We start from the raw sequence: 53975 nt of genomic DNA, 5'->3' as shown, positions 1-53975 counted from the left end.
ATTTCTGTGGCATCAGTTCTTACATCTCATTTCTCATTTCTGATTTTATTTGATTCTGTCCTTTCTTTTTTTAATGAGTGTTGATAAGGGTTTGTTAATTTTGTTTATCTTTTCAAAGAACCAGCTCTTGGTTGCACTGATTTTTTTTTTCCATTTCTTTAGTCTCTGTGTCATTTATTTCTGCTCTGATCTTTATTATTTCCTTTCTTCTACTCACATTGGGTGTTGTTTGTTATTTGGGAAAGAGTATTTTGAATAAAAAAGCAGTACCTGATAGTGATTTAGAGCAGGAATACCAAATGTGAATTGCCTTAATTTAATTTAATTGGTCCTATATCCATATAGACACTTTGCTTTCTTTCTAGTTAGAGATATTCCATCCCTGTTTGATGTGTATTAGCTATACCAGTGTGCTAGATCCTACCCACAGCCATGCTCCACTGGATGTTTTCCTTTAAACTATATCATTGAAGTATAACTATATATAATAAACTGCACCTATTTATTTATTTATTTTTAAAAGATTTTATTTATTTATTTTAGAGACAGAGCACAAGAGGGGGGAGGGTCAGAGGGAGAAGCAGACTCCCTGCTGAGCAGGGAGCCCGTTGTGGGACTCGATCCCAGGACCCTGGGATCATGACCTGAGCCGAAGGCAGTCGCTTAACCAACTGAGCCACCCAGGCGCCCAAACTGCACCTATTTAAAGTATATAGCTTGACATTTGTGGTGAGCACAGCATAACATAAAAAGTTGTCAGTTGAACCACTATGTTCTACACTGGAAACTAAGGTAACATTGTGTGTCAACTACAGCTCAATAAAAAAATAATTTTAAATAAAGTATACAGTTTGATGCATTAAAGGAGTCACACAAAATTTCAGAGCACATTCTGAATTATTCTGTTTCTATGTAATTCCAGAAAATGCACAATAAGTTTTAACTACTTTGTTCTGTAACTTATTAAAATTTAATGCCCGTGAGCCTCACTTTTCTTATTTCTAAAGATAACATGATATAATAAAAGTAATTTCAGAGGGATATTGTGGGGAATAAACAAATGTGTGGTCATATTTTGTAAATTCCTATGAAAATGTCCAGTGGTGAGGGGTATGATATGTGTGTGTTTATACACATTTTTCTCCTAACTAAACATGGGTGCTCATATGCACATACATAGACTCATTATTAGGTGATTTTTCATGTCACAAGTAAACTAGAGAGAAAGTGGGATAGGATAAGAATGAAAAGAATGAACATTTGGATTAAGGTGAAAGTAAAAGGATGTAAAAATTTGATCACAAAGATTTAAGATAGAACAAGTGTCTTTAAGGATTGAATTTCTCTACCTTAGTGCCTGTAAGTCAGAAAGGCTAATGGCAGCGAAGATTTTCTGAACCAGCTACTGGGGTGGAACAACTCCTAAGTGACTTCAGATTTCTTTTTCTACTTAAAGTGGGATTTCAATACCAAATATCCTTATCCAAGAAAAGATAAATGAATAAGACCCATGGCTGAATTTCATTTCCCTTGAACAAAGTGTTATTTTTTTTAAAGATTTTATTTATTTACTTGACAGAGAGAGACACAGTGAGAGAGAGAGCACAAGCAGAAGTGGGGGAGGGAGAAGCAGGCTTCCCGCGGAGCAGGGAGCCCGATGCGGGGCTCAATCCCAGGACCCGGGGATCATGACCTGAGCTGAAGGCAGACGCTTAATGACTGAGCCAGGAGTCTGGATTAGATTTTTACTGTGGTTGTAACAAATTACCATACTGCTGCCTTTAAACAAATCAATTTATTTTCTGATAGTTCTGGAAGTAAGAAGTCTGAAATAAGTCTCCCTTGGCTAAAATCACTCTGCAGAGAAGAGTTCACTCTGGAGGTCTGGGGAGAATAGCTTTTCTTGCCTATTGCAGCTTTAGAGCCACCTGTACTCTAGGCTCAAGCCCCCTCCCTTTGTCTTCAAAGCCAGCAACATAGTATCTAAAATCTCTCTGACTCCAAGACTTCTGCCTCCTTCCTCCACAAAGGGAGGACCCTTGTGATTAATTGACCCAGCTGGATAATCAGAATAACTTTATCTGAGGGTCAGCTGACTAGCAATGTTAATCCCATTTGCAACCTTAATTCTCCCTTGCCATGATGCAAGATGTATCCAAAGATTCTGTGGATTAAGATGTGGAAATATTTTGGCGATGTTATTCTGCCTCCTAAAAGTCTTTTTCAGAGGTATATTTGATGTCAACTCAGGGGCCTTCACTTTGGAGGATCAAACACATAATTTATTTCAGATTCTAGTGTGAGTACTGAGACTTTTCTTTCAAAACCACACATGAAGAGAATTACATGGCTTATTTATTAACATCACCACAAAGCTATAAATCCAGAGATGAATTGGGACCTCCACACAGAGACTTTCGTCTTATAGACCCCACCTAGGTGAGGCTGAGAGCTCAGCAGGTTATTTCAGGAAAGGAGCAGAGAGAATGGAACCTGAGCATTTTTACCTGAGGTCACTTGGACTAGGTAGACGCATTTATAATTATTTTATATAATGTGTTCAAAAGAGAAGTGTCCATTGGACTCAACAATACAGGCATCATTTTTGACAATGTGTGGTGGGAATGGAAGTACCATTGGATGAAACGGAGGAAGGGAATGGGGGACCTAATGTTCCAGGCAAATAAGAACATATCCAAGGAGTTTTGCAGCTAAGGGGAGCAGGAAAACAGATTATTAGGATTGGAGGTGTGTGTGGTGAACTTTTTAAAGTTTAACTTATTTCACTTAGCATAATACCCTCCAGTTAGATGTGGTTCATATACATAATGGAATATTATTCAGCCATCAGAAAAGTTTTGTCTTTAAAATCATTGGTGAAATAAGTCAATCAGAGAAAGATTATTATCATATGGTTTCACTCATATGTGGAATATAGGAAACAGCACAGAGGATCACAGGGGAAAGGAGGGAAAACTGAATGGAAAGTCATCAAAGAAAAACCATGAGAGACTCTTAACTATAGGAAACAAACTGAGGGATGCTGGAGGGGAGGCAGGTGGGGGAATGGGGTAATTGGGTGATGGGCATTAAGGAGAGCACGTGATGTGATGAGCATTGGGTGTTATATGCAACTGATGAATTACTGAACCCTACATCTGAAACTAATGATGTGGTATATATTGGCTAATTGAATTTAAATTAAAAAAATTTGGAAAAGCCTTTTATTATTTCATCTTCAAAAATCCCCTTCTATTGTCATACATTGTATATTTTCTGTTGTAAATTGTGGGTTTATTCCCTTTGCATATATTTCTAGAGGGATATTCAACCCGTAAACTGTCTTGACATCATAAAAATACCACTCCTTTCTTGTTTAGAAACATTGTTATTTTCCTGCATTGTTAATTATTCTGGGCATCAGGGCATATGAACTGGGGATGGCATGCTGCCAGAACCAGGAAAGCTTTTTGCTCATCACAGTCTCTCAGGGACACCCTGAGCTTATTAGATCTCTTTTAACTCTTGTGTCCATTTCTTTCCTCTGTGTTTTGGGAACCTCTTTTTTATTTTTCTTTAGAAACCAGACACAAGATGATCATATTAAAATGGAGCCCTGTGTTTCTATGTCCTTGGGAGGTTTACTAACTAGAATTTAAGTACTACTTGCACAGTCTTCAGGGTAAAGATAATCTGATGTTGACAGTTTGCCTTTTATCATTTCTTTCAACATTATTATGACTGAGGGAAAGAAAACCATGGTAGTGGGGGGGGGAGCAAGATGGCGGAGGAGTAGGAGACCTGGATTTTGTCTCCTCTCAGGAATTCAGCTGGATAGGGATCAAACCATTCTGAACACCTACAAACTCAACAGGAGATCGAAGAAAAGAATAGCAACAACTCTCATCAGAAAAGCGACCACTTTCTGGAAGGTAGGACGTGCGGAGAAGTGAATCCGAGGCGATATTCGGGAGGATAGACGGCGGGGGAGGGGCCTCCGTCGGCCGCTTCTGGCAAGTGATAGAGCCGCGGAGCACAAAATCGGAACTTTTAAAAGTCTGCTCCGCCGAGGGACGTCACTCTGGGGGCTAAGCGGGGGGTGGAACCCTCCGGGACAGTGTGGTCTCGGGACCCTCGGGGTCACAGAAAGACCAGGGGTGCCTGAGTGTGGCAGAGCTCCCAGGTAACGGAGCAGGGAAGCCGGCTGCAGAGGCGGAGCCCAGGCGCGGGCTCTCAGCTCAGGGTGGCCATAAACCGTGATCCGCGGCACAGTCGGGCCCCTGCGCCTCCAGCAGGGACCCAACAAGCGGCAGATCCGGGGAGACTCGCCTTCCTCCCCCGGGAGGAGCCGCGCGGGAGTGCACCGCAGGGATCTGCTGGGTTTGGAGACTCCACCCGGGGTCGGGTGCCAGAGATAGAAACGCGCGGTCACAGGCCAGGTGAGCACGGAGTGCGGCCGGAGACCGGGGAGCCGGGAGTAACTGATGGCTTTTCTCTGGGGGCGCACTGAGGAGCGGGGCCCCGAGTTCTCGGCTCCTCCGGGGCGGAGATTGGGAGGCCGCCATTTTCACTCTCCGCCTCCAAAGCTGTACGGAAAGCTCGCAGGGAACAAAAGCCCCGGAGAGCAAACCCGAGCAGATTACTTAGCCGGGAGGGGGCAAGGGCGGGGCAATTCCGCCTCCGGCAGAGACATTTGGAAACCACGGCAACAGGCCCCTCCCCAGAAGATCAGCGAGAACAGCCAGCCAAGACCAAGTTTACCCATCAATGAGAACGGCAGAACTCCAGCGCTAGGGGAGTACTGCACATACAATTCATGGCTTTTTTACACTGATTCTTTAGTCTTTCAAAGTTAATTTTTTTTTAACTGTCTTTTTTCTTTTTTTTTTTTAATTTTTCTTTTTCCCTTTTTCAACCAACATCTTATCAATCCCTTTTTTAAAAAACATTTTTATTTCTCATTTTTAGAGTCATATTCTATCCCTTCATAGTAGTTACCTGTATTTTTGGCATATATATATAAGTTGTTCTCCCTTTAAAATTTTGAGATTGATAGTTTCTTCTAACAGATCAAAATATACCCTAAATCTCTAGTGTATGCTTTTTTTCTACTCCCCTGCCTGATCACATTCTCTCCCTTTTTTTTTCTTTTTTTTTAAATCCTCTTCTTTCTTTTTTCAAACACCTTCTTATCAATTCCTTTTATAAAATTTTTTTATACTTTTCACCTTCACAGTCATATTCCATCTCTTCATCATATCAACCCTTATTTTTGTACATATATAAGTTTTTCTTTCTTTAAAATTTTGGGAGGCACTTTCTTCTAACAGACCAAAATAAGCACAAAATCTAGTGTGTGGCACTGATCTATGTACCAGCCTGATCATATTTGCTCATACTCTGTTTTTTGTTTTGTTTTGTTTTGTTCTGGTTTTGTTTGTTTTTATCTTTATCTTTTTCTTTTTCTTTCTTTTTCCTCTCTTTCCCTTTCTTTTATGGTAAAACTTACGAGTCTCAGAGACAAAGAGAAAATCCTGAAAGCAGCTCAGGAGAAGAGATATGTAACGTACAATGGTAGAAACATTAGATTGGCAACACCTATCCACAGAGACCTGGCAGGCCAGAAAGGACTGGCAGGATATATTCAGAGCACTAAATGAGAAAAATATGCAGCCAAGAATACTATACTATTTCGTGCAAACACGAAACCAGCCCTACAAGAAATCTTGAAAGGGGTCCTCTAAGTAAAGAGAGAGCCTAAAAGCAACATAGACCAGAAAGGAACACAGATAATATACAGTAACAGTCACCTTACAGGCAATACAATGGCACTAAATTCCTATCTTTCAATAGTTACCCTGAATGTAAATGGGCTCAATGCCCCAATCAAAAGACACAGGCTATCAGACTGGATTAAAAAACAAGACCCATTGATATGCTGTCTGCAAGAGACTCATTTTAGAACTAAAGACACCCCCAGATTGAAAGTGAGGGGGTGGAAAACCATTTACCATGCCAATGGACACCAAAAGAAAGCAATCCTTATATCAGACAACTTAGATTTTAAACCAAAGACTGTAATAGAAGATGAGGAAGAACACTAGATCCTACTTAAAGGGTCTATCCAACAAGAAGATCTAACAATTGTAAATATCTATGCCCATAACATGGGAGCAGCCAATTATATAATGCAATTGATAGCAAAAGCAAAGAAACACATCGACAACAATACAATAATAGTGGGGGATTTTAACACCCCCCTCACTGAAATGGACAGATCGTCTAAGCAAAAGATCAACAAGGATATAAAGACTTTAAATGACACACTGGACCAAATGGACTTCACAGACATATTCAGAACATTCCACCCCAAAGCAACGGAATACACATTCTTCTCTAGTGCCCATGGAACATTGTCCAGAATAGATCACATCCTAGGTCATAAATCAGGTCTCAACCAGTACCAAAAGAATGGGATCATTCCCTGCCTATTTTCAGACCACAATGCTTTGAAACTAGAACTCAATCACAAGAGGAAAGTCAGAAAGAACTCAAATACATGGAGGCTAAAGAGCATCCTACTGAAGAATGAATGGGTCAACCAGGAAATTAAAGAAGAATTTAAAAAGTTCATGGAAACCAATGAAAATGAAAACACAACTATTCAAAATATTTGGGATACAGCAAAGGCAGTCCTGAGAGGAAAGTATATAGCAATACAAGCCTTTCTCAAGAAACGAGAAAGGTCTCAAAACACAACCTAACCCATACCTAAAGGAGCTGGAGAGAGAACAGCAAATAAAGCCTAAACCCAGCAGGAGAAGAGAAAGAATAAAGATCAGAGCAGAAATCAATGAAATAGAAACCAAAAGAACAGTAGAACAGATCAACGAAACAAGGAGCTGGTTCTTTAAAAGAATTAACAAGATTGATAAACCCCTGGCCAGACTTATCCAAAAGAGAAGAGAAATGACCCAAATCAACAAAATCATGAATGAAAGAAGAGAGATCACAACCAACACTAAAGAAATACAAACAATTATAAGAACATATTATGAGCAACTCTATGCCAGCAAATTAGATAACCTGGAAGAAATGGATGCATTCCTAGAAATGTATCAACTACCAAAACTGAACCAGGAAGAACTAGAAAACCTGAACAGACCTATAACCACTAAGGAAATTGAAGCAGTCATCAAAAATCTCCCAACAAACAAAAGCCCAGGGCCAGATGGCTTCCCAGGGGAATTCTACCAAACATTTAAAGTACAATTAATACCTATTCTTCTGAAACTGTTCCAAAAAGGGAAATGGAAGGAAATCTTTGAAACTTGTTTTATGAGGCCACTATTACCTTGATCCCCAAACCAGACAAAGACCCCATCAAAAAGGAGAATTACAGACCAATATCCCTGATGAACATGGATGCAAAAATTCTCACCAAAATACTAGCCAATAGGATCCAACAGCACATTAAAAGGATTATTCACCACAACCAAGTGGGATTTATCCTTGGGCTGCAAGTTTGGTTCAACATCTGCAAATCAATCAGTGTGATACAATACATTAATAAAATAAAGAACAAAAATCATATGATCCTCTCAATAGAGGCAGAAAAAGCATTTGACAATGTACAGCATCCTTTCTTGATCAAAAGAAATAGTCTTCAGAGTATAGGGATAGAGGGTACGTACCTCAATATCATAAAAGCCATCTATGAAAAACCTACAGCGAATATCATTCTCAATGGGGAAAAACTGACAGCTTTCCCCCTAAGGTCAGGAACATGGCAGGGATGTCCACTATCACCACAGCTGTTCAAAATAGTATTAGAAGTCCTAGCCACAGCAATCAGACAACAAAAAGAAATCAAAGGCATCCGAAACAGCAAAGAGGAAGTCAAACTCTCACTTTTTGCAGATGATATGATAACTTTATGTGGAAAACCCAAAAGACTCCACCCCAAAACTGCTAGAACTCATACAGGGATTCAGTAAAGTGGCAGGATATATAATCAATGCACAGAAATCAGTTGCATTTCTATACACCAACAACAAGACAGAAGAAAGAGAAATTAAGGAGTCAATCCCACTTACAATTGCACCCAAACCATAAGATACCTAGGAATAAATCTAACCAAAGAGACAAAGGATCTGTACTCAGAAAACTATAAAATACTCATGAAAGAAATTGAGGAAGACACAAAGAAATGGAAAAACGTTCCATGCTCATGGATTGGAAGAACAAATATTGTGAAGATGTCAATGCTACCTAGAGCAATCTACACATTCAATGCAATCCGCATCAAAATACCACCCACTTTCTTCAAGAAATGGCATAACTAATTCTAAAATTTGTATGGAACCAGAAAAGACCCCGCATAGCCAGAGGAATGTTGAAAAAGAAAAGCGAAGCTGGTGGTATCACAAGTCTGGACTTCAAGCTCTATTACAAAGCTGTCATCATCAAGACAGTATGGTACTGGCACAAAAACAGACACATCGATCATTGGAACAGAATAGAGAGCCCAGAAATGGACCCTCAACTCTATGGTCAACTCATCTTTGACAAAGCAGGAAAGAATGTCCAATGGAAAAAAGACAGTCTCTTCAACAATGGTGTTGGTAAAATTGGACAGCCACATGCAGAAGAATGAAACTGGACCATTTCCTTACACCACACACAAAAATAGACTCCAAATGGTTGAAAGACCTCAGTGTGAGACAGGAGTCCATCAACATCCTAAAGGAGAACAAAGGCAGCAACCTCTTCGACCTCAGCCGCAGCAACTTCTTCCTAGAAACATCGCCAAAGACAAGGGAAGCAAGGGCAAAAATGAACTATTGGAACTTCGTCAAGATACAAAGCTTTTGCACAGCCAAAGGAACAGTCAACAAAACCAAAAGACCACCGACAGAATGGGAGAAGATATTTGCAAATGACATATCAGATAAAGAGCTAGTATCCAAAATCTATAAAGAACTTTTCAAACTCAGCACCCAAAGAACAAAGAATCCAATCAAGAAATGGGCAGAAGACATGAACAGACCTTTTTCCAAAGAAGACATCCAAATGGCCAACAGACACATGAAAAAGTGCTCAACATCGCTCGGCATCAGGAAAATCCAAATCAAAACCTCAATGAGATACCACCTCACACCAGTCAGAATGGCTAAAATTAACAAGTCAGGAAACGACAGATGTTGGCGGGGATGCGGAGAAAGGGGAACCCTCCTACACTGTTGGTGGGAATGCAAGCTGGTACAGCCACTCTGGAAAACAGTATGGAGGTTCCTCAAAAAGTTGAAAATAGAGCTACCCTATGACCCAGCAATTGCACTACTGGGTATTTACCCGACGATACAAATGTAGGAATCTGAAGGGGTACATGCACCCTGATGTGTATAGCAGCAATGTCCACAATAGCCAAACTATGGAAAGAGCCAAGATGTCCATCAACAGATGAATGGATAAAGAAGAGGTGGTATATATTTACATTCGAATATTATGCAGCCATCAAAATGAATGAGATCTTGCCATTTGCAACGACATGTGGATAGAACTGGAGGGTTTTCTACTGAGCGAAATAAGTCAATCAGAGAAAGACATGGACCATATGACATCACTGATATGAGGAATTCTTAATCTCAGGAAACAAACTAAGGGTTGCTGGAGTGGTGGGGGGTGGGAGGGATGGTGTGGCTGGTGATAGACATTGGGGAGGGTATGTGCTATGGTGAGCACTCTGAATTGTGTAAGACTGTTGAATCACAGACCTGTACCTCTGAAACAAATAATACATTATATGTTAAAAAAAAAAAAAGTGAAGATAGCAGGAAGGGAAAAATGAAGGCATGGAAATCGGAGCGGGAGTCAAACCATGAGAGACTATGGACTCTGGGAAACAAACTGAGGGTTCCAGAGGGGAGGTGGGGAGGGAGATGGGTTAGCCTGGTGAAAGGTATTGAAGAGGGCACGTACTGCAGGGAACACTGGGTGTTATATGCAAACAATGAATCATGGAACACTACATCAAAAACTAATGATGTAATGTATGGTGATTAACATAACATAATAAAAAAAAGAATTTTTAAAAAATTTTATGCAAACATGATATCTTTCTTTCTTTCTTTTCTGTTTTTTTTGTTTTTTTGTTTTTTGGGGGTTTTTTTTGGTGAAGAAGACCTACAACCAACTGCACCTTACTCTATCACAGGGCCACAGCCTTGCTACTCAAAGAGTGGTCCATAGACCATAAGCTGCAGCATCAATATCACTCAGGCACTTGTTAGAAATGCTGGACTCATATAATAAAAAGAAAAATAAATTAAGTTTTTTAAAAAAGAAATGCTGAACTCCTTGGCCCACCAGCACCTACTAAAGAAGAATCTGCATTTAAACTACAATCCTACGTGATTTACAGGCACTGTGAAGTTGGAGAAGTGTTGGTCTAGATTACATTTTCTCACATTCTAATTTGACCTTTGAGGCAAGGTCATTATTTGTGTTGGGAGCGGTCCTGCTCATTGGAGGTGTTTAGCAGCATACTTTAGACATTGCCAGATATGCCCAGGGGAAAATACCACCTCTGGTTGGGATCATTGGCACAGAGTTTGAAAAGTGGGAGCATCCTGACAGAACGCAATCAGTACCCATCCTTTTCTGCAATGATAACTTTGAGAAGCTCATTAAATTCTTCAAACCCCATGCCTCCATGGGGAATGGAGTTCACACTAGTGCTTCCTCACTGAATGGACTTCTAAAATTAGGCAATTCCTATGAGATATTAAACTCGGATTATAGTGCAGAAAAAGATCTAAATATATTTAGATAGATATTTAGATCTAAATATATTTAGAGATATATTTAGATATATCTCTTACAATTAGCAAATATTTTATACTCACATTATAAGTCCTAGCTATGAACTTGTGATAGAAGTGTGAAATTCCTAATTGTTTTGGCAAAACTGTCATGAAGACAAGGAGTGTGGTGCCCAGAGATTTATATTAAAGGAACAAACATTATCTTTTTTGAAAAAGGGAAAAGTAACTTTCTAGAGATATCAGCGGTATCATCCACCACAAATCAATGTTTTGAAGGACGTAAGGGACCTAGTCGGGACCAATTCCTCAGTCTTAAACAGGAGAAAAACATTCACTCAAGAGTGGGATAAGGTGCTGGGGTTTAGATCTCTGAAAGGAGAAGAAGTCATAGAAAAAGAGTAAGAAAAACTGACTTCACTTGGCTTATCGCCTGGTTTCCTAGGAACAGAAATTCAACAGGAAAAATTTCCTTTCTGTCCACACTAGTGTCCCACAGGGAAATCATGTGCCTAAAGGTGGGAGGAACAGGAGGGAAATGTGCCTAATGAGCAGACCAAAGCGGCTGTAAATACCTTTTCTGCTGCAGTCCCACAGTGCAGGCAACCTTGGGCTGGACAAGACCTGGTCATTTCTTGTGCAGTCCTAAGTCTGGATGGGGCACTGAAGTTTGACCCTTTCCTGCTCTCTGGGGACAGAGCTTCATCCTCCATCATCTACCAATCAGACAGGTATTTTGATTTCCAAGTAGTGACCTTCCTCTCTGAGACCGCATCTAGATGAGTTTTACCACCCAGTAGGAACTGCAGCAGAAGGTCAAGGGAATGAAAGTCAAGAGGTTTTAGCTGAGGTCACTTGAGGGCCAATCCAGCCTAGCCCAGAGCTGAGAGTTTGCTGTGGCTGTTCGCTGGCTTGATTAAGAAATTTATTATTGATTCATTTATGTATTTATGATGCTAAATATAGAAGTGAATATTGTACTCAGAAATGCAAGGTTCATTGTTAACAAATAATCATAATAATGGAAACCCAAGTAAACGGGATATGGGAAGAATAAAATAGAACATGAGACCTAGGATCTTTGCAATTAACCAGAGTAGAAAAGTCAAGTATTAGCTGTGGAGGAATATACAGTGAAGTGAGGACATGTCTTTTCATGTTTAAGATGGGATATATTGACTACATTTCCATACTGAGGAGAAAATCCAGATGAAAAAGTTCTCCCAGGTACACCCTTGCAAGAGCAGTATGTGAGAAACAACAAATGTTGGAGAGGTTGTGGAGAAAGGGGAACCCTCTTACACTGTTGGTGGGAATGCAAGTTGGTACAGCCACTTTGTTTTTTGTTTGTTTGTTTGTTTGTTTTTATTCTTATGTTAATCCCCATACATTACATCATTAGTTTTAGATGTAGTGTTCCATGATTCATTGTTTGTGCATAACACCCAGTGCTCCATGCAGACTGTGCCCTCCTCAATACCCATTACCAGGCTAACCCATCCTCCCACCCCCCTCCCCTCTAGAACCCTCAGTTTGTTTTTCAGATCCATCGTCTCTCATGGTTCGTCTACCCCTCTGATTTTCCCTGCTTCATTCTTCCCCTCCTGCTACCTTCTTCTTCTTTTTTTTTCTTAACATATATTGCATTATTTGTTTCAGAGGTACAGATCTGAGATTCAACAGTCTTGCACAATTCACAGCGCTTACCAGAGCACATACCCTCCCCAGTGTCTATCACCCAGTCACCCCATCCCTCCCACCCCACCCCCCACTCCAGCAACCCTCAGTTTGTTTCCTGCGATTAAGAATTCCTCCTATCAGTGAGGTCATATGATACATGTCTTTCTCTGTTTGACTTATTTCAATCAACATAATACCCTCCAGTTCCATCCACGTCGTTGCAAATGGCCACTTTGGAAAACAGTGTGGAGGTGTCTCAGAAAATTAAAAATAGAGCTACCCTATGACCCAGCAATTGCACTACTGGGTATTTACTCCAAAGACACAGATGTAATGAAAAGAAAGGCCATATGCACCCCAATATTCATAGCAGCAATGTCCGCAATAGCCAAACTGTGGAAAGAGCCAAGATGCCCTTCAACAGATGAATGGATAAAGAAGATGGGGTTCATATATACAATGGAATATTACTCAGTCATCAGAAAGGATGAATACCCAACTTTTACATCAACATGGATGGGACTGGAGGAGATTATGCTAAGTGAAATAAGTGAAGCAGAGAAAGTCAATTATCACATGGTTTCACTTATTTGTGGAACATAAGGAATAGCATGGAGGACATTAGGAGAAGGAACGGAAAAATGAAGGTGGGAAAATCGGAGGGGGAGATGAAGTATGAGAGACTATGGACTCCGAGAAACAAACAGGGTTTTGGGGGAGGGGAGGGGGTATGGGTTAGCCTGGTGATGGGTATTAAGGAGGGCATGTACTGCATGGAGAACTGGGTGTTATATGAAAATAATGAATCCTGGATCACTACATCAAAAACTAATGATGTGTTGTATGGTGACTAACATAACATAACAAAATTAAATTAAAAAAAAAAGAAACACACAAAAAAAGCAGTATGTGAAACATACATAGCAAAGCATCTCCTCTCTCTTGAGTATTCAGATGAAATTTTTTACATGTATTACGTGAAAAAGGGTATGCTGATGAGCTTCCTTTACAATTACCTCATTACCTGTGAGCCTGAATATGTCCTGACTTAGCTAGCCACCCACTTTCTCTGTTGAAAATCATCTGTGGGAGTCCTTGGTGTTTGCACAGTGGGATCAGAGAGGTTTTATTCCTGTTTTTATTGCATTCTTTCAAGCAAAGATTTGCTGTTTATTTCACCAATTTAGTTATTTGCCATTTTGCTTTTTTATGTATGTGTAGATGTATTTGTGCAGAATATGTGAGTGTATAAATTTTGTGTGGTAAAGTTTCTGAGTTAGTCATATTCCTACTATTGTTTTTCTAGGTTTTTTTTTTCTGAAAGAATTGATCTGTCATATTAATATTATTCACTTGTGAATACCTGTTTTCCAAACACTGAAAGTGAATGTCCCTCTGCATACTTATTGCTCACAAATCACCTTTATACATATATTTCAACTAGTGTTCACATCTTTGTGTTCCTCATTGTTCGTTTTGGCCTTTTATTATTGGATCTCATTCTAAAATAGAAATGCCATCACTTGAAAGGGATTCCATTTTATGTTTGACCAAGAATCACCTTTACCTTCCATAAACATACTTGTCCCATATCTCTTTATGTGACATGAAACTAAAACTTTAGACACCAGTTTCTCTCCACATTAAAACACTTTTTCATACTCTTTTATTCCCGAGTCCTTGGCAATCTCATATAGATTTGGACCCATGTTAAGTTCATTTAATTATTACTCTTTTAAATCTATTTGTTCAAACGTTGGTTTTGGAACTTCCTTCAATTTCATTTCAAACAGTTGTTTTGAGCCATTCTGCTTTACCTAAGTGCAGTTTCACTGTTCTTCTTTCTTTCAAAAGTTTCCTTTCTTTTAAAACTGTTCTGTGTTATACACAATTACCCATTCACACACTTTTAATTTGAATGTATAAAAAGACAGCAATGTGTATCATAAGTACGCTTTATGTCTGGCACAATCTTTTTCTAGCTTTTTCTTCCCCAGCCTTCTGACTCATCAATACTTTATACTCATCCCGCTAGTCAACCAGTGTAATGCTGATTCATTATTTCAACACCTGCATGACATTTCATGGTGTGGCTGTGCCTTTACACTCTTCATATTTTTTCTCATTAAATTACTATTATATCAATGCTACTAAATATTTTTATTTTTTTATTATTATGTTCAATTAGCCAACATATACTACATCATTAGTTTTTGATGTAGTGTTCAATGATTCATTAGTTGCATATAACACCCAGTGCTCATCAACACATATGCCCACCTTAATGCCTATCATCTTGTTACCCCATCCCCCCATGCCCCTCCCTTTTGTAATCCTGTTTGTTTCCCAGAGTCCAGAGTCTCTCATGGTTTGTCTCTCTCTCTGATTTCTTCCCATTCAGTTTTCCCTCCCTTCCCCTATGGTCTTCTGCACTATTCCTTATGTTCCACATATAAGTGAAACTACATGATAATTGTCTTTCTCTGCTTGACTTTTTTCACTTAGCATAATCCTCTCCAGTTGCATCCTTGTCGCTGCAAATGGTAGGTATTCATCCTTTCTGATGGCTGAGTAATATTCCATTGTATGTATGAACCACATCTTCTTTATTCATTAATCTTTTGACGGGTATCTTGGCTCCTTCCACAGTTTGGCTATTGTCGACATTGTTGCATTGAACATTGGGGTGCATGTACCAAATATTTTTAAACACTTAATACTATGTTTCTCAAACAAAGCAGATTTTGTTCCCTAGGAGACACTGAGTAATGTTTGAAGACATGTTGGGCTGTCACACTGGGGAGGGGTCCTGGAGCCCAGGGACACTCTAAACACCATATAATGCACAGGACACACCCTGCAACAGAGAAGGCTCTGGCTCCGAATGTCTATAGTGCAGAGACTGAGAAACCCTAGGTTAAAGAATATCTGTATTTTGGGGCGCCTGGGTGGCTCAGTTGGTTAAGCGACTGCCTTCGGCTCAGGTCATGATCCTGGAGTCCCTGGATCGAGTCCCGCATTGGGCTCCCTGCTTGGCGGGGAGTCTGCTTCTCCCTCTGACCCTTCTGACCCTCCCCCCTCTCATGCTCTCTCTCTCTCAGATAAATAAATAAAATCTTAAAAAAAAAGAATATCTGTATTTTTAAAAATATTTTTAAAGTAATCTCTACACCCAACATGGGACTTGAACTTACAACCCCAAGCTCAAGAGTACCATGCTATATAGACTAAGCCAGCCGGGCACCCCAAAGAACATCTGTATTTCCAATATTTGTACCTGTCTTCAGATTCTCCCCAAGACATATAACACTTCACAATCCTGACAGCAAAATTAGAAAGTACCCCTTTGCTAACTGTTCAAAAATTCCAGCCCAATCATTGTGACAGCCCTTTGAGTGTTTTCTCAGGGTGATGGGTGTGAAAGAGATTTCTTGTTGAGTTTTTAAACTATTAGTGAGCTCAAGTGAAGATTCCTATATTTGATCAAGTTCATTTGTCTATTACTATTATTACGTGTCCACATATGATATGCCTATTTATCTGTAATTATCAGCATTTCAAATAATTGTTGTAAATCAGTTTCTCTGTTGACTTTTAGTTAGATATTTTTGGTCATAATATAGTTTTAAATTTTATTAAATATACCTATCTTCTTAGTTCTGAGTTTTTTTGCCTTAAAAATAGTGGTTTGCTCTCCTGTGGTTTTAATATGTAATTTTCCAGATGTACATCTAAAACTGAATGGCTACTCCTAAACTGAAGTTTACACCTTTTGATTTTTTGTGAAATGTGTGAGATATGGAACCACTGAAATTCCTTTCATGTAGAAAGCTATTTATGCCAACTTCCATTCAACAATCCAATCTTTGCCAACTAAATTGAAATGCAGCTTTGTCACGTAAATGCCCATATATAATAAGACCTAATTCCTGATTCATTCAACACATACTAAAAGAGCATCTGCTATGTGCCAGAAATTTCTAAGAATTTTATGTTATACCCTTCTATTTCAAGGTCTTGGGGAATTTTATTATTTGTCCATGTTGATTTTGTGGAGTTCCTGCTCCTATAGATCCTGTTTCAGTTAGTCCTCAAAACTCCCTTCAATGTTGTTGAAAAAGGTTGTGCTGAAACTGCTCTCTTTACACTGGTTTTATCTCCTCTGTCATTCTCTGTGTTTCATAATATCTCATTTTCTTGAATTTGTTTCTATATAAGTGCATATACATCCACACCCTTAAAGAAAAAGATGAACAGCACAGGTGAACTTCTTGCTCCTTTGGTCCTACGTCAGAATGACAGACAAGAGCACAGTGAGATAATGTGAGTCTGAGATAATATCTTCAGATGAGTCACATGAAGAGTACTCAGAGTAAGAGGATAGATTGCCACGGGGTGTGTAGGATTTTACAGAGTCTGGGGAGGCCTTTGCATGTTGGCCAAAGAACAGAACTGTGAGTAGTTGTTCTCATCAGACTTGTCAAGAAAGCGACTAAATCCCACAGGCTAAGAATGACAAACATAAGAAAAGTGATAAAGGGCCTCGCCTCATCCTATATTGGACCAAATAAAAACCAATTGGTCAAATAAATATGGAAAAGGCACAGGAAAAACAAGTCTTCTGCTATCAGCTATCTGGTAAAAAAAACACCAAATTTATTCTTTTTACTCATTTTTCTCTTGTGATGTTCAATCTCTAAGTGTTTCACATCATAAAGGAGCCATTACTTTGTCTTTTGAACAATTTATTTTTGCTCTTTTATTATTTTTGCTGGGTATAAATGGGATCTAACCAGGACTGGATGCCACCAGCACCAAGGAAGCGTTCCTTCCTCGCAGTCTCTTAGGACAACTGAGCTTATTAGATCATTTTACTCTTTATGTTCATTGAATATCTCTCTCCTTCTCTCCCTCTCTCTTTCTCTCTCTGTTTATTGAACACAATTTTTTGTTTCTTTATATACATGTCAGAATGTAGCCATTCCAAAATGGAACCTGAAGATGATTTGTCCCTGGGAAGCTACAAATAGGAATTTCTGGATACTATTTCCACATTCATTATGGGAAAGGTAATATTATATGTATGCATTCATATCCTAAACAGTGTGTTGGGGCAGGCAGGGGGGAGGTGAGAAGGACATAGAAGTAACACACACCAGGAGGATATGGTGTGCTGTGTTGTGTGTATGTGACTGTGTGTGTGTGTGTGTGTGCACGTGCATGCGGCCTCCTTGATGGGTGAGAACAGTCCTCAGAGCAGGGATGCATAGGCCCCTCTATTAAAAGTCTATATACATGTGTATCCTTATAATACACAGGCCAAATTCAATCAACAGATGATACTAGGAAGGCATGTTCAACTGACAGGATGCTAATGCAACCACATCATAAAGTGGAAGAAGTACATAGTGTGAACCAGGAACTCCCTGTGTCTTGAAATTTAAGCAGTTATGAGGCCACATAGTTCTACGAAATTCACTGCCACCACCTCTCATCACTCTCCTTCTTGTCCATTCTCCTCAACACACGGGCTTCCTTCTGAGCCATGATTTTCTGACAGAAGCCGGTCCTCAGGGCCTTTACACCAACCATTCCCTCTGCCAGGAAGACCTCTCATCTTCCATCCTCTCTTCCTTAAGGTCTCTGATCAAATGTCACCTTTTTAGCCAATCTTGACTGAAGACCCAACTTAAAACCCCACCCACTCTCTCTTTTAACCTGCTTCTGTTTTGTTCATAGCATCTGTGCCCATCAGATGATTATTTAATCTTAATATCTGTTCCTACCCTATCAGCTCATTGAATTGTAGAGACTTTTGCTTTCCAGCACCCTTTACTTTATGACTAGGAATTTCTGAAACATGGTCAACACTATATAATCCTAAAGTGCATGAAATAATCTCTAATTCAAACTGTACAATAACTGACCTTTTGGGGAACATCTGATGTTGTGATGGAAATTCCTAATCAGAGGGGAAATAAGGATCCCCTCAAGGGGTCCAGATCCATTCATAAAATATTAAAATTAGTATTTGGACAATATAAATTATATCATTTCCACAATGTTAGCAGACTATTTGTGTGAAATTTGTTATGTTAATTTCCCCTGTGCTGGTAGTCACCTCCACCACATGGACCCAGGAAATGATACAGGAATTTCAGATTTTCTTCTTCTGGGACTGTCAGAGGAACCAGAACTGCAGTCCCTCATATTTGGGATTTTCCTCTCCATGTACCTGATCGCCGTGTTTGGAAACATGCTCATCATCCTGGCCATCAGCTCTGACTCCCACCTCCACACCCCCATGTACTTCTTCCTTGCCAACCTGTCCTTTGTAGACATCTGTTTCACCTCCACCACCATCCCCAAGATGCTGTGGAACATCCAGACTCAGAGCAAAACGATCACTTATGAAGGTTGCCTCAGCCAGATGTATTTCTTCACACTTTTTGTAGGATTAGACATCTTTCTCCTGACTGTGATGGCTTATGACCGCTTTGTGGCCATCTGTCACCCCCTGCACTACACGGTCCTCATGAAACCCTGGCTCTGTGAACTATTGGTTCTGGTGTCCTGGATCCTGAGTGTCTTGCATTCCTTCTTAGAAAGCTTAATGGTCTTGCAACTGTCCTTCTGTAGAAAGGTAGAAATTCCCCACTTTTTCTGTGAACTCAATCAAATGATCCAACTTGCCTGTTCTGACACCTTTCCTAATAACATGGTTATGTATTTTGCAACTATACTGCTGGGGGGTGCTCCCCTGGCTGGGGTCCTTTACTCTTACTCTAAGATAGTTTCCTCCATACTTGGGATCTCATCAGCTGAGGGCAAGTATAAAGCATTTTCCACCTGTGCATCTCACCTCTCAGTTGTCTCCTTATCTTATTGTACGGGCCTAGGAGTGTACCTTAACTCTGCTGCTACCCAGAGCTCCCACTCAAGTGCAGTAGCCTCTGTGATGTACACAGTGGTCACACCCATGCTGAACCCCTTCATCTACAGCCTGAGAAACAAAGACATAAAGGGAGCTCTGATGAGATTCTCTGGGATGGCAGTTCTAAAAGGGTCAGTTGTCCTGGGCTGAAGAAGTGCCCATGGTTGCAGGGCCTGAGGCCTTAGATAGAAGTTGTGATTTTGTGTGTGTGTGTATGCAGACTGTGGAAGTAGTACTTGCTTCCCTAATTTATTTCTCGGAATTTCTATCTTTTTGTTTTTGATCTCTCTGTACAATGTATGTAACTCTTATTATTAAGCCTTGTGATATCTCTGATGCCCAAGAAATTGTCCCTTTGTCATTTTCCTCCTCTCTCAATGTTATTCCTAACCTTGGATTTGAAATATTTGGAAGTTCTCATTTATTCCAAGGACTACATGGATCTGCTAAGAATAATTTCTTCTCAAATAAAATATATCATAGTGAGGATTTTTCTTTTGTTTGACTGAATACTACAAGAATGGAAAATCTACTCTTAGCCACCACAGCTATTTATGTACATTCATAACAGAGAAAAATCTGAGACCACTGTACTTCACTTTTGTGAACATCATTCCTTTGTAATATCACTACTTTAAGTGCTCTTCCTGAGAATGCAGACTTTGACGTACTGGTGGTTATAGCTGATCATGTACACATTAGGATCCTGTTTTTATACAGCTTGTGTCCACCATGCCTACCATAGTCACTGGCAAAAAAAGAAAAGAAAATACATGTCTCCAAGTGGAATCTACACAGAAAGACAAATATGGAAAAAATAGATTGACATAATATGTAAGCCAAAAAAAAAACAAAAAAAAAAAACCAAAAAACATGTCTCCAAGTGGAATCTACACAGAATGACAAATATGGAAAAAATAGATTGACATAATATGGCCTTAGAGTCAAACCTGGCTTTAAGGATGATGAAGAAAAATATTAAGACATATATTTATTGCTGTGCAAAATATTCCTTTCTCAGGCACTTCATCTACCTAATGAATTATGGAATACCAGGGTCCATTGGTAAGGTGTATTTATTAATATAAAAGACTGGTGGCATGATTGGGGTTTTATTAAACTATTTTTGGTTTCTGGATAAAAATTTCCAGTGCTACATACATACAAATATGATTCCTTCCATTTCTGTAAATGAAATATCTCCCACTATGTGAAATTTTGCCATAACCTCTAAAGGGGCAGCAAATGAACAGTATCAGTATCATCCATTATATACCATCTTCATAACCACAGGATGACTTACCAGGAAGCTTGGAATCCTGTCCAGGATGTGATTCTGAGTCACAAGTTTTGTGCACACATGTATGTCCTTCTGACCTTTCCATGTTACCTCAAAGGGGCCTCAGTGGTTTTAGTACAGTTACATGAAATAAACTTGAAGAACACAGTAATCATGAATGCTACCTTCAGTTATCAGAATAAATACCTACAATAAAAAGAATCTGATTATTACAAATGCCCTCAGATCTTTCTGATTTGATTATTATATCATTTAGTTGTTGCTGCAAACAAAGCATCCTAAAACAAAATGGCTTGATATAATGTCTTTATTATCAAAGGGGATTGCAGAGTAGGGAGTTGTTTTGATCTCTGCAGAGCTTCTCATAGTCCTTAGTCCGGTGTGAATCTGTACATTGTGTTTCTAAGGCTGTTCTATGAGGAGTGTGGCTGTAGTGTTCTTCTGTCTTGATCCAATTTATGTCATTTTACTCCTTTCATATATGTAAGTAATCTTCTAGTTTACAAAAAAATGATGTTATCAAATGTGAATTGTCTTTATTTAATTCCACTGTTTAATATCCACATGTGAACCTTTGCTTTTTCACAATTGGAAGAGAATTCTCTCATCCTGTTATGTGTGACTCAGCTAACTGTGCTCCAGATCTGACTCTGAGTCATGCACCACAGGAATTTTTTAATACTAATTAATATATTGGAGCATTATTACATGCAATAAACTGTACATATTTAAAGTGTACAACTCTAGGAATTGAAAGAGTCATTGAAAAATCATGGGTACATACTGCATGGTTCCATTTCCATAGAACTCAAGAGGGTGCACAATAAATTCTAACTGCTCTGTTATGCAATTGTTAGGGGGTAACCCCTCCAGCATTCTTTTTTCTTCTGAACACAATGTGGAATCATAAGCATAACTTCAAGTGGTGTTGTCAGGAAAGATGAAATATGTGGAAATAGTTTGTGGGACAAAGAATGTTCAAGATTAAGGGTTATGTGTATGTAAATGTATGTATATTCATGTACATTTTATTTCACAAAAACATACTCACATGCATGGATGTACATGCACAAGGCTCATAACCCTCATTATAACTCATTATAACTCATCTATTGCATTGAAAGAAAGCTTTAGAGAAACTTGGAAGACAAGAAATTAAAAGAATGAACATTTGCATTCACATAAAATACTAGGAATATTGAAATTTAGACAAAAAAATTTAGAGTATAACAGGTAGCCTTAATTTTCATAGTATATTTCTTTTCCTATCTTTTTTTTTTTAAGATTTTATTCATTTATTTGAGACAGAGAGAATGAGAGACAGAGAGCATGAGAGGGAGGAGGGTCAGAGGGGGAAGCAGACTCCCTGCCGAGCAGGGAGCCCAATGCGGGACTCGATCCAGGGACTCCAGGATCATGACCTGAGCCGAAGGCAGTCGCTTAACCAACTGAGCCACCCAGGCGCCCCTTCTTTTCCTATCTTAATGTTCAGAAGTCTCAAAGACAAAACCACATTAACATTTATGCAAGGAGAACTTCTCCATACCAGCTAATAAGGCTGAATATCTCCAAACTGACTTTAGATTGTTCCTGTACTTAAGGTAGGGTTTCAACACACAGTGCCCTTACCCAAAGAAGCTAAGTGAATTATTTGAAAGGCTTAAATTCAGTTTCTTTAAATAAAATTTTATTGGAGAAATGTCTTTGTCCACTTTCCTATTGCTGCTATCACCAATTACCACACTGAAGATTTAAAAGAAACAAAATTATACTCTTCCAGTCCTGGAGATCAAAGCCAAAAATGAATCTCTTTGGGCTAAAATCAAGATGTCTCTGCAAGACACAGAGAGCATGAATTCCTCCGGCCTAGATACGTGATTCTAGGTTGCCATTTTTTCTCCACAAAAATGCATATCATTCCAAACTCTACTTGGTACCTGAATAGGATCTTGATTATAGACAATTTTTTAAAGACTTATTTATTTTTCTGAGAAAGAGAGAACAAGAGCAGGAGGGAGAGGGGGCAGATGGAGAGGGAGGGGAATCTAGATTTCTCCCATTGAGACTGGAGACCAAAGCAGGGCTTGATCCGAGGACCCTGAGATCATGACCTGAACCTGACCTGAAACCAAGTCTGATGCTCAATGGACTGAACCACCCAGGTGCCCCTAGTGTCACTTTTTAACAGGGTTCAGCATGAGTGTGACCATGGTGTACATCACTGGGGCTGTTGCACTTGTATGCACCTAGGAATGTACAGTAAAATAAGGACACAGCTGAGAGGTGAGACACAGGTGGAAAATGCTTTATACTTGCCCTGAGCTGAAGACACCCAAGAATGGAGGAAACTATCTTAGTGTAAGAGTAAAGGACCTCCACAAAAGCAACAGCACTCAGCAGCAAAAGAGCAAAATACATCACCAAGTTATTAAGAAAGTTAGCATAACAGGAAAGTTGGACTATTTCATTGAGTTTACAAAAAATAGCAGGGGATATGTAATTTTATCCAGAAGGAAAGCCACAACATCATTAAACTTTGGGGGTTTTTTTTGTTTTTAAGATTTTATTTATTTATTTGACAGAGAGAGAGACAGCTAGAGAGGGAACACAAGCAGGGGGAGTGGGAGAGAGAGAAGCAGGCTTCCTGCTGAGCAGGGAGCCCGATGCAGGGCTCGATCCCAGGACCCTGGAATCATGACCTGAGCCGAAGGCAGGCGCTTAACGACTGAGCCACCCAGGCGCCCCAACATCATTAAACTTTGTAAGAAGGAATTCAGGATATATGTGATCTAGGGCAGAAGAACCAGCAGTCCATGGAGCTGGGGATTCACGATGACTGAATAGTGCAGGGGGTGGGAGAGGGCTACCAACCATAGGCCATCGTGGCCAGGAGAAAGTAATCGAATCCAGCAAAGAGTATGAAAAAGTACATCTGCGTGAGGCAGCCTGCATAGGTTATGACTTTGCTCTGAGTCTGGATGTTCCACAGCATCTTGAGGATAGTGGTGGAGGTGAAACAGATATCTACAAAGGACAGGATGGAGAGGAAGAAGTACATGGCAGTGTGGAGGTGGGAGTCTGAGTTGATGGCCAGGATGATGAGCACGTTCCCAAACATGGTTATCATGTATATGGAGAGGAAAAGCCCAAATATGAGGGTTTGCAGTTCTGAAATTCATGTGTCACTTCCTGGTTCTATGTAGTGGAGATGACTACCAAGGAATAAAAAATAATATGACTAATTTCTCAATAATAATGAACATTACAAATATCATTGAAATTCTAAAATCTTTATTTTACATTCAAAATGTGAATATCCATAGTTTTTATATGGAACTTGTCCCCTGTCAGGACCCCACATCCCACCTCTGAATAGGAATGTACATTCTGGAGGGGGGAAAGATGGCGGAGGAGTAGGGGACCCTATTTCAACTGGTCCCCGGAATTGAGCTGGCTATCTACCAGACCACTCTGAGCACCCACGAAATCAACCTGAGATGTAAGAAGATCTGGATCTCTACAAACAGAATATCGCAGGCAGTTGGCTTTGAGGTAGGAAGCGGAGAGCTGTGATCCTATGGGCAGATATCGGAGGATAAATGGGGGCGGGAGGGTGCCTGGACGTGGGGATCCTACACCGCTGGTGAGTGACAGCCTCATGAGCTGCGGAGGGGCACAGACTCACAGACCGGTAGCATTGGGAAAGCCAACGGGGTGGAGCCCCCGGGGTGGAGGACCAGACCGGCGGGGTCGCGGGCACACGAACTGCAGCCGCCCAGACAGAAACCCAGAGCGACAGTCACGCGCACGTGAACTGCAGCCTCCGAGATGGAAACCCGGAGCGCCGGGGTCCCGCCTGTGAACTGCAACCTCCGGGGTGGAAACCCCAAGCAGCGGAGTCGTGTGCGCGCGTGAACTGCAGTCCCCGGGACAGGACCACAAGCAGCGGTCGAACTGGGAGCGGCTGGTGGTTTTAGAAGCACAAAGGGCAGAGACATGCCCCAACCTGGAGGCAGGACTGGGAGCACTGCAGAGGGGCGCACAACCCAGGACACTGCAGTTTATAGAAGCACAGACAGAAATGGAGACAGTGTGGCCTGGAGAGTTCACTGAAGAACAGACTGAGGTCTCTCTGCTCTGAGGCAGAGGGTTGGAAACAGTCTCTTCTGCTCTGACTCGCAGAAGAGACATGGAAAGCCACCAGGGAAAGGCGCCAGAGAACAAAAGCCCCAAAGACTGATTCCCACTGAGCGCATCCCCCACCACAGGGGCGCAGGGCAACTCTGCCCAAACAAGGTTGCCTGAGTAATAGCAGGGCAGGCCCCTCCCCCAGAAGACAGGCTGGGAAAACAAGAGGCCAGCAACCCTAAGGTCCCAAGAAAACAGGTGCATCTTGCTTGGGTTCTGGTCAATAATTTGGACTCTATACATTCTCTCAAACACCCATCAACAGAATGACTAGGAGGAGGAGCCCCCAAAACAGAAAAGACTCAGAGATTATGACTTATGCTGCAGATTTACAAATGGATGCAGATATAACCAAGATGTCGGAGATGGAATTCAGGCTAGCAATTGTGAAGACAATGGCTAGAATGGAGAAATCAATTAATGGCAACATAGAGTCTCTAAGGGCAGAAACAAAAGGGGAATTGGCAGAACTTAAAAATGCTATCAATGAGATCCAATCCAATCTAGATAATCTAACAGCTAGGGTAACTGAGACAGAAGAGAGAATAAGCGATCTGGAAGACAGTATAATAGATAAAAAGGGAAAGAGGAGGCCAGGGAAAAACAACTCAGAATCCATGAAAATAGAATCAGAGAAATAAGTGACACCATGAGGCATTCCAATGTCAGAATCATTGGAATCCCGGAGGGAGTGGAGAGAGAGAGAGGGCTAGAAGATGTATTTGAGCAAATCTTGTCTGAGAACTTCCCTAATCTGGGGAATGAAACAGACATTCGAGTCCCAGTGGCAGAGAGGACCCCTCCCAAGATCAAGGAAAACAGGCCAACACTCCAGCATGTAATAGTAAAACTTACAAATCTTAGAACCAAGGAAACCATCTTAAGGGCAGTTAGGGGGAAGAGATTCCTTACATACATAGGGAGGAACATCAGAATAACGTCAGACCTATCCACAGAGACCTGGCAAGCCAGAAAGGCCTGGCAAGACATATTCAGGGTACTAAATGAGAAGAACATGCAGCCAAGAATACTTTATCTGGCAAGGCTTTCATTTAGAATGGATGGAGAGATGCAGAGCTTCCACGACCAGAAGAAACTGAAAGAATATGTGACCACTAAGCCGGCCCTGCAAGAAATATTAACGGGGGGTTCTATAAAAGGAGAAAGACCCCAAGAGTGATCTACAACAGAAATTTACAGGGACAATCTATAAAAACAACATCTTAACAGGCAATATGATGACAATTAATTCATATCTTTCAATAATCACTCTCAACGTGAATGGCCTAAACACTCCCATAAAATGGCACAGGGTTGCAGATTGGATAAAAAGACAGGACCCATCCATATGCTGTCTGCAAGAGACTCATTTTGAACCTAAAGATACATCCAGACTGAAAATGAAGGGATGGAGATCTATCTTCCATGCCAGCGGACCTCAAAAGAAAGCTGGGGTAGCAATTCTTATATCAGACAAATTAGATTTCAAGCTAAAGTCTGTAATAAGAGACACAGAAGGACACTATATCATTCTTAAAGGGTCTCTCCAACAAGAAGATCTAACAATTGTAAATATCTATGCCCCAACATGGGAGCAGCCATCTACATAAGCCAACTGGTAACCAAAATAAAGAGTCATATTGATAACAATATGTTAATTGTAGGAGACCTCAATACTCCACTCTCAGCAATGGACAGATCATCTAAGCAGAAAATCAACAAGGAAACAAGAGCTTTGAATGATACATTGGACCAGATGGACCTCATAGATTTTTACAGAACATTGCACCCTAAAACAACAGAATACTCATTCTTCTCGAGCGCACATGGAACTTTCTCCAGAATAGACCATATACTGGGTCATAAATCAGGTCTCAACCGATACCAAAATACTGAGATTATTCCCTGCATATTCTCAGACCACAGTGCTCTAAAACTGGAACTCAATCACAAGAAAAAATTTGGCAGAAATTCAAACACTTGGAAGCTAAAGACCACTCTGCTCAAGAATGTTTGGGTCAACCAAGAAATCAAAGAAGAACTTAAACAATTCATGGAAATCAATGAGAACGAAAACACATCGGTCCAAAACCTATGGGATACTACAAAGGCGGTCCTAAGGGGGAAATACATAGCCATCCAAGCCTCACTCAAAAAAATAGAAAAATCCCAAATTCACCAACTAACTCTACACCTTAAAGAACTAGAGAAAAAGCAACCAATGATGCCTAAGCCACGCATTAGAAGAGAAGTAATTAAAATTAGAGCAGAAATCAATGAATTAGAAACCAGAAACACAGTAGATCAGATCAATGAAACTAGAAGTTGGTTCTTTGAAAGAATTAATAAGATCAATAAATCACTGGCCAGACTTATCCAAAAGAAGAGAGAAAGGACCCAAATTAATAAAATTATGAATGAAAGGGGAGAGATCACAACCAACACCAAGGAAACAGAAACAATTATTAGAAATTATTATCAACAACTTTATGCCAATAAACTGAGCAATCTGGATGAAATGGAGGCCTTCCTGGAAACCTATAAGCTGTCAAGACAGAAACAGGAAGAAATCAACAACCTGAATAGGCCAATAACCAGTAACGAGATTGAAGCAGAGATCAAAAACCTCCCAAAAAACAAGAGTCTAGGGCCTGATGGATTCCCTGGGGAATTCTACCAAACATTCAAAGAAGAAATAATACCTATTCTACAGAAGCTGTTTCAAAAAATAGAAACAGAAGGAAAACTTCCAAACTCATTCTATGAGGCCAGGATTACCTTAATCCCCAAAGCAGGCAAAGACCCCATCAAAAAGGAGAATTTCAGACCGATATCCCTGATGAATATGGATTCCAAAATCCTTAACAAAATCCTAGCTAATAGGATCCAACAATACATTAAAAGGATCATCCACCACGACAAAGTGAGATTTATTCCTGGGATGCAAGTCTGGTTCAACATTCGCAAATCAATGTGATAGAACACATTAATAAGAGGAGGGAGAAGAACCATATGGTCCTCTCAATTGATGCAGAAAAAGCATTTGACAAAATACAACATCCTTTCCTGATTCAAATTCTTCAGAGTGTAGGGATAGAGGGAACATTCCTCAAGTTCATAAAATCCATCTATGAAAAACCCACAGCGAATATCATCCTCAATGGGGAAAAGCTGAGAGCCTTTCCCTTAAGATCAGGAACACGTCAAGGGTGCCTACTCTCACCACTGTTGTTCAACATAGTACTAGAAGTCCTAGCAACAGCAATCAGACAACAAAAAGAAATAAAAGGTATTCAAATTGGCAAAGAAGAAGTCAAACTCTTTTCGCAGATGACATGATACTTTATGTGGAAAACCCAAAAGACTCCACCCCCAAATTACTAGAACTCATCCAGCAATTCAGTAATGTGGCAGGATACAAAATCAATGCACAGAAATCAGTTGCTTTCTTATACACTAACAGCGCAACTGTTGAAAGAGAAATTAAAGAAACGATTCCATTTACAATAGCACCAAAAACCATAAGATACCTCAGAATAAACCTAACCAAAGAGGTAAAGGATCTATACTCTAGGAACTACAGAACACTCATGAAAGAAATTGAAGAAGACACAAAAAGATGGAAAAATATTCCATGCTCATGGATCGGAAGAAAAAACATTGTTAAAATGTCTATGCTACCCAGAGCAATCTATACCTTCAATGCCATCCCGATCAAAATTCCAATGACATTTTTCAAAGTGCTGGAACAAACAATCCTAAAATTTGTATGGAATCAGAAAAGACCCCGAATCGCCAAGGAGATGTTGAAAAAGAAAAACAAAGCTGGGGGCATCATGTTGCCCGATTTCAAGCTATATTACAAAGCAGTGATCACTAAGACAGCATGGTACTGGCACAAAAACAGACATATAGACCAATGGAACAGAATAGAGAGCCCAGATATGGATCCTTAACTCTATGGTCAAATAATCTTTGACAGAGCAGGAAAAAACATGCAATGGAAAAAAGACAGTCTCTTCAATAAATGGTGCTGGGAAAATTGGACAGCTATATACAGAAGAATGAAACTCGACCATTCTCTAACACCATTCACAAAGATAAGCTCAAAGTGGATGAAAGACCTCAATGTGAGACAGGAATCCATCAAAATCCTAGCGGAGAACATAGGCAGTAACCTCTTTGACATCGGCCACAGCAACTTCTTTCAAGATACATCTCCAAAGCCTGGTGAAACAAAAGCAAAAATGAACTTTTGGGATTTCATCAAGATAAAAAGCTTCTGCACAGCAAAGGAAACAGTCAACAAAACAAAGAGGCAACCCACAGGGTGGGAGAAGATATTTGCAAATGACACTACAGATAAAGGGTTGGTATCGAAGATCTGTAAAGAACTTCTCAAACGCAATACCCAAAAAACAAATACTCAAGTCAAAAAATGGACAGAAGACATGAACAGACATGTCTCAAAAGAAGACATACAAATGGCTAACAGACACATGAAAAAATGTTCATCATCCTTAACCATCAGGGAAATCCAAATCAAAACCACATTGAGATACCACCTTACACCAGTTAGAATGGCAAAAATTGACAAGGCAAGAAACAACAAATGTTGGAGATGTTGTGGAGAATGGGGAACCCTCTTAGACTGTTGGTGGGAATCCAAGTTGGTACATTCACTTTGGTAAACAGTGTGGAGGTGCCTCAAAAAATTAAAAATAGAGCTACCCTATGACCCAGCAAATGCACTCCTGGGTATTTACCCCAAAGACACAGATGTAGTGAAAAGAAGGGCCACATGCACCCCAGTGTTCATAGCAGCAATGTCCACAATAGCCAAACTGTGGGAAGAGCAGAGATGCCCTTCAACAGATGAATGGATAAAGAAGATGTGGTCCATATATACAATGGAATGTTACTCAGCCATTAGAAAGGATGAATACCCAACTTTTACATCAATATGGATGGGACTGGAGGAGATTATGCTAAGTGAAATAAGTTAAGCATAGAAAGTCAATTATCATATGATTTCACTTATCTGTGAAACATAAGGAATAGCATGGAGGACATTAGAAGAAGGAAGGGAAAAATGAAGGTGGGGAAATTGGAGGGGGAGATAACCATGAGAGACTATGGACTCTGAGAAACAAACTGAGGGTTTTAGAGGGGAGGGGGATGAGGTGATGGGTTAGCTCGGTAATGGGTATTAAGGAGGGCACGTATTGCATGGAGCACTGGGTGTTATACACAAATAATGAATCATGGAAAAGTACATCAAAAACTAATGGTGTACTGTATGGTGACTAACATAACATAATACAAGAAAATAAAAAATTTAAAATATATATATACATTTGGTCTCAGCTCCATTTCTGGCACGGAGCTCCTAAAACTTTGAATTTCCTAAGTGATGAGAGCCATAAAGATGTCTTTTCTAGGTTAATGAGGTGACTTTGGGAAAGTACCTATGGTGAGGGGCTGTTTGCCAGGAGGACAAGCCATGTGATTACAGAATCAGAGTTTTAGTTCCCACCCCCGACCTCCTAAGATGGGAGAGGGACTGGAGATGGCCATGGCCATCACCAATGGCCATGATTTAATTAATTGTGTCTCTATCATGAAGCTTCCATGAAACCCAAAAGGATGGTTCGGAGAGTTTTCAGGTTGGTGAACACATGGAGACTGGTCGAGTGGCATACCTGGAGAAGTCATGGAAACTCCACACCCTTTCCCCATACCTTGCCCTTTGCATTTCTTCCATCTGGCATCATCCCTCCCCTGAGGCAGCAGAGCTAATGAGGGAAATACTCAAGAGGCTCCCATAAACTTAAGCATGCACAAGCTTGCCTACTAAATCCATTATGTGACCACCTAAGGTCAGACCTGAGGTGAGCATGAGGATTCTTGGTAGAGAATTTCTAAAAGTAATTATCACTGAACCACGATCTTAATACTCAAAGACTGATCCACAGAGCTGGACTGATAACATCAGTATCAACTGGGAAACAGTTACAATTACAGGATCTCTGAACCTCACCCACATTCTGCCAAATCAGATCTGAATTTGAACAGGATCCCCAAGTGATTCAAACACATGTTAATGTTGCAGAAGTTCTGGTCTAGAATAGTGTTTTTCAATCTCTCCACCTTTGATTTTGTGCTAGATACTTCTTTATGGTGGGGGCCATCTTGTGCATTCTAGGTATGGGGCAGTATCCCTGGCCGCAACCCACTAGGTGCCGATAGCATATACCTAGTTATGACAACTAGAGATTTCTCCATAATTGTCAAGTGTCGTCTGGAGGCAAAATCATCCCTGGTTGAGACCTAGGGCATGAAAACTGGAAATATCTTGGTGGAGCGCCAAACTCATCCCTCCCTCAGTTCATAACTCAGGTTAGCTCATTCCAAACTTCTGAGCCCCACCTTTGCAAGTGTAGATTAAGGTTCATTATAGTGCAGACCTTACAGAGTGGACTCTTGCAAAAATGAAATAAAACAATCCATATAGGATCCAGCTCAGTGTATGGTACATAAAAAGATCCATATACCTTATAATTAACAAATTTTTGAAAATTGAGCACTAAATGGCAGCTCTGAATTTGTGTTATCAGCATGAATTGCCTGATTGATTAGTGAAAATTATCACAAAGACAAGGGCACAGTACCAACATGTTTATGGGAAAGTAACCTACCCATCTCTCATGTTGAAGAAGGGAACAGCAATTTCCTAGAGATATCAGGATAGAGATATCCTAGAGATATCTTCTCTACCATAAGATAGAACTTTGGAGGTCCACAAGACCTGGTTAAGCAGGTTCCTCAGTCTTAGATTTGGAGAAAACATTAAATCAAAATTGGGATATAATGCATGGAGGTTAGAGCTCTGGAAGGCAGGCAAGATCATGGAGAACTGGATTCACCTGACTTCTAATCTGGTCTCCTGGGAATAGAGAATTGGCAGGAAAAAACTTCCTTTCTGTCCAGACCCATGGGGAAGTAATCTGCTCATAGGTGGGATTAACAATGGAAACAGTGCCTAATGAGCAGACACAGGGAGCTATAAATATCTCCTCCACTGCAATCCCTTACTGTGGTGCATCCTTGTGCAGGAAAGGACATGGTTGTTGCTTTTGATTCATGCTTCACTCCTTCCTGCTGTCCTGTCTGGGAACAGAGCTTCGATCTCCAGCATCAACCATCCAGGGACTAATTGGGACCTCCACTCAGAGACTTTCATCTTATAGACCCCACCAAGGTGAGTCTCAGAACTCAGCAAGTATTTAAGGAAAGGATCAGAGAAAGTGGAACCTGAGAATCTTTACCTGAGGTCACCTGAGAGCCCAACCAGCCTATCCCAGAGCCAAGAGATTACATGTTTGTTTGCTGGGTTGACTACTAAGTTTAAAAATAATTTACTTAATATATTTTAAAAACAAGTGTTTGTGGGACTCACCTTATAGGGACCATTGTTGATGATACACGGTTGGAATGGAAGTCCAGTTGGATGAGACAGAGGAAGGAATGAGGGGCATAAAGTGGCTCCAGTGAAATTAGAGGGGGGTGAGCAGTGGAGGTAGAGCATTTTTTAAAAATTTTCAGATGGGGTACATTTAGCTTGGTCTGTATTTATTAGAAGGATTCAAACCCATGGAGGTAAATACTACCTAGTGATGGCAGTTTTTGAGACATACATTTCACAGTATTATCTCTCCCATTGCTACTCACTGGGGAAAAACAATGTACCTAATATGCATGAAGGGATATGCCAAGGAGTATCACTTTGCAACTATTTTATTACCAAGGAGGCTGAATATATTTTTGACTTTGTTAGCCATTTACTTCAGATATGCAAATTGTATTTGCAAGCATGTTGCTTTTATGTACTGGGATCTGTGTGGTTTTACTGTGTTTTAATTGCATTCTTTCAAGAAAAGAATGATAATTTTTTCACCAGGTTTGCTGTTTGCCACTTAATCCTTGTATTGTGTAGAGATTTATTTATGGGATGGAGGGAGAGCCTACATGTTTTGTGTGGTAAAGTCTATCAGTTGGTCACATGGTGTTCCCCTCATTGCTTTAAAACACTGAAACTCTTCTGCATCCTTAGTAGTAAGAATTGCTTTTTACACATATAACCATCTCATTACACATCTAATTGTTCTTATTTCTACCATTTCATATTCTGGAATTAGATCTGTTTTTTAAAATAACAATCGCCTCCTGTCTTTATGTGAAATATGTTCTTTTGTATTCAACCAAAGATCCCCCTGCATCTTTTTCATAAGCATGGTTGAGTCCATTTAGGCTACACAAAATAAAATTATAACTTTAGCTACTGCTTCCTGTACTGCGTATTAAAAAGAAGTTTTCCTATTCTTTTATTTCCAAGCTTTTATTTTTTTTAAGATTTTATTTATTTATTTGACAGAGAGAGAGAGCACAAGCAGGGAGAGTGGCAGAGGGAGAGGGAAAAGCAGACTCCCCACTGAGCAGGGAGCCAGAGGCTGGGCTCAATCCCAGGACCCTGAGATCATGACCTGAGTTGAAGACAAACGCTTGACCGACTGAACCACACAGGTACCCTTGTTTCCAAGCTTTAATCATTTCATCCTGAATTAGCAACCCATGTTGATGTTAAGTTTGATATTGTATACCTTTTCTTTAAGATGTTGGTATACAATTATTGTCTAGTTTTGTTGAAAACAGTTATTTGAATCCACCATATATAACATGATTTTATTTTCCCTACCATTTTTTCTTTTTTTTTTTTTTAAGACTTTATTTATTTACTTGACGGAGAGAGAGAGAGAGACAGCGAGAGAGGGACCACAAGCAGGGGGAGTGGGAGAGGGAGGAGCCCCCACCCCGATGTGGGGCTTGATCCTAGGACCCTGGGATCATGACCTGAGCCAAAGGCAGACGCCTAACGACTGAGCCACCCAGGGGCCCCTGCCATTTTTTCTATTTACTGAATTTTCATTTTTTAAAAACTTGTTTCTATACAAATGCAGACCTTTGTCAACAGAAAGATGTGAACAAACCAAGTGAGGCCCTGCTCCTTTGGATCATAGGTTTTAATGAAGAACAGGGAACTAAGTGTTTGTATGATGTTGGGTCTTCAAGGATAAATCATATACAGAAAGTGGGTAGATTATCATGGAACATGCCAGATTTTAGAGAGTATGGTCTGGGAAGATTTCTGCAATGCAGACAAGGAACAGAGAAGCAGGACTGGTGTGTACCCATTGGATTTTGTGTCAAACAAAGATCCAACCCCAAAGCCTGAGATAACAAAGGTATAAATATCACCAAGGAAAGTAAGAAAAGCCAACCACATCCATAACTGGGCCAAATAAAAGCAAGTATGGTCAAATAAACAGGGAATAAAGATAGGAATAACAATTAGATCATGGGCTTGAGGTGGACCCCATGATGAGGCCGGCAGGGCGGTCAGCATGGGCTCCCTGGAGTCTGACGTAAGTCAGCACCCACTCTGACTGCCTTTTCTCTCTGCAACCTGGTCTTCTGATGGACTTTCATTCATACCATTTTTCCCACATTAGCAGCCACCAGCCTTCTATTAAAATCATTTTTTTTCCTTTACTGCAGTGGATTCCAATTTTTTTTTACTGTCACATTAAGCATGACTTTTACATTATGATCAAGCATGTGTGCAATTGGAAACACAAATCCACATGCATGTACACACACACCCAAGCAGGACTGAACAAAGAGAATAATAATTCAAATATTATCAGGAAGGAACTATGCTCAGCTTTTTACATATATGAAATAAATCTTTTGACCACCTTAGGAGGATGGATACGACTATCCCCACTATTCTGGTGAGAATATAATTTTAGAATGAATTGGTTGTCTTCCCAAATTCAAACAGCTACTGTGTGGTAGATCCAAGATTAAACTCATACACTGATTCCAAAATTTTGCATTTAATATAATTTAGAAAAGGGTTTTATCATTTCTTCTTGATAAACCTCTGCTATTTTTGTCCACTGTGTATTTCCTTTGGTCAATTGTGGATTCACTCCTTATTTCTAGTGGATGTTCATACATTATGGTGTCTTGACAGCATAAATATATCATTCTTTTCTCTTTTGGAGAAATTGGTTTTTGCTGCTTTATTATTCTGGGCATCAAGGGGCTATACCTAGGGTTAGAATGCAGCCAGAACCAGGGAAACTTTCTCATCCTCATGATCTCTGAGGGACCACCTGGGCTTATTAGACCTTTATCTTCCTTCTTCCTTTTTTCTGTCTCCATTTAGTTTGTTATACTTCTCAAAATACAGGACAAATGGTAATATTAAAATAGAGCACCAAATTACATGTTCATGGCTGTCTTACCAACTGGAATTTGGGTACTTTTCCATATTCATTAGGGTAATGATAATTTGATGTTGAGAGCTTAACTAGCACATTTCTTTCCTAACTATTGTAGCTGGAGGTGAGAAGAGCCTGGTAGTCCCATGGCCTCAGGATTATGTAGTGTGCCAATATGGGACCCTTAAAATATAGACTCCCTTAAAATACAGACTCCAGGGTGTTAACCAACACCTGGAAATAAGGAATGGTTCCATTGTTATTGACAGGATTCCTTGGAAACAAATTAATGAAGTGCAAGGAACACCATGTGAATGAAGGAATCCCTGTGTCCTGAAGTCTCAGCTGCAGCAGGGAGGCCACTCCACTCCTCAACATTCCCTGACACCACTTCTCATCACTCTCCCTCTTGTTCTTTTCTGAACTATACTGGCTCCATTTTGAGTCCTGGATATCCATTCAAAATAAGTGCCTTCCTCCAGGCCTTTGCACTAGCTCTTTCTCCTACAGGGCACACACATCCACAGATGAACTTGTGTCTCCTGTGCAGATTTCCCTAAGATCTCTCTTCCAATGTCACATTGTTTTACATTTTCCTGAACTCCCGGTAAAGATAACACCCTATCCACTTGGTTTTATGCCTGCTTTTATTCCCACATGTCATTGTAATTATAGCATTTCTGCCATGTTACTAATGCCTACACGTATTAAAATTAATCTTTTTTTCCCCTAATTTCTAGTCATCAAACCACCACATGGGACCAGGCAATGATACCCAAATTTCGGGATTTCTTCTTCTGGGATTATCAAACAAACCAGAAATGCAGCTCCCCATATTTGGGTTTTTTCTCTCCATGTACCTAATCACTGTGTTTGGAAACCTGCTCATCATCGTGGCTGTCAGCACAGACTCCAATCTCCACATACCCATGTACTTCTTCCTCGCCAGCCTGTCCTTTGTAGACATCTGTTTCACCTCTACCATCATCCCAAAGATGCTGGTGAATATACAGACACAGAACAAAGTTATAACCTATACAGGATGTATTAGCCAGATCTGCTTTTCCTTACTCTTTGCAGGCTGGGACGACTTTCTCCTGGCTGTGATGGCCTATGACCGGTTCGTGGCCATCTGCCACCCCCTTCACTACACTGTCATCATGAACCCCTGGCTCTGTGGACTGCTGGTTCTGGTGTCCTGGATTATGAGTGTCCTGAATTCCTTATTACAGAGCTTAATGTTGTTGCAGCTTTCCTTCTGTTCAGCTGTGGAAATCCCCCACTTTTTTTGTGAACTCCATCAGATGACCCAACTTGCCTGTTCTGATACCTTTCTTAATGACACAGTGATATATGTTTCAACTGTGCTGCTGGCTGGTGGTCCCCTCGCTGGGATCCTTTATTCCTACTCTAAGATTATTTCCTCCATAAGTAGAATCTCATCAGCTCAGGGCAAGTATAAAGCATTTTCCACTTGTGCATCTCACCTCTCAGTTGTCTCCTTATTTTATTGTACAGTCCTGGGAGTGTACCTTAGCACTGCAGCTACCCAGAGCTCTCAAGCAAGTACAGTAGCCTCAGTGATGTACACGGTGGTCACACCCATGCTGAACCCCTTCATCTACAGCCTGAGGAACAGAGACATAAAGGAGGCTCTAATAAGATTCTTCAGGAGGGCAACTATAAAAGGGACAATTGTCCTGGTAGTGAAGAAGTGCCTTGATTGTAGGGCTCAAAGTCATGATTTCTGACCTTTGTGAAATAGAATTTGCTCCTATGTATTTCCAGAAATCTCAATTTCTTAGAATCCAACTTCTTTATATAACTTCAGAATACTCAATTTACTAAGCTTCCTGATCTGATAAACATACAGTTTTTTCCTTGGTCCATTTTCATATGTTCCTGCAGTTTCTCCCAACCTTGGATCAGGAATATTTGGAATGTTCCATATCTTTTATGAGGACACTTTGATTTCTTAAAAATTACTTCTAATGACATATACCATGCTAAGTAAAACTTCCCTGGACATCCTAATGGAATAACCATGAGTTGTATTACTCACATGGATAAAACTGCACTTTGGTATCTAACACTTTTTATATAATTTCATCATAGAAGAAAATATGAAATCACAGTTTTCACATTGAGTCTGTTGTCATTTCTTTTTACTCCTTAACTGCTCTTCTGAATGACATAGACTTTATCCTCGTCCCCTTTAAGCCTAAGCCTATTGATAGTGATGCTATAGGCTAAGAATGCCTGAGACACTCACCTGAGCTCAAGATACTTGTTACTCAGACCTGAGTCAATGTTACGGGTGAACTGTTTCTTTTCATTATTATTATAGTTGTTGATGATGTTGTTAAAATATAATTGACATCGGGTTGCATTAATTTTAGGTTTACAATAGAATGATTCAATATTGTATATATTGCAAAGTGAGCAGAGTAAGTTCCATTACCACCCATATACAATTACAAACTTTCCTTCAGGATGGCAATTGTCAAGATCCCCTCTCCCGGCTAGTTTTAAATTTAGAATACAGTTTCTTAGTTAGAGTCACTATGCTGGACATGACATCCCTGACTTACTCATTTTGTAACTGGAAATTTGCACCTTTTCACAATTTCACCCATTTCTTTTTTTTTTAAATTTTATTATGTTATGTTAGTCACCATACAATACATCAGTAGTTTTTGATGTGGTGATCCACGATCCATTGTTTTCATATAACACCCAGTGCTCCATGCACTACGTGCCCTTCTTAATACCCATCACTGGGCTAACCAATCCCCCCTCCCCCCCTCCCCTCTAAAACCCTGTTTGTTTCTCAGAGTCCATAGTCTCTCATGGTTCATCTCTCCCTCCAATTCCCGCCCCCCATTTTTCCCTTCCTCCTCCTAATGACTCCATGCTATTCTTTATGTTCCACAAATAAGTGAAACCATATGATAATTGACTTTCTCTGTTTGACTTATTTCACTTAGCATAATCTCCTCCAATCCCATCCATACTGATGTAAAAGTTGGGTGTTCATCCTTTCTGATGGCTGAGTAATATTCCATTGTATATATGGACCACATCTTCTTTATCCATTCATCTGTTGAAGGGCATCTCGGCTCTTTCCACAGTTTGGCTATTGCAGACATTGCTGCTATGAACATTGGGGTGCATAGGGCCCTTCTTTTCACTACATCTGTGTCTTTGGGGTAAATACCCAGGAGTGCAATTGCTGGGTCATAGGGTAGCTCTATTTTTAAATTTTTGAGGAACCTCCACACTGTTTTCCAAAGTGGCTGTACCAACTTGCATTCCCACCAACAGTCTAAGAGGGTTCCCCTTTCTCCACAACATCTCCAACATTTGTTGTTTCTTGCCTTGTCCATTTTTGCCATTCTAACTGGTGTAAGGTGGTATCTCAATGTGGTTTTGATTTGAATTTCCCTGATGGCTAATGATGATGAACATTTTTTCATGTGTCTGTTAGCCATTTGTATGTCTTCTTCAGAAAAGTGTCTTTTCATATCTTCGGTCCACTTTTTGACTTGATTATTTGTTTTTTGAGTGTTGAGTTTGAGAAGTTCTTTATAGATCTTGGATACCAGTCCTTTATCTGTAGTGACATTTGCAAATATCTTCTCCCATTCTGTGGGTTGCCTCTTTGTTTTGTTGACTGTTTCCTTTGCTGTGCAGAAGCTTTTTATCTTGATGAAGTCCCAAAAGTTCATTTTTGCTTTTGTTTCACTAGCTTTTGGAGATGTATCTTGAAAGAAGTTGCTGTGGCCGATGTCAAAGAGGATACTGCCTATGTTCTCTGCTAGGATTTTGATGGATTCCTGTCTCACATTGAGGTCTTTCATCCACTTTGAGTTTATCTTTGTGAATGGTGTTAGAGAATGGTCGAGTTTCATTCTTCTGCATGTGGCTGTCCAATTTTCCCAGTACTATTTATTGAAGAGACTGTCTTTTTTCCATTGCATGTTTTTTTTGCTTTGTCAAATTTATTCTATGTATAAGTGGGATCATATGGTATTTGTCTCTCTGCCTGACTTATTTCACTGAGCACAATGCCTTCAGGGTCCATCCATGCTCTCACAAATGCCAATATCTCATTCATTTTATGGCTAAATTATATATATATAAATTTTGTATATATATAAATATTATATATGGAATTATATAATATATAAATATGTGTTTAATATATATAATTATATATATAGCACAATATTTTTAATTTTATTTTAATTCCAGTATAGTTAACATAGAGTGTTACATTAGCTTCAGGCATACAATGTAGTGTATATTATATATTATATAAATATTAAATGTGGAATTATATATTTAATTATATATATAGCACATTTTTATAAATTTTATTTTAATTCCAGTATAGTTAACATAGAGTGTTACATTAGCTTCAGGCATACTTTCATACATCACCCAGTGCCTCACACTTCCTTTATCCTTTCATCTACTGATGAACATCTAGGTTGTTTCCATGTCTTGGCTATTGTAATTATGCTGCCATGAAATGTAGGTGTGCATATCTTTTTGAATTTCAGTTTTGTTTTCTTCAGATAAATGCTCAGAAGTTGAATTGCTGGATCATATAGTATTTCAAATTTTAACTTTTCAAGGAACCTCCATACTGTTTTCCACAGTGGCTGCCCCAATTTGCATCCCTACCAACAGTGCACAGGGTTCCCTTTTCTCCACATCCTCACCAACACTTGTTGTTCCTTGTCTTTTTGATACTGACCATTCCAAGAGGCTTGAGGTGATATCTCATTGTGGTTCTGATTTGCATTTCCCTGGTGAGTAGCAATGTGAGCATCTTTTCATGAATCGGTTGGCCATCTGTGTGTGTTCATTGGAAAAATGTCTATTCTGACCCTCTGTCCATTGTTCAATCATATTGTTTGTTTGTTTGTTGATATTGAGTTGTGTGAGTTTTTTATATACTTGGGATGTTTACCCCTTATCAGGTATATGACTATCAAATATTGTCTGCCATTCAGGAGGGTGCTTTCTCATTTCATTGATGGTTTCCTTTGCCATGCAAAAGTTTTAGTTTGAAGTAGACATTTTTTTCCCTTAGCTTTTGTTCCCTTGCTTTTGGTGTCAAATCCTAAAAATCATTGCCAAGACCAATGTTTTCTTCTAGGAGTTTTATGGCTTCAGGTCTTACATTCAATTCTTTAATCCATTTCAAGTTAATTTTTGCCTATGGTGTAAGATAGTGGTCCAGTTGCATTTTTTTGTAGTGGCTGTCCAGTTTACCCAACAGCATTTATTGAAGAGACTGTTCTTATAGATTCTTATAGATTTTTGTCTCCTTTGTCATAAACTAATTAACCACTTACCTGTGGGTTTATTTCCAGACTCTATTCTGTTCCATTGACCTGTGGGCTTTTTTTGCCAATATCATGCTGTTTGGGTTACCATACCTTTATAATATAGTTTGAAATCAGGGAGGATGATGCCTCCAGTTTTGCTCTTCTTTCTCATGATTGCTTTGGCTATCTTTGTGATTCCATAAAAATTGAAGGAGTGTTTGTTCTATTTCTGTAAAATATGCCATTGGAATTTTGACAGGGATTACACTGAATCGCAGATTTCTTTGGATAGTATGGACATTTTAACAGTATTAATGCTTCCAATCAATGAACATGGAATATCTTTCCATTTCTTTGTGTCTTCTTCAATTTCTTTCATCAATGTCTTACAGTTTTCAGGGTATGGGTATTTCACCTCCTTGTTTAAATTTACTCTTAGGCATTTTATTCTTGTTGATGCCGTTGTAAATGGGATATTTTTTATTTCTCTCTGATAGTTTCTTATTAATGTATAGAGTTGCAACCAATTATTATATATTAACTTTATATCCTGCTGAATTCATTGATTAGTTATAACAGATTTTTTCTTTTAAATAATTCATTGAATTACAATGGCATACAAGAAACTAATTTAAAATGTAAATTTTTTCTGAATTCAAGTAATCATACAAAAATTAAGAATACATCTGCATTAGTCCATTTATACATAATTCAAGATAGTACACAAAAGCTTGAAAGATTTGTTATATAGTTGTAAAAAATGTAATCAACCTGAAAAACCTGTTTCTTTATTTCTAATGGCAATGTGGGATAATAAACCTAATTCAAGTGGATGTTATTAGGAATAAATACAGTGTTCTGAATTATTTACTGAATCCAAGAAGTCTTTCATGGGTAAGGAGCATATGCACAGATATGTATGTGTGCATTTGTGTATTACTTCCTACAAATACACTCTTACACATGTATGTACAGCACAGACTCAATAATCCTATCTTTATGTTGAAAGGAAATCTGAAAGAAATTTGGAGAGGATAGAAATCAAAAGAGTGAATGTTTGAACTAGCATGAAATTAAAAGAATATAGATATTTAGAATGGGAAAACTTAATTTTAGTAGTGAATTCCTTTTTTTAATCTCAAAGTACAAAAGGCTCAAAGTCAGAATTTATATTAAAAGAAAAGAATCTATATTTAAATGTAAAGTCACAGAGCACTTGGCTGGCTCTGTCAGTGGAGCAAGGAACTCCTTTTTCTTTAAAGATTTTATTTTTAAGTGATCTCTACAGTAATGTGGGGCTCAAATACACAATCCTGAGTTCAAGAGTCACCCGCTCCACCAACTGAGCCAGCCAGGAAGCCAGAGGATGTAACTCTTGATCTTGGGTTCATGAGTTCAAGCCCTATGGTGGGCATAGAGATTACTTTAAAAATAAATAAAAGTGGCACTTTGGTGGCTCAGTCAGTTTAGGTTCCGACTCTTGATTTTGGCTCAGAGCATGGATTCAAACGCCATGTCAGCTCCATGTTCAGTGGGGAGTCTGCTAAGGATCCTCTCTCCCTTTCCCTCTGTCCTTCCCCTCCTCCCTGGCTCACCCAGGAGTGCACTTTCTCTCTCTCTCTCTCTCTCTCTCCAAAATAAATAAATAAATCTTTAATAAATAAGTAAAGTAAGTCACATTTATATTTTAGCAATGGGGAATTCACCTTTTCCATTCCATTTCAACAATGGAGCAAAAGCTCCAAATTGACATTATTCTTTTTTTTCTTCCAGTTAAGGTTGGATTTTAACACAAAATGCCCTTACTCCCCAAAACCATAAGATACCTAGGAATAAATATAACCAAAGAGGCAAAGGATCTGTACTCAGAAAACTATAAAATACTCATGAAAGATTGTATGGAACCAGAAAAGACCCCGCATAGCCAGAGGAATGTTGAAAAAGAAAAGCAAAATTAGTGGCATCACAATTCCGGACTTCAAGCTCTATTACAAAGCTGTCATCATCAAGACAGCATGGTACTGGCACAAAAACAGACACATCAATCAATGGAACAGAATAGAGAGCCCAGAAATGGACCCTCAACTCTATGGTCAACTCATCTTCAACAAAGCAGGAAAGAATGTCCAATGGAACAAAGACAGTCTCTTCAACAAATGGTGTTGGGAAAGTTGGACAGCCACATGCAGAAGAATGAAACTGGACCATTTCCTAACACCACACACAAAAATAGACTCCAAATAGTTGAAAGACCTCAATGTGAGACAGGAGTCCATCAAAATCCTAAAGGAGAACACAGGCAGCAACCTCTTTGACCTCAGCTGCAGCAGCTTCTTCCTAGAAACATCACCAAAGGCAAGGGAAGCAAGGGCAAAAATGAACTGTTGGAACCTCATTAAGATAAAAAGCTTTTTCACAGCAAAAGAAACAGTCAACAAAACCAAAAGACAACCGACAGAATGGGAGAAGATATTTGCAAATGACATATCAGATAAAGGGCTAGTATCCAAAATCTATAAAGAACTTCTTAAACTCAACACCCGAAGAACAAATGATCCAATCCAGAAATGGGTAGAAGACATGAACAGACATTTTTCCAAAGAAGACATCCAAATGGCCAACAGACACATGAAAAAGTGCTCAACATCGCTCGGATTCAGGGAAATCCAAATCAAAACCTCAATGAGATACCACCTCACACCAGTCAGAATGGCTAAAATTAACAAGTCAGGAAAGGACTTGTTGATGGGGATGCGAAGAGAGGGGAACCCTCCTACACTGTTGGTGGGAATGCAAGCTGGTGCAGCTACTCTGGAAAAGAGTATGGAGGTTCCTCAAAAAGTTGAAAATAGAGCTACCCTATGACCCAGCAATTGCACTACTGAGTATTTACCTCAAAGATACAAATGTAAGGATCCAAAGGGGTACGAGCATCCTGATATTTATAGCAGCAATGTCCACAATAGCCAAACTGTGGAAAGAGCCAAGATGTCCATCGACAGATGAATGGATAAAGAAGATGTGGTATAAAAAGTAGGCATCCGAAGGGGTACGTGCACCCCGATGTTTATAGCAGCAATGTCCACAATAGCCAAACTGGAAAGAGCCAAGATGTCCATCGACAGATGAATGGATAAAGAAGATGTGGTATATATATACAAAGGAATATTATGCAGCCTTCAAAAGGAATGATATCTTGCCATTTGCAACGACGTGGATGGAACTGGAGGCTATTATGTTGAGTGAAATAAGTCAAACAGAGAAAGACATGTATCATATGATCTCACTGATATGAGGAATTCTTAACTGCAGGAAACAAACAGGGTTGCTGGAGTGGGGGTGGGGTGGGAGGGAGGGGTGACTGGGTGATAGACACTGGGGAGGGTATGTGCTCTGGTAAGCGCTGTGAATTGTGCAAGACTGTTGAATCTCAGATCTGTACCTCTGAAACAAATAATGCAATATATGTTAAGAAAAAAAAGAAGAAGAAGGTAGAGGGAGGGGAAGAATGAAGCAGGGGAAATTGGAGGGGTAGACGAACCATGAGAGACGATGGACTCTGAAAAACAAACTGAGGGTTCTAGAGGGGAAGGGGGTGGGAGGATGGGTTAGCCTGGTGGTGGGTATTGAGGAGGGCACATTCTGCATGGAGCACTGGGTGTTATGCACAAACAATGAATCATGGAACACTTCATCTAGAACTAATGATGTAATGTATGGGGATTAACATAAGAATAAAAAAATAAATTAATTAAATCAAAAGTACTTTATTTGGTGCCACTCAAGGGTCATTATATAAAAGAAACAAACACAAAATTTGACTGCATACACTAGTCATTCAAAATTTTATGCAAACACAATTTCTTTTGTTGTGCAAAAACCTACAAACACCTGCACCTTACTCTACCACAGGGCCACAGCCTTGCTACTCAAAGAGTGGTCCGCAGACCATGACCTGCAGCATCAACATCACTCAGGCACTCGTTAGAAATGCTGAACTCCTGGGCCCACCAGCACCTGCTAAAGAAGAATCTGCATTTGAACTAGAATCCTAGGTGATTCACAGGCACTTTGAAGTTGGAGAAGTGCTGGTCTAGAGTATGTTTTCTCACATTCTCAATCTATCTTTGAGGCAGAGTCATTATTTGTGTTGGGAGCTGTCCTGCTCCTTGGAGGTGTTTAGCAGCATCCCTCAGACATTGCCAGATATGCCCGGGGGAAAGTACCACCTCTGGTTGGGACCACTGTCACAGAGTTTGAAAACTGGGAGCATCCTGAGAGAATGCAATCAACACCCATCCCTTTCTGCAATGATAACTTTGAGAAAATCACTAAATTCTTCAAGCCCCATTTCTCCATGGGGAATGGATTTCACTCTAGTGCTTCCTCACCGAATGGACTTTTATAAAAATTAAATCAGGCAACACCTATATGGTGCTAAACTTGGATTATAGTGTATAAAATTTCTAAATATATCTCTTACAATTAACAAACATTTTATAATGACATTTTAAGTCATAGCCTGAAAGAAGTGTGGAATTCCTAATTGTTTGGTGAAACAGTCATGAAGCCAAGGAGTGAGGAGTCCAGGGTTTTATATTAAAGGAACAAACTTACCATCTTTGTTGAAAAAGGGAAAAGTAACACTCTAGAGATATCAGGGGTTGCATTTCCACTACAAGTCAAAGCTTTGAAGGACCCAAGGGACCAAGTCAGGATCAATTTCTCAGTCTTCGACAGGAGAAAATGTTCCCTCAGGAGTGGGATAAGGTGCTGGGAGTTAGATCTCGGAAAGGCAGAAGAAGTCATAGAAAAAGAGTAAAAAAAAAAAAAAAAATTCTTCACCTGGCCTATCACCCGATCTCCTAGTAACAGAAATTCAACAGGAAAATTTCCTTTCTGTCCACACTAGTGTCCCGCAGGGAAATCATGTAGTGCCTAAAGGTGGGAGGAACAAGAGGGAAATGTGCCTAATGAGCAGACCAAAGCAGCTGTAAATACCTCCTTGGTTGCAGTCCCACAGTGTGGGCAACCTCGGGATGAACAAGACCTGGTCGTTTCTTGTGCAGTCCTAAGTCTGGATGGGGCACTGAAGTTTGACCTATTCCCGCTCTCTTGTCTGGGGACAGAGCTTCATCCTCTATCATCTACCAATCAGACAGGTATTTTGATTTCCATGTAGAGAACTTCACCTCAGAGACCCCATCTAGATGAGTTTTACTGCCCAGTAGGGGCTGCAGGAGAAGGTCAAGAGAATGAAAGTCAAGAGCATTTAATTGAGGTCACCTGAGGGCCAGTCCAGCCTAGCTCAGAGCTGAGAGTTTGCTGTGACTGTTTGCTGGCTTGGTTAAGAGTTTTATTGATTGATTCATTTATGTATGTATGATGCTAAAAACAGAAGTGAACATGGAACTCAGAAATGCAAGGTTCAACATTAACAACTAAATCATAATAATGGAAACCTAGTTATAGGAGGGATGGGAAGCATATAATTAGAACATAAAACCAAGGATCTTTTCAATTAATCAGAGTACGAAAGTCAAGTATTAGCTGTGAAGGGATATACAGTTAAGTGAGGACATGTTTTTTCATGTTCAGGATGGGACATATTAGACTACATTTCCATACTGAGCAGAAAAATCCAGACAAAAGTATTTGTGCAGGTACATCTATGCAAGAGCGGTCCATGAAACATGCATATCACACTACCTCCTTTCTCTTGAGTATTCAAATGAAATTTTTGTATGTATTATGTGAAAAAAGGTATGCTGATGAGTTTCCTTTATAATTACCTCATTACCTGTGATCCTGAATATGTCCTAAATTAGCTAGCCACCCACTTTCTCCATTGAAAATTGTCTGTAGGAGTCCTTGGTTTTTGCATAGTGGAACCAGAGAGGTTTTATTCCTGTTTTTTAGTGCATTCTTTCAAGCAAAGATTTTCTGTTTATTTCACCAATTTAGCTACTTGCCATTTTGCCTTTTTATGTATGCGTAAACATATTTGTGCAGAATGTATGAGTGTATAAATTTTGTGTGGTAAATTCTGTGAGTTAGTCATATTCCTACCACTGTTTTTCTAGGTTTTTTTTCTGAAAGAATTGATCTGTCACCTTAATATTATTCACTTGTGAATACCTGTTTTCCAAACACTGAAAGTAAATGTCCTTCTGCATACTTATTGCTCACAAATCACCCTTTGTACATATATTTCAACTAGTGTTCACCATCTTTGTATTCCTTATTGTTCTTTTGGACTTTTATTATTGGATCTCTTTCTAAAATAGAAATGCCATCACTTGAAAGGGATTCTATTTTATGTTTGACTAAGAACCTTTACCTTCCATAAACATGCTTGTCCCATATCTCTTTATGTGACATGAAACTCAAACTTTAGATACCACTTTCTCTCCACATTAAAACACTTTTTTCAAGGATTTTATTTATTTATTTGACAGAGAGAGACACAGCGAGAGAGGGAACACAAGCAGTGGGAGTAGGAGAGGGAGAAGCAGGCTTCCCACTGAGCAGGGAGCCCGATGCGGGGCTCGATCCCAGGACTCTGGGATCATGACTTGAGCTGAAGGCAGATGCTTAATGACTGAGCCACCCAGGCGCCCCTAAAACACTTTTTCATACTCTCTTATTCCCGAGTCCTTGGCAATCTAATGTAGACTTGGACCCATGTCGAGTTCATTTAATTATTACTTTTTTTAAATTTTATTTTATTAGTTATGTTAATCACCACAGATTACATCATTAGTTTTTGATGTAGTGTTCCATGATTCATTGTTTTCGTATAACACCCAGTGCTCCATGTAGTACGTGCCCTCCTTAATACCCATCACCGGGCTAACCCATTCCCCACCCCCCTCTCCTCTAAAACCCATTACTCTTTTAAATCTTTTTGTTCAAAGTTGGTTTGGGGACTTCCTTCAATTTCATTTCAGACAGTTGATTTGAGCCACTGTGCTTCACCTAAGTGCAGTTTTATTTTACTGTTCTCTTTTCTTTCCAAAGTATTCATTTCTTTTAAAACTATTCTGTGCTATGCACACATACACATTCACACCCTTTCAATTTGAAAGTATAAAAAGACAGCTATGCGTATTGTAAGTACTCTTTATGTTCTGGCACAGTCTTTCTTTCTAGCTTCTCTCCCCCCATCCTTCTGACTCAGGAGTACCTTCTACACGTCCCTCTAGTCAACCAGTGTAATCCTGATTCATTATTTCAACACTTACATGGCATTTCATGGTGTGGCTGTGCCCTTTACACTTTTGATGGTCTTTCATATCTTTTTTTCTCATTAAATTACTATTATATCAAAATCTAAATATTTTTAAACACTTAAAACTATGTTTCTCAAACAAAAGTGATTTTGTCCCCCCAGCAGACATTGAGTAATGTTTGAAGACATTTTAGGCTGTCACACTGGGGAGGGGTGCTGGAGGCCAGCTCTAAACATCCTACAATGCACAGGATACATCTCACCACAGAGAAGGCTCTGGCTCTGAATGTCCATAGTGCAGAGACTGAGAAACCCTGGGTTAAAGAATATCTGTATTTTAAAAAATATTTTTAAAGTAATCTCTACACCCAACATGGGACTTGAATTTACAACCCTAAGCTCAAGAGTCCCATGCAATACAGACTGAACCAGCCAGGCACCCCAAAGAACATCTGTATTTTTAATATTTGTAACTGTCTTCAAAGCCTCCCCAAGATGCTGTAACATGTCACAATTCTGACAACAAAATTAGAAAGTATCCCTTTGCTAATTTTCAAAACTTGCCATCCCAATCAATGTGACACCCCTTTGAGTGTTTTTTCCGGGTGATGGGTATGAAAGAGATTTCTGTGGACTTTTTTAAACTATTAGTGAGCTTGAGCAAAGATTCCTATATTTGATCACCATGTTAATTTGTCTATTATCATTATGTGTCGACATATTATATGCCTAATTGTCTATATTTTCAGCATTTCAAATAATTGTTGTAAACCACAGTTTCTCTATTGACTTTTATTTTTAATTATAATTTTTTATTATGTTATGTGACTTTTAGTTAGATATATTTGGCCGTAGTATAGTCTTAAATTTTTAAAAAATATGTCTATCTTCCTAATTCTGAGTATTCGCCTTAATTATAATGGTTTGCCCTCCTGTGATTTTTATATGTAATTTCTAGATGTATATCTAGAATGGAATAGTTACTCCTAAACTAAGGTTTACACCTTCTGATTTTTGTGAGATGTGTGAGATAAGGAACCACTGCACTTCCTTCTACACAGAAAACTATTTGTGCCTACTTCCATTCAGCAATCCAATATTTGCCAACTAAATTCAAATGCAGCGTTGTCGTATTAATGGCCATACATAATGAGGCCTAATTCCTGATTCATTCAACATATACTAGAAGAGCATCTGCTATGTACCAGAAATTTCTAAGAACTTTATGTGTAATACTCTTCTATTTCAAGGTTTTGGGGAATTTTATTATTTGTCCATGTTGATTTTGTGGGATTACTGCTCTGTAGATCATGTTTCCGTTAGTTCTCAAAACTCCCTTCAATACTGTTGGATACTGTTGTACTGAAACTGCTCTCTTTAACCTGGTTTTATCTCCTCTGGCATACTTTGAATTTCATAATGTCTCATTTTCTTGAATTTGTTCCTATATAAGTGCGTATACATCCACATCCATAAAGAAAAAGATGAACAGCACAGGTGAAGTTCTTGCTCCTTTGGTCCTTACGTAAGAGTGACAGACAATCCAAACAGAGAAAGACACGTATCATATGACCTCACTGATAGGAGAAATTCTTAATCGCAGGAAACAAACTGAGGGTTGCTGGAGTGGGGGGTGGGGTGGGAGGGATGGGGTGACTGGGTGATAGACACTGGGGAGGGTATGTGCTCTGGTAAGCGCTGTGAATTGTGCAAGACTGTTGAATCTCAGATCTGTACCTATGAAACAAATAATGCAATATATGTTAAAAAAAAAAAGAAGAAGAAGAAGGTAGCAGGAGGGGAAGAATGAAGGGGGGGAAATCGGAGGGGTAGACGAACCATGAGAGACGATGGACTCTGAAAAACAAACTGAGGGTTCTAGAGGGGAGGGGGGTGGGAGGATGGGTTAGCCTGGTGATGGGTATTGAGGAGGGCACATTCTGCATGGAGCACTGGGTGTTATGCACAAACAATGAATCATGGAACACTACATCTAAAACTAATGATGTAATGTATGGGGATTAACATAACAATAAAAAAAGAGTGACAGACAATCATGCTGTGAGATAAATGTGAGTATGAGATAATGTCCTTGGATAAGTTGCATGAGAGAAAGAGGATAGACTGCCATGGGGTGTGTAGGATTTTACAGAGTCTGGTGAGGTCTTTGCACGTTGGACAAGGAACAGAACCAGTAGATGTAGATGTGGTCCTGGGACTTGTCAAGAAAGTGAATAAAACCCAAAGTCTAAGAATGACAAGTAAACACAAAAAGATGTCACATATGAAAAGTGATAAAGGGGCTTGCCCCATTCTCTATTGGACCAAATAAAAACCAATTGGTCAAATAAATATGGAAAAGGCACAGGAAAAATAAGTCTTATGCTATCTGATAATAAAAACATCAAATTTTGTGAAGTGTTGGTTTATTCTTTTTACTCATTTTTCTCTTGTGATGTTCAATCTGTAAGGTGTTTCACACCATAAAGATGTCACTACTTTTGTCTTTTGGACAATTTATTTTTGCTCTTTTATTATTTTTGCAGGGTATAAATGGGATAAAGCCAGGATGGGATGCCACCAGCAGCAAAGAAGCTTTTCTTCCTCAGTCTCTCAGGGCAACTGAGCTGATTAGATCAATTTATTCTTCATGTCCATATCATTTCTCCCCTCCTTTCCTCCTCTTTCTTTATCTATCTATCTATCATCTATCTATCTATCTATCTACTTATTGAACACAATTATTTATGTTTCTTTACACACAGGTCAAAAGTGGCCATTCCAAAATGGAACCCCAAGATGATTTGTCCCCAGAAAGCTATGAATAGGAATTTCTGGATACTATTTCTACATTCCTTATGGGAAGGGTAATATGATGTGTATGCATTCATATCATAAACAGTGTGTTAGGGAAAGCGGGGGGGTAGGGTGAGAAGGACATAGAGTAACACACACCAGGAGGACATGGTGTGCTGTGTTCTGTGTATGTTACACTGTGTGTGTGGGTGTGTGTGTGTGTGCACGTGCGTGTGGGCACCTTGATGAGTGAGAGCAGTCCTGAGAGCCAGGATACGTGGGCTTTTCCATTACAAGGTGACTCTTATAATACACAGCCCAAACTTAATCAACAGATGATACTGAGGAGGGATGTTCAATGGACCGGACCGTATTGCAACCAGATCATAAAGTGCAAGAGGTACATAGTGTGGACAAGGAACTCCCTGTGCCTTGAATTTGAAGCAGCTATGAGGTCACATAGTTCTATGAAATTCACTGCCAACTCCTCTCATCACTCCCTCAACATTGTCCATTCCCCTCAACACACTGGCTCTCTTCTGACCCTTGATTTTCTGACAGAAGCACTTCCTCAGAGCCTTTGCACTGGCTGTTCCATCTGCCAGGAAGACCTCCCACCATCCACCCTCTCTTCCATGAGGTCTCTGTTCAAAAGTCACCTTCTTAGCCAATCTTGACTGGACACCCAACCTAACACCCCATTCACTCTCTCCCTTAAACAGCTTCTGTTTTTTCATAGCATCTGTCCCCATCTCATGATTATTTAATCTTTGTATATGCTTCCATCCTACCATCATCATTGAATTGTAGGGACTATTGCTTTTCAGCACCCTCTACTTTATGAGTAGAAATTTCTGAAACATGGTTGACACTCTATATATCCCTAAAGCACATTAAATACTTTCTTATTCAAACTGTACAATAACTGACCTTTTGGGGAACATCTGACGTTGTGCTGAAAATTCCTAATAAGAGAGGAAATAGGGATCCTGTAAAGGGGCCCAGATCCATTCACAAAATATTGATATTAGTAACTTGACTGGACAAATATAAATTTTATCATTTGAACATTATGAGAAATGTCCATTTGTGTTAAAATTATTCATGTTAGTTTCCCTGTACTGATAGTCACCTCCACCACATGGAACCAGGAAATGATACAGGAATTTCAGAGTTTCTTCTTCTGGGATTTTCAGAGGATCCAGAACTGCAGCCCCTCATATTTGGGCTTTTCCTCTCCATGTACCTGATCACCGTGTTTGGAAACATGCTCATCATCCTAGCCGTCAGCTCTGACTCTCACCTCCACACCCCCATGTACTTCTTCCTTGCCAATCTGTCCTTTGTAGACATCTGTTTCACCTCCACCACCATCCCCAAGATGCTGTGGAACATCCAGACTCAGAGCAAAGTCATAACTTCCTTAGGCTGCATTGTGCAAATGTATTTTTTCATACTGTTTACAGGATTAGACATCTTTCTCCTGACTGTGATGGCTTATGACCGCTTTGTGGCCATCTGTCACCCCCTGCACTACATGGTCCTCATGAAACCCAGGCTCTGTGGACTGTTGGTTCTGGTGTCCTGGATCATAAGCATCCTGCATTCCTTGTTAGAAAGCTTAATGGTCTTGCAAGTATCCTTCTGTAGAAAGGTGGAAATTCCCCACTTCTTCTGTGAACTCAATCAAATGATCCAACTTGCCTGCTCTGACACCTTTCTTAATAACATAGTGGTGTATTTTGCAGTTGTGCTGCTGGGGGGTGCTCCCCTGGTTGGGGTCCTTTACTCTTATTCTAAGATAGTTTCTTCCATACTTGGGATCTCATCAGCTCAGGGCAAGTATAAAGCATTTTCCACCTGTGCATCTCACCTCTCAGTTGTCTCCTTATTTTATTGTACGGGCCTGGGAGTGTACCTTAGCTCTGCTGCTACCCAGAGCTCCCACTCAAGTGCAGTAGCCTCTGTGATGTACACAGTGGTCACACCCATGCTGAACCCCTTCATCTACAGCCTGAGAAATAAAGACATAAAGAAGGTTCTGATGAGATTCTCTGGGATGACAGCTCTAAAAGGGTCAACTGTCCTGGGCTGAAGAGGTGCCCGTATTGGCAGGGCCTGAGGCCTTAGACAAAAGTTGTGATTTATTTATGCAGATCGTGGAAGTAGAACTTGTTTTCCTAATTTATTTTCTAGAATTTCTATCTTTTTGGTTTTGACCTCTCTGTATAATGTATGTAATTCACTTTATTAAGCTTTGTGATATCTCTGACACCCAAGAGATTTTCTGTTAGTCGTTTGTGTACTCTCTCAATGTTATTCCTAACCTTGGATGTAAACTATTTGGAAATTCTCGACTACTTCAAAGAACTACATGGATCTGTTAAGAATAATTTCTTCTCAAATGAAATATATCTTAGTGAGTATTTTTATTTTGTTTGACTGAGTACTACTCCTATGGAAAATCTATCTTGACAACCATAGTTATTTATATAAGTTTATAAAAGAGAAAAATATGAGACCACTATGCTTCACTTTTGTGAACATCATTCCTTTGCATATCGCTACCTTAACTGCTCTTCCTGAGAATGCAGACTTTGACGTACCGGTGGTTATAGCTGATCATGGGGATTTTTCTACACATTAGGATCCTGTTACACAGCTTGTGTCCACCACCTCCCATAGTGACCGGCAAAAAAATGATAATAAAATACATATCTCCAAGTGGAATCTACTCAGAAAGACAAATGTGGAAAAACTACATTAACATAATATGGCTTTAGAGTCAAACTTGCTTTAAGGATGATGAAGCAAAATATTAAATCATACATTTATTGCTATGCAAAATATTTCTTTCTCAGGCACTTCCTCTACCTATTGAATTATGGAATATCAAGGTCCTTCTGTAAGGTGTATTTATTAATATGAACCTGGTGGCATGTTTAGGGTTTTATTTTTTATTTTGGGGGGATACTTTCTTTTTTTAATTTAATTTTATTTTATTATGTTATATTAGTCCCCATACAGTACATCATTAGTTTTTGATGTAGTGTTCCATGATTCATTGTTTGCATATAACACCCAGTGCTCCATGCAATACTTGTCCTCCTTAATACCCATCACAGGGCTAACCCATCCCCCCATCCCCCTCCCCTCTAAGACCCTCAGTTTGTTTCTCAGAGTCCATAGTCTCTCATGGTTCGTCTCCCCCTCTGATTTCCCCCCCTTCATTTTTCCCTTCCTCAGCCGTCAGAAATGATGAATACCCAACTTTTACATCAACATGGATGGGACTGGAGGAGATTATGCTAAGTGAAATAAGTCAAGCAGAGAAAGTC

General features: G+C 39.6%; 3 protein-coding genes and 1 pseudogene across 3 annotated transcripts; 3 read left to right on the top strand and 1 right to left on the bottom strand.

Annotated features, from left to right (window-relative positions):
* The first annotated feature begins 18732 nt into the window (after positions 1 to 18732).
* LOC118005592 (olfactory receptor 7A17-like) lies at positions 18733 to 19587 on the top strand. The gene is made up of 2 exons (XM_034997557.1): positions 18733 to 19087; positions 19373 to 19587. Exons 1-2 carry the CDS (start codon positions 18733 to 18735, stop codon positions 19585 to 19587), a joined length of 570 nt encoding a protein of 189 aa, XP_034853448.1.
* A 3324-nt stretch (positions 19588 to 22911) lies between these two features.
* Positions 22912 to 24329, bottom strand: LOC118005591 (annotated as a pseudogene).
* Positions 24330 to 36026: 11697 nt separating this feature from the next.
* LOC118006029 (olfactory receptor 7A5-like) lies at positions 36027 to 41927 on the top strand. Its single transcript, XM_034998573.1, has 2 exons — positions 36027 to 36934; positions 41897 to 41927. The coding sequence occupies exons 1-2, from the start codon at positions 36027 to 36029 to the stop codon at positions 41925 to 41927; spliced, it is 939 nt and encodes a 312-aa protein (XP_034854464.1).
* Positions 41928 to 51778: 9851 nt separating this feature from the next.
* Positions 51779 to 53461, top strand: LOC118006023 (olfactory receptor-like protein OLF4). The gene has a single exon (XM_034998562.1). It carries the CDS (start codon positions 51779 to 51781, stop codon positions 52730 to 52732), a length of 954 nt encoding a protein of 317 aa, XP_034854453.1. The 3' UTR covers positions 52733 to 53461.
* Positions 53462 to 53975: the final 514 nt, after the last annotated feature.

The sequence above is a fragment of the Mirounga leonina genome, unplaced genomic scaffold (assembly GCF_011800145.1).
Source record: "Mirounga leonina isolate KUSES-001 unplaced genomic scaffold, KU_Mleo_1.0 Mir_94, whole genome shotgun sequence".
NCBI lineage: Eukaryota > Metazoa > Chordata > Mammalia > Carnivora > Phocidae > Mirounga > Mirounga leonina.
The sequence above is the reverse complement of the archived record's forward strand: the minus strand, read 5'-3'. Positions and strand labels throughout refer to the sequence as shown.

What these genes read in the sequence shown, in the direction of transcription:
- LOC118005592 (XM_034997557.1), top strand. Translation starts at nt 18,733, where the DNA reads ATGTACCTGATCGCCGTGTTTGGAAACATGCTCATCATCCTGGCCATC. An exon ending in TCTGGTGTCCTGGATCCTGA is followed by an intron (nt 19,088 to 19,372) that starts GTGTCTTGCATT and finishes CTCACCTCTCAG; the next exon opens with TTGTCTCCTTATCTTATTGT.
- LOC118006023 (XM_034998562.1), top strand. Translation starts at nt 51,779, where the DNA reads ATGGAACCAGGAAATGATACAGGAATTTCAGAGTTTCTTCTTCTGGGA.
- LOC118006029 (XM_034998573.1), top strand. Translation starts at nt 36,027, where the DNA reads ATGGGACCAGGCAATGATACCCAAATTTCGGGATTTCTTCTTCTGGGA. An exon ending in ATAAAGGAGGCTCTAATAAG is followed by an intron (nt 36,935 to 41,896) that starts ATTCTTCAGGAG and finishes AGTGATCTCTAC; the next exon opens with AGTAATGTGGGGCTCAAATA.